The sequence below is a fragment of the Lycium ferocissimum genome, chromosome 4 (genome assembly GCF_029784015.1).
Source record: "Lycium ferocissimum isolate CSIRO_LF1 chromosome 4, AGI_CSIRO_Lferr_CH_V1, whole genome shotgun sequence".
NCBI lineage: Eukaryota > Viridiplantae > Streptophyta > Magnoliopsida > Solanales > Solanaceae > Lycium > Lycium ferocissimum.
In genome coordinates, this window is record NC_081345.1 from 15,039,839 (window position 1) to 15,111,927 (window position 72,089).

At 35.8% G+C, this 72,089-nt stretch overlaps 5 protein-coding genes and 1 non-coding gene across 6 annotated transcripts; 3 read left to right on the forward strand and 3 right to left on the reverse strand.

Moving 5' to 3' along the window:
* The first annotated feature begins 2,881 nt into the window (after window positions 1-2,881).
* Window positions 2,882-7,386, forward strand: LOC132051601 (protein VAPYRIN-like). Its single transcript, XM_059442749.1, has 3 exons — window positions 2,882-3,577; window positions 4,078-4,479; window positions 6,854-7,386. Exons 1-3 carry the CDS (start codon window positions 2,975-2,977, stop codon window positions 7,292-7,294), a joined length of 1,446 nt encoding a protein of 481 aa, XP_059298732.1. The 5' UTR covers window positions 2,882-2,974; the 3' UTR covers window positions 7,295-7,386.
* Window positions 7,387-22,290: 14,904 nt separating this feature from the next.
* On the forward strand, window positions 22,291-24,505 carry LOC132051602 (peptide-N4-(N-acetyl-beta-glucosaminyl)asparagine amidase A-like). Its single transcript, XM_059442750.1, has one exon. It carries the CDS (start codon window positions 22,380-22,382, stop codon window positions 24,150-24,152), a length of 1,773 nt encoding a protein of 590 aa, XP_059298733.1. The 5' UTR covers window positions 22,291-22,379; the 3' UTR covers window positions 24,153-24,505.
* A 1,956-nt stretch (window positions 24,506-26,461) lies between these two features.
* Window positions 26,462-32,170, reverse strand: LOC132051603 (eukaryotic translation initiation factor 2 subunit alpha homolog). The gene is made up of 7 exons (XM_059442751.1): window positions 31,764-32,170; window positions 30,655-30,711; window positions 30,481-30,567; window positions 30,254-30,400; window positions 29,952-30,056; window positions 27,630-27,728; window positions 26,462-26,850 (listed from the first exon to the last, which is right to left on the reverse strand). Exons 1-7 carry the CDS (start codon window positions 32,145-32,147, stop codon window positions 26,695-26,697), a joined length of 1,035 nt encoding a protein of 344 aa, XP_059298734.1. The 5' UTR covers window positions 32,148-32,170; the 3' UTR covers window positions 26,462-26,694.
* An 11,359-nt stretch (window positions 32,171-43,529) lies between these two features.
* Window positions 43,530-43,898, reverse strand: LOC132053768 (uncharacterized). The gene has a single exon (XM_059445872.1). It carries the CDS (start codon window positions 43,896-43,898, stop codon window positions 43,530-43,532), a length of 369 nt encoding a protein of 122 aa, XP_059301855.1.
* A 19,565-nt stretch (window positions 43,899-63,463) lies between these two features.
* TRNAK-CUU (transfer RNA lysine (anticodon CUU)) lies at window positions 63,464-63,536 on the reverse strand. The gene has a single exon. It is a non-coding gene; the product is annotated as a tRNA-Lys (tRNA).
* A 2,223-nt stretch (window positions 63,537-65,759) lies between these two features.
* On the forward strand, window positions 65,760-67,411 carry LOC132054386 (uncharacterized). The gene is made up of 3 exons (XM_059446407.1): window positions 65,760-66,024; window positions 66,295-66,353; window positions 66,576-67,411. Exons 1-3 carry the CDS (start codon window positions 65,836-65,838, stop codon window positions 67,132-67,134), a joined length of 807 nt encoding a protein of 268 aa, XP_059302390.1. The 5' UTR covers window positions 65,760-65,835; the 3' UTR covers window positions 67,135-67,411.
* Window positions 67,412-72,089: the final 4,678 nt, after the last annotated feature.

Here is a 72,089-nt window from a genome sequence, read left to right on the forward strand (position 1 = left end):
TCGCTTAAAAAGGTGGCCGAAAATACCCCGAGGTTTTGGGTTCGAATCCTTGCTCAGTCAAAAATTAAATAAAATCTCAAGGGCAATTATTATTTTTTATGACTAAGCCGGGGTTCGAACCCAAACCTCGGGGTATTTTAAGCGAAGGGCAATTATTAAAGACCACCCCAAAGAAGGGAAATAATTCAACAGGCTAACTTGGGTTAATGTGACTTTAATTTTGAATATAATTCATATTTTGTATGAACTTGTTGATCCAATCAAATTTTTCAATCACTACTGTCACTTCTTATCAATCAACAAAATCGTCAAAGAACGAACACGGGAAAGACAATAGAAGAAAAATATGGGATTTGTTTTTGAAATAACAGTATGATGGATAATATATTTTTTTGTTTCCTACTTAACCAAATGTATAGTTTTATTAGTATAATAACAAATTATGAAGTTACGTGGGACTAAACCAAACAGTGCAGTTTGCACGATTGCCCTATTTTGGGGTGATCTTTAATTTTTGGCCCTCAAATTGTTGGTTAACTTTTGTTCTTTGTCTAAAAAAGTGACCGAAAATACCCCGAAATTCTAGGTTCGAGCCCCAACTCAGTAAAACAAAATGCACAAGGCATAACTTAGAACTACAGAAGTCATGCCTTAGTTCTGCCTTATAAGACATAATTTGTCTTAAGGCATAACTAGATTCTGCCTTATAAAGCAGAACTTTCGCGAAACCTTGCCTTGCGAATTTTTTTTTTCACTGAGCTGGGATTCGAACCCAGAACCTTGGAGTATTTTTTATCCACATTTTTAGGCGAAGGACAAAAATTAAAGATTAAAAATTTGAGGGCCAAAAATTAAAGACCAGTGCCTTGAATGGAAATCCGCGCAAAAAAATGAAACGAACACGCCCCCTTCTTCATTCAACTACTGGCCCATTTTTCTTGATACATGAGGGGAAAGTTATATATGTAGCCACCTGGTAAAAATATCAAACAACTGGATGGCCACAAAATTTCAGTATACAAATTATAGTCATATAAAATAAATTATAATGGCTAACAAATATAAGCGTACTACCACCCAGCTACAATCGCACCTCTACCACCACACTGCCACCACCAGACCACCCTACTTACACCCTCTAAATATTAACTTAACAAAAATCAAATTCATCCATCCCCGGACCAGTCTCATCAACCGTAAACTTTACCTACCAAACTAAAAATATTAAGATCTAGAAGAAAGAAAGAAAGAGAATTTTTGTGAGAGAAAGATTATGCACTTTATATAAACAAGAGATATAAGTTATTCACTTTATATACATGTTATAAGTTGTATATACATTGTGTGTATGCATTATTAACTATATTACACTACATATGCATCGTGTATACAAATTGTATGAGGACTGAAAGCTTATAAATAGGTATATGCATTATATACTCTGTAGATACACTTCAATTACAATACATATACACATTAAACATATTTTTATCAGTATCCACCGTAGCCACTGTTCCTTCACGCTTATTTTTCTGTATAAATTTGTGTATAATAATATATACTTAGTGTACAATGTATACACAAAAATTATACACATACTATACAACAATTTTACAATGATTACACGATGAATAGATGAAGGAGAACTGAAGAACTGACAATCTTGAACGGAAAAAGGATCTTCTAAGACAATGATCACTGTTTTCCTCCATCTCCCATCTCCTCTTAAAGTTCTTCCAAAACAATTATTATGCAATACCATATCTGAAAATGGATAGCAAACGCAAAGAACTTTTCTAAAAACGAGCCAAAATTATTTAATAAATTTCGCTTTAATACTTACTTAAATATTCAAAAATTAACTCATAGTAATTCTCAAACCAAATAAATTCAAAAGTCAAAGACTTCTTCTAATTGTTTATCATAATTTCATAATTCTATTCTTTTGTCGTTTAATGAGTAATCGATACTCGTTGGCCCTTTATCTACTAAGTGCAAAGTGCAAACTACAAAGGGTAAGCTCTCCAATACTTGCTATCACATTTGCATCTATATTCTTCAAGTTTGCCTTTTCGCTCTCTTTAATGTATTCTTCCTTAATTCTTCTCAAGTTAGTTTTTAGTTTGATATCAATCTAGTTAAGATATTGTTCTGAAGTCAAAATATTCTATTTGTATTATAATGAGTATTTGTGATTTGTTGTCCTTTGTCTTGCTTTCTGTTACCTACTATTTGCTCTCAATTCCCTTTTCGGCTGTAGCAACCGCCACATACTCCTGTTCTTTACCTTACAATTTATGAAAGATTAATTATCCTTCCCATTAAAATTTGTATTAAAATTTGTTCTTTTTAATATTAGTAATTAGTAAATAGTAATCTTATTTCAATATTGGGTGCTTAAGAAAAGGATAAAAAGTCATATTTTCTTTATCCCAATTTACTTGACACTCTTGTTTTTAGTCGGTCCAAAAGAGAATGATATCTTTTTTACTTCATATTTAGTAACAATTTAACTTTAAAATGTTCATTTTACTTTTAATGAGATAATTTATAACCACATAAATATCTATAACTTATTTTACACTATAGGTCTTAAAAATCTTTCTTTGTTAAATGTGGTGCCCAGACAATCCTATCACATAAATTCAGACAAGCACCTTCACATAAATTGAATCTCGAGGAGTATAATATTGTAGCTCATTAGCAACAGAAGTATGGTGGTATGTAGTTTCACATGCAACTGGATAAAAGAGTGGAGGATTGCATTTCGTATTTGTCAAAACAAAGAGTGTTACATCCTTGTCCGACTTCTTGTTTTCGTTCAACTTCTAGTCTGTGGTCCCCACGAAATCACGTGTACCATTTATTCAGTATCACATGTATCGTCGACGTCCTCATAATAATATTCCCCTGTCAATCTTGAATCTTGAAACCATACCCCTCTTCATAAAATATCTATCATAAATTATCATTCATGGAGAAATTAGTTGAAGTTTCAGAACCAGAAATACGTATAGACTTTGCATTAGGCTGCAAATGTCGAGCCACAGTGAACCTCAAATCACTTATTGCAACCTCACCAATAGCATACAAAGTTCAAACTTCATCTCCTCACAAGTTCCTTGTCAATCCACCTAGTGGCCTAATATCTCCATCATCTTGCACCACTTTCCAAGTCATTCTCAAACCTCAATCCCAAATACCTTCCACTTTCCCTCGCTCCCCTTCTGATCGGTTCCTCGTTAGAACCGCTATAGCACCTGAACTCAAACTCGAACTCAACTCTTCGTCTTCTGAGACGACTCGGTCTGAAATAGTTAATTCGTGGTTCAGCTCAATTGGACATAATTGTTCAACTTATGACATAAAACTCAAGGTGGTTTTCGTGGGGCCGTTTCTTCTTCGACATGCTGTTAGTAATGGAGATTGTGATTCCGTTAGGAATATTATCAAACGACAACGATCCGTTTTCACTGAATTTTCAACTCGGGAAGCTGAGTCACTCATCCGAGTTGCAAAGCAGCTGCCTAATAATAACAACGACATGGTCAATATCTTGATTGAGGGTGGATTAAAGGTGGTGTTCAAATTTACTTCTGTTACTGTTGATTTACTTGAATAATACATAGTAGTTGTTAACTTACCGGAAGAGTCTTTGTTTCAATTTAATTACTCCCCCCATCCCAATTTATACGATACTCTTTTCTTTTTAATCAGTTTAAAAAGGAATGATACCTTTATATATTTATTATACTAACAATTTAGCTTTAAATACCCATTTACCCTTAATAGAATGGATTACAACTACGTATATATCTATGACTCACTTTAGACCACAAGTTTCAAAAGTTTATTTCTTTCTTAAACTGCTTTCCAAGCCAAACACACTCATATAAATTGGGACAGAGCAAGTATATAAGTTTGGCTGAGATATTTTAGAAGTTAGAATTTAATTCCGCAGATTTTCTTTTTTCAAGTTGGCTATTTAAAACTCTTTATGCTTAATACAAAAATTTAGAAACATTTTAATTATACTTCCAATCTTTTTTGCCGAACCATCTTTTAAAAAACCAACAGGTGGACGCATGTACTGAACCAAACGCCGTAAAATGGGTGTCAATGGGGTGGACGTCGTTACATATCGCGGTCGCGAATGACCGGAGGGATGAAGTTGAGAGGCTAGTGAGAGTGAATAATAACGGAGGAGGTTGCAGGTGGTTGGATAGCAAAGACAAGGAAGGAAGAACGCCATTACATTTAGCGGCGAGTAAAGCGTTATTGGGGATTGCTAAGGTGTTGATAGGTGCAGGTGCGCAGGTGGACGCGAGGAGCAAAGATGGTAGAACAGCTTTGTTTAGAGCAGCTGCCAATGGGGACTGTGAAATGGTGAAGATGCTTGTTGAAATGGGTGCTGACCCTACTGTTACTGAATTGCATCTTGGCCGTTCAGCGCTTGATATCGCCCGATCTAAGGGTCATGTAAGTCCCAGGTCCCCCCTTTTTATGTTACATCTTGGTATTTGATTAGACAAGAAATTTAAGGCGAAAAAAGATTGACATATAACAAAAGTATTAATGCATTATTAGAAGTGTCTCTTTAGATATGTTATGACATTTTATGACTAACACATGTTATTACGTATAAAATGAAATGTTTAAAATTTAAAATTTTCAGATATAAAAATGTCATGATTTGTAGAAGAGATCATGTAAAAATGAGACAAAGGGAGTAAGCTTGTAGTACATTATCCAGATCCCCAACTTAATTTCTTGAAAATGAAGTTGAAGAATGGATTGGTCTGAGGCTGCATTTTAGTTTTAAAAGAGTTGTTTGTTACCTTCGGCTTCTATATCCAACTTTACTAGTTCATACTATAATTTAGGAATAGATGCATTTTCTGAAGACTACTAGTATAAAATTTGCAGAAACAAAACTGGAAGCGTGTTTATAGAATTCTTGAAACTTGTACTACTAAAGAAATACTCCTGTTAGTGGTCTAATCGAGTCATGATCCTCACTTTTTTCTTTTCGGTAAGTGTTTCAAACTTAGGCCCGTTCATCGGTTGGATCGGATCGGGTTTAGCATATTTCGGTTTTCGGATTTCGCAAAATGTATTCCAAATCCGATCCAAATACGTATGGATTGGATCGGATCGGATTTCTTAAGTTCAGTTTCGGTTAAATCGATTTGGGTAACTCGGATTTTCAGTTCGGCCTATAAGTTGAACTGCTTCTTCTTCTTCTTACAAAATGAACAACTAAATAAAATATTCATAACAAATTGCCTTAATATATAGTTCCTCGTAGCTGTAACAATTATGTAAATAAAGTATTCGTACAAGCAACTGAATAAGTACTAATATTTTTTAATATATGGGTTGATGTGTAATGAGTAGAGTATATTTGACTTATTAGATTGGACATACAGGTAATGCGCTAATATATAATGGATAGTCGGATAGGTTAAACATAAGGTATAAGAAATTCGGTTTTCGGATATCCAAAAATTCGAAGTTCCGAATCTGAAATCCAATCCATTATCCAAAAGTTTTAAAAATTAAATCCGAAATCCAATCCAGAATTTGAAAATTTTCAAAATATAAGTCCAAAATATTCGAATTTCGATTCGGATTTCGGGTTTATCCAAACTATGCACACCACTATTTCAACTTGTTTGTCCTAAATTTTGAATGTTGAAAGTTAATTCCTCACTCAATGTCCAAACTTCGAATTAGCGCATCTTCCTTTCTCTTTGTTGAATAGTGGAAATCCAATCTAACTTCTAAAACGAAAGTGAGCACAGGTGAGAGGACCCCATTTGACCAAATCCGCCTACATTAGGATTACTCGTTAATGATCTTCCAGTCTTAGAATAAGAAAGTAGCTTGTCCGTCGTACTGGCTGATCTCTGGCCCCCCTACCAACTCGCTCCTGGTGACATATACGGCTAAGTGACTTCGTAACCGAAAGGTGAAGAAGTGTTTAGCCACACTCTCTGCGGAGCACAACCGATTTTGTGGCACAAGATGCGCTGGTATTGCAAAGGCAGGAATGAGTTCACAACGTTCGAATAAGCTACTCGACCGACTAAAGCTAAAAGGAGAAAGGGAGATGACTCTAGTAGTTGAGTACCCTGAGGAAGGTACTAGATCGACTTCTAGTTGTTTTCGTAAGGCAAGAAAGTCGCCTAAGGAAAGTAGAAGTCATGTCCTAGGTGTATCAAAAAACATTCTTTTCGCTAAGCGTATATAATAAAATAGAGTGAAAAGGTCTCGCAAGATTCGTTCTCGAATGATTCATCGATGGAATTAGGCCTAGGTGTATGAAAATTTAGTCAATCAATTCCTTTTTCCGCTTTTTATCGCACGCTTCAATCTCGTAGCCTAGCTACGTAGCAGGCTCAGAGCCTTTTGATGGAGGAAGAACCGCGGCAAAAATCTCAATTTCAATTGAAAGAAGAAGTTGAATGAAATTTGGAGCTTCTTACAGTAATCAAATTAATTGGTCATTCCAACCTTCAATTGTAAAACGAATACAGGTCGTTGCTGATGGAATATGAGTACTTTGACCCTTATGAGCTGAAAATGTTATAATGAGTGCTTTGTTCTCATTTGAGATAAATATCTGTTCATTTTGAGAGACAATAGCCCATTAAATAGATCATCTTTCACCGGATCAAATCAAAGTCGTTTAAGAATGTAATCAATCTATTTGGATGGCCTGCCCCAACTTTGCCCTGTCTACCATGTAAGAGTCTGGTTTCATTGCAATTATTGCCTTTCAGGGACTTACGTGCGACCATTTTATTCACATTCACAACCTTCCTTACTTCCATATGTAATTAATTTCCAGGAGACAGCCGTTAAAATCCTCGAAAGAGGAGAAGCAGTTCTACATGCGGCAAGACGGGGTGATCTCCAGCTGCTCGAGACACTTCTGGACAAGGGAGCAACAACCAACTTCCGAGATCAATATGGTCTAACAGCTGTCCACATTGCAGCGATTAAAGGAAACAAAGATGCAGTAATGATAGTGGCTGAATTCGGAGCCGACTTGGAATGTCAAGATTCAGAAGGCAACACTCCGCTCCACATGGCTGTCGAAGGCGGCTGTGCACAGATGGTAGAAGTGCTACTTAACAGAGGAGCCAATGTGAATGCCAGGAACAAGAAAGGTGACACTCCGCTTTCTATTTCCAGATTTTTGAGTTATGAAGAAATAACACAGCTGCTTGTTGATGAGGGTGCGGTGCTTTCTGTACTTCCTTCAAATTCGCCCTCTCCCTTATCTTGATTCTTGGCTAATATAGATGTACAGCTTTAATGGATATAGTATCAGGTGATTCAGGTATTGAACAAAGTAAAATTTCCTCCGTCTTCCCAACATAGTGTCTTTGAATACAGTACTCACTCCGTTCTAAAATGGTTGTTACTTTTGCTTCTCGACATCTATACAACATGAATTTTAATAACCAATATTTTAATATGTATTTTTTCATCATATTTATATGAGAAGAATTACGACTTATAGTATTTTTCCTATAGTTCTTGATATCTAAATTCTAATTTTACAATATTGAATTAATTTAATCTAATTGGTTATAAGACTATGGAGAACATATAAACTATCATTTCGAACGTTAGTATTACGAGTTTGAATCCAATAGTGAGTATGTTCTGTGCAAAGAAAAGTAATTATGCCCTTAATTCATATTTTAGCACCAACTATTGGCTCGTGTAAAGGTGCACTTAGAATACCATAAAAAGTTATTCACGAAGTAAACTTCATCCGAAATTTGAAATGAAAAGAATAAACTTGCAAGCCTCTTTCCCTATAAGAAGCCACAAAATTAACATATAGATTTTTGATAGTGGAGAGAAACTTCCTTATTCCCTCTAATTAAGCTGTAACGTATACCCAAGTCCTAACACATTGGTCAAAGATATACAAATGGGCTTATATTTTTGGGCCGAACACAGCTCAAGGACAAGTTTTTGCATTGACCGACCTTCAAAAGGAGTGGTCTTTAAAATTTAGCCTTCATTTTTAAAATATTTAACTTCTGCCCGTGCCTTCATTTAATGAAACTTTGGTGATGTAAATACCCTTCCATCCCAAATAGCGTAGCTTTCTTCTTCAACTCCTTTTCTTCTGCATCTTCATCCTCCTTTTTATTCTATCAATGGCGGAAGAGCTCTCTTTCCTTCGTAGCATCCAAGAACAAACTCCAAATAATGAAATGACTCTACCGTGTTTGCCTTTAAATTATTTTCTTCAGCCGTAAAACTATGGTTGGGTCACATTACTACAGAATAAATTAAAGAGAGAATAATGGGTTTCTTTTCGGTCTACGTCAATTGACTTACGAGAGAATGAGAACTTGGTTTCATAGAAGATAAAGATGGAATAGGTTTTAATCCAGACCTTCAATTTAAGGGAAACACGTGACTTTAATCAAAAAGGGTATAGAGAAGTATCGGAAGCAGTTTTACTGGAGGTAGTCTGAAGCTTAGATGAGAGTGCAAAAAAGTTACATTTAATTCTTGAAATAAATTTAGAAGCCTTCGATCAGCTCAAATTTATCCTTGTAACACTCCTGCACCCATGGCTCAAATTAGTGGCATATTTAAAATTAATTTAAGCAAACATCAAGATATTGGCAGTTGGCACGACTTAATTTGTACACGATCCATTCATCTTTTAATAATTGCATAAACAACAAGTTAGTCAAGTTAGGTCTTAAAACATAACTTTAGATTCCAAAAGTTAGTCAAGTTAGGCCTTAAAACATATCTTTATATTCCAAGTTAATCAAGTTAGGCCTTAAGGCCTAATTTTATATTACAAAGTTAGTCAAGTTAGGCCTTAAGGTATAACTTTATATTCTAAAGTTAGTCAAGTTAGACCTTAAGGCATAACTTTAGATTTCAAAGTTAGTTAAGGCCTAACTTGAGGCATAACTTTAGATTTCAAAGGCCTAACTTTATATGCCAAAATTAGTCAAGTTAGGCCTTAAGGCCTATCTTTATATTCCAAAGTTAGTCAAGTTAGTCTTTAAGGCATAACTTTAGATTCCAAAGTTAGTCAAGTTAGGTCTTAAGGCCTATCTTAACATTCCAAAGTTATCAAGTTAGGCCTTAAGGCATAACTTTATATTCCAACGTTAGTTAAGTTAAGCCTTAAGATATGATCTTAGATTCCAAAGTTGGTCAAGCTAGGCCTTAAAACCTATATTTATATTTCAAAGTTAGTTAAGTTATGATGCAAGCCGAGTTGCCTCAAGGATATTTCGAGGATCGTCCCGGGGAGTCCAAGTGTGGATGATAGCATGGGAAGATAGATTGGAGATGGATGAGCATTGAAGCGGCCAAATGAGTAAAGGATGGCTATGATTGCAAAAGCAGCTACTTCATTAATTCAAGACTTTCATCTCCAAAGGAAGACTAGCCAAACAAGGCCTTTGTCTCATTAAGAGTAGTTATGTAATAGTGTAGTTGTCTTCCTTAATGTTTTAGTATAAATAGCTAGCCTTTTATTTCATTTGGGAGTTTTTTGATGAATTGATGAATATTTTGAGTATTTTAGGATTATATTTAGAGAGAGAAACTTGTGAGAGGCCTTTGGTAGGCTGTTGTTGATTATTGTTTGTCGAGAGGATCGGTTGCTTGGGAATTCAACTCCCTTGAGGTTATCCTAAGAGTTTATTGCTAATTAGTATGTAATTAGGAGGTCTTAATTAATACAAAACCTTGGTTGCCTAATTGTGTCTAATTTTGTGTCAAATTATTTGTCCTTTATTTTCTCTTATTTTTCTTGTTAATTTATTGCTTTCCGCGTATCCGTTCTTGTATCAATTCGTATCAGAGCTTTGCTTAGGTTTGTTCTGTCAAATCTAGTCTTGGGTTTTGCTACAAAAAGAAAAAGATATCTGGAAATTTTCCACCAAAACCCCAAAAACTTTGTGTTTGTTTTGTTGATTTGACCTTAGATTCTTGTTCCTTAGTGTTTTAGGGTTTCAAATCCAAAGTTTTTGTCATTTGAGCCAATATTGAGAGATCTACCATTGTTGGGTTGAAGCTTTAAAGACAATTGAAGAACGCTTTGGTGGGTCTTGTGATTAAGAAGAAATTGAAGGATAACAATAATTGGGCATTGTTCTTCTAGCCAAAGGGAATCTAGATTCGAAATTTAGGGGAATTTAGAGTTGATTTGAGGGTAGTTAGAAATTTGAATATTCATGTGTTCTTAAGCCACCTTCATAAACTCTTGGTGAAGAAGAAGACACAAAGGAGGTTTTGATCCAAAATTTCAAGTACAAAAAGTGGAAAAGTCTTTGTTGGGCTACATTTAGCAAGATTTATGATCTAGTAGGATCAAAGTACCTCAAATTCAAGGAATTTCAAAAGAATCCAACCAAGGATTGAGGTATATCGTACAATACGTCATCACTAAAATTAGAAATACGGTCAAGATTAACGGACCATATAAAATATACAGCCTGTCTTTCTCAACCGTATAATCATACACGAAGAGGCGAGCTACTGGACGAGATATACAGTCATCATTGATGGACCGTACAAACATTACGGTCCGTAAAAGATCAATATAGTGAAGAGGGAAAATAGTGCCTGCTGTTGCTAATTTACGCTTGTGACATACGGACCGTATTATAAATACGATCCGTAAAACGTGAGTGAGGTCCAATCGTATAATCCCTTCATCAATTGGTAGTCACTGATCCTATTCTCTTTTGTTGCAAAAGTACGATCGTAAATACATCTTCGAACAGTACAATTGTCCATCTCCACCGTATAATTACAAGATCCCATTGTATTTTGAGGTATTTCATCGGTATTTCTTGGTTAGATTTCTTCCATTTCCATTTAATTTCTTTGATTCTCATAGCTAATTACAACTAGTAATTGATCCTTACTTGGTTGGTAATTAGTTCTTGTGTCCGTATATTTTCTTTCGTGCTAATTCTTTTGTGCTTTTTTTTCATTTTTGCCTCGTTGTTAATTTCTTAGCTCAAGTCTGATAGTTTGTATTGAGTCGTCCGTTCTTCGATTTAACAAGAATCCATTCCGACCTTGAGTAGCAATTGTGCACCTTGCAACCCACCGGATCTAAACAAGAATCAACATCGGCTGATCCAATTGAGTGGTAAAAGGCAAGAGAGTGTGAGTTCATTTTAGTGGTGCTAGCCAATCAAAAAAGAGTGTAAACATGAGTGTGATAAGGTTTCTTTACTACTAATGTATTTGCTAAGTGTTCTTTGCAGGTACATCTCCATGGATTCTGATTCACGTGACGACGATTTTGATTATTATAATGATGACGAGTGTGGTTATGAGAAGGAGGACTATAGGAACTATCAAGAGTGTGACAATCGGGGTTACAAGGGCTATATGGAAAATGAAGATCATGAGCAACTTAGAGGTGATAACTACTATTTTGAAGGTGAATATAAAGAGAGTGGTGCTCATGGATCTTATGATGACGATGGTGTGGTATAAAAACCTTATGACCATTTGTATGGTGAGGATGATGAATATGAAGGTCCTCACACTACGCACCATGATTATGAAGACGAATCGAGGTATGACTCTTCTTCACACGTATCTTATGGGTCTTACGGGGGAAATCCTTATTCGAATTGGAATTATGAAGAACATGTCTATGAAGATAGTGAATTTGCAAGTGTTGATTATAGAAAGTCTTCTAGTAGACATTCATGTGCCTTGTCTTGTAATATTCCCTATCTAAAACAAAACGGTATGTGGGGAAACGTGAGTACAAGTTGGAGTCATCCTCTGATAAAGAGCGGTGTGTAACTTCTACTTCCAAAACTATTCAAGGTGTTCCGAGTAGGGCCCAACCAAGGCCAAGGTGAAAGGTAAGCCTAATGGAAGATTTCACTCAATGTTAGTGAAGGTGTTGGAATATGAGGGAGTTTGCCTTGAAATTGATGATTACTTTCGTGATTGTTACATTACCCCTCAAGCGATCATATGGCTAGGATTGTTTGTGTTGGAAAAAGAGACCCTTACTATGATACAAGGGGATATGGGGTTGACATGATGGTGAAGGTATCTTTCTCTTGTGAAGATTATTAAGATGAAGTATGGTGTGGAGTGATTACTATGGATGCATGAGACTTGTGTTTGGGATTTGCGTGGTTTGAAGTACATGGGATTCTGCATGAGCAAGATTGGCATCGGTATGTAGTGAATTAAAGGGGGAAACTTCTCTTTCGCATACTTCCTAGAAAGAATCCAAGTGTAAAAGTTCAAGAAACCAATGTGAAATGGCCTACCTTGACTATGGAAGCTAGTGGAGAAGAATATGAGAAATGGGAATTGATGATGGATGAAATCTTTACTAGTTGCAAGTATCCACAAGAAAAGAAGATGAAATCGGCCATTAGAACTTTTGAAAAGAAGCTTGCACACTATTGGGCATACAAGATGGGAAGCGCTACTTGGAATGCATTGAAGAGGAAATTGAGTTGCCATTATCCCGAGCCACGTGGAAAAGGGAATAGGACCTAAACCACTTCCCAAAAGAAGATGCCAAAAGAAGGAAACAAAGTTCCTCTTGTGAAATACCACGAGACGGAGAGATTATTGTACCCTTAAAAGATAAAAGATAGAGAGGAGTAAGGGAGTTTAAAGTGGTAACTCAAGAATGGAAAAGGAGAGGATGAGTAGAGTGATGTGAGAGAGTTTCCACAAATTCAATCTAACCTTTATACTTCTTTCCTTTGTTGTGAAGAAGCTTTTATAGGTACTCAAGAAAACGAATTGCTAAAAGAGTCTTCACGTAAAGAACTCCCGTACTCGAAAGGAGGAAAGGAGGACAAGACCATCTCTATGATTGGTCAAGTGAGCTTGCCATGGATAGCTCAAGGTAAAAAAAAAAAATCTTCGTGTGAACTTCAAGGTACAATAGCTAAACTCAATACTTCCAACTCTTTGAATGGACAAGTTTGTGATGAGAGTATGAGTAGTAGCTTGTCTTTGTGTGAGCTTAATGATTCTTTGTCATGTATTGATAATGTCATTGTTGTAAGTGTCCCTACACTAGTTGATCCTATTGATGACCGGATTGATCTTTCATGCAAGGTTGATTTGTGTCCACCTAGTGTTGACACTTGTGATTTGAATGAATGCATTGTCAATTGAAATTGTTTATACACTAGTTGATCCTTTTGATAACCAAATTGATGCTTCTTGCAAGATCAATTTGTGTCCACCTAGTGTTGACACTTGTAAATTGAATGGCAGTACATTGTCATGTGGCCATCATGTTAGTAAATCTTGTGAACTTGACATCCTACCCACTAGTGTTGAAATTTATGTTGGTCAACTTGCTTGTAATGATAATTCACTACTTGAGGATCCTTGTGATGTCCTTAATGTACCTCTAGTGAATGATGATGTTGATATAGTTGGTCACATAAAAGAGTGTGACACCTCATCTTTGTTTGCTTCATGTCAAATTGAGTCCCCTGATCTTGCCTTAGGGTCATGTGATAAGACTCAAAATTATGATGGTGGTGTGTGTCATGTAAATAGTCATGTGAATGAAAGTATGTTGAAAGATGACATTTGTTTTTGTGAGAACGAAATCGCATGCTTTGACCCCTCATTGTTCATGGATTACTCTCTCTTAAAAGATAATGTCTTATTCGATGCGTACATGACTATTGAAAGTGAAGTATCCAGTTGAATGTTTTGTAATGATGAAAGTGTAGCCACTTTGGGGGACTACATTTTGTTTGAAAATCCACTAGGGAGTGATAACGCCCTTCCCTATGATGGAGATCTTTCCATTGGAAATGATAATACACTTGTGGGGACGGAGTGTTTTGAAAAGGAAGGTGATACTTGTTTGAAAATTGCTAATTCTTCCTTGAGTGATCCGAATGTTAGTAGCATGCTTGACCTTGTTTGTGAACTTAATAGTGAAACTACATTTGTGGACACCATAGATGAAGTTGTTTTGCGTGACACCTTTCTTTATTATCTATTTGCATATGATGACATTCATGCTATTGTTGGGAGTGCATCTTATGTTGGGTCGGGTCATATTGGGGTATATAGTTGTTGCTTTGACGATGATATGTGGGTATCTTTCCCTTTTGACCCCGGTGAAATCTTAACTTTGTGTGAATGATATCCTTTTGCAATTGAGGATCATTTGTGTGTCATGCCAACTTGGTATCTTGAAAACATTGGCTCCTATAGAATATCCTCATTTCTTGATCTTTGGGATAGCCAAGTCCTTGGTGCTTTAGCTGAGAGCTTATTTTCATGAACATAGTTGATACTTGGCTATATCACAAATTTGAGCTTACTTGGCATGGCGGTAGATTGGTCCACCCTAACACTAACCCTCATCCTTTGAGGACTTAGTTTTTGTTTGTCTCCTTTATGGTGTTGCAAAGTTTAGATTCGAGAACGAATTCTTTTCAAGAAGGGGAGAGTGACGCAAATTGAGTTTCCTCAAAGACATTTCGAGGACCATCCCGGGGATTCCAAGTGTGGATGATAGCATGGGAGGATGGATTGGAGATGGATGAGCATTGAAGTGGCCAAATGAGTGAAGGATGGCTATGATTGCAAAAGAGGCTACTTCATTAATTCAAGACTTTCATCTCCAAAGGAAGACTAGCCAAACAAAGCCCTTGTCTCATTAAGGGTAGTTATGTAATAGTGTAGTTGTCTTCCTTAATGTTTTAGTATAAATAGCTAGTTTTTTATTTCATTTGGGAGTTTTTTGATGAATTGATGAATATTTTGAGTGTTTTAGGGTTATCTCTAGAGAGAAACTTTTGATAGGCATTTGGTAGGCTCTTGTTGATTACTGTTTGTCGAGAGGATCGGTTGCTTGGGAATTTAATTCCCTTGAGGTCATCCTAAGAGTTTGGTGCTAATTAGTATGTAATTAGAAGGTCTTGGTAAATATAGAACCTTGGTTGCCTAATGTGTCTAATTTTGTGTCAAATTATCTATCCTTTATTTTCTCTTGTTTTCCTTGTTATTTTATTGCTTACGCGTATCCGTTCTTGTATTAAGTTAGGCCTTAAGGCATAACTTTAGATTCCAAAGTATGTCAAGTTAAGCATTAACGCGCATCTTTAGATTCCAAAGTTAGTCAAGTTAGGCCTTAAGGCATAACTTTATATTCCAAAGTTAGTCAAGTTAGGTCTTAAGGCCTATCTTTATATTTCAAAGTTCATCAAGTCAGGCCTTAAGGCATAATTTTAGATTTCAAAGTTAGTCAAGTTAGGCCTTAAGGCCTATCTTTATAATCCAAAGTTAGTCAAGTTAGACCTTAAGGCCTAATTTTAGATTCCAAAGTTAGTCAAGTTATGCCTGAAGACCTATCTTTATATAATTATTTAATATTAACAATAAAGTAAAGTAATTAATCTTTTCTTAATTTGTTAAAATGAACAACAAGAGAAAATTTTAGTATGCCAGGCAAGTAAAAGAAAGCGGAGGGAGTTAGTGCTAGTTTTGTATCAAATGATTAGAAGATTATCTTTCTGTGTAACTTTCCAAACAAAAAATATATGTGCCTTATTTTGTTAGTGACATTATACAAAAAATAAAAAATATGTCGTGTCAAACACGCCCTTATATATTTCTCTCCTTAATTTTTTCTCCAAGTTTCAACGACTGAAAAATCTGGGATCTCTTATCATCACTGCTATTCGATCTCTGAATTAACAGAAGTTTTCACCAGATAAGCCTGGAAAAACTCCAAGGTAATCAATTAAATTATCAACATTTTGACTTATATTTTCATCATCTTAAATTGGTTTCTGATTGTATCTTACTTCCTTAGTTTGAACTTAATTTGCATCTAAAGTTTTGTCGTAATCCAAAAATTCATGTTTCGCTAAAAACATAATTAGGTTTTGCCATCTGATTGACTTACATTTTTTAAAAAAAAAAAAAAAATTCTATTGTAGTTGGGGAAGAAGATGAGTTGGAGAAGAAACATAAGCTATGTGGGATGGGAGGGGTAATTTCATCTACTTATTATTAACTTAAAGTGTTGAAGTTTAAAAACTAAAACAATGAGATAGGAGGGACAAAAATTAAAGACCAGCCCAAAACAAGGACATTTGTGCTAATGATCCGCTCAAGGAAAGGTCATTTGCACTTTTGTCCATCAAGGCAAATAACTTTTTTGTGAGGCATAAATTTATATTTTCACATCATAATATCCCACAAGTTATGTCTCGTTTCCTTATTGAACTTGTATCTCGCTAGACATAAGTTCAATTTTGAAGGGCAAAAATTAAAGACCATCCCATTTGAAGGGAAACAATTTCTTCCTCAAGGAATCATAAGCTGAAACTGTTTACAATACAAATAAGTAAAATTTATTTGGCATAACTTACATTATTACCTATTTATGGAACATAAATAAACTTTACAATAATTATATTTAGTAGCTAAAATATAACATATGTACCTATAGCTACTACTTTTTTACTACTCATCTGATAACTTCCCACACCCCTAAATTTAAGCAGAAAAAAAAAAAAGGTCCCTCTCTCCTATCCTCCTAAATACACGCCATTATGCCCAATATCCCTTAATTTCCTCCAATTTCAAATCGCTTTTTTACAATAGTTCAACTTCCTTATTTATCTCTAATTAACTACTCATTAATTTCACTCATAATTCAAATCTAATTCCCAAAAAAGGTAAGATTCTATACTGATTTTTACGTTTCACCGTGTATTTAACTTATATTTTCGTTTTTTTTTTGTTTGAATGAGCAATGCAACTCTAAATAATTAATTATCATTGTTTGTTCTTGGTTGTTTTTTGTTAGATTCAAGTGAAATGGCTAAGAAATCTTCTACTCCGATGAGGACTAGAGGTATAGAACTCGAATTTTCAATTCCTAATGTTTTGGATTGATATTTTAATAGTTGTTTTTCATATAAATTTTGGCTATATTTTTAATTGTATTTTGATTATTATGTTCAATATTACTTATTCTGGTTTCTGTTGACTATATTTCAGATATATTTTGACTATATTTAGAAAAATTTCAGAAAAAAAAAAGTTGCAGTGAAAACGTTGCTACCTCAATTATGAACTCAATTATGACTATATTTTGGCTATATATTAATTTTATTTTGATTATTATGTTCAATATTACTTATTCTGGTTTCTGTTGACTATATTTCAGATATATTTTTCATATATTTTGACTATATTTTTCAATATTTCAGAAAAATCAAAAAAATAAAAAAGTTGCAGTGAAAACGTTGTTACCTCAATTATGAACTCAACTTGAATTCGATATTTCAACAGATGAATTCAAATATATATTCGTCATTTAAAATGAGCTCTGTTCACTAGTTTGATATTGTTATTTTTCAAAGTTTTTTGATGAACTAATTTTTTAACCTTTTTTTTTTGGTTAAAAATATGAATGTACTTTTTGAATTCAATTTTTTTTTGAATTTGTTAGCTGTTTGAATGAGATATGAGATCAGATATGGAATGGAAGGATATTTGCGTGAATCAGGGAACATTAAAAACTGATTTTAATTTAAATTGGAATAAATTTTGTTTCCATAAATATAGCACTTTCGCTTTGTCGATTGCGTGTGTATTTCAAGTTATATTTATCCTATATTTAAGTCGACACATCTACTAGCTAAATATAGGTCCTCCAGCTACGAATTGTAAATGTAGAACATGTAGTTATAAATTGTTAGAAGGAGCTGAAAGGTAGCTGTTTGTGAAAATTTTACTACAAATAATAAATGAAAAGGCCCACCAGCACACTGGCCAAAATCTTCATTTTTTTCACAGATTGTCCTTCTTTTGGGGTGGTCTTTAATTTTTGTCCCTCAAATTCTTTGGTCTTTAATTTTTTTTTTCCTTCGCTTAAAAAGGTAGCTGAAAATATCCTGAGATTCTGGATTTGAATCCCCGCTCATTCAAAAAAAAAAAAAAAAAGGACTCGAATCCCCACTCAGTCAAAAAAAAAAAAAAAAATCACAAGGCAAGGCTTTTGCAAAAAGTCTGCCTTATGCAGTAGATTTTGCCTTAAGGCATAACTAAAAGTTTGCCTTACAAGGCAAAGTTTGCGGTCTCCAGCATAGATTCTATGTAACTTCTCCCGAATAGGCATAGGTTCATTGAAACCTATGCCTTGCGAAATTATTCTTATTATTTTTTACTCTACTGTGTTTCGAACCTAGAACCTTAGGGTATTTTCGGCCACCTTTTTTAGCGAAGGGTAAAAATTAAAGACCAGGGAATTGAGGGGCAAAAATGAAAGACCAATCCGTATGAAGTAAAATCGTGCAAATTGCCCCAAAATCTTTAGCATTTTAATCCTGTAGTAACATGATACATTATACTTCTCTTTAATTTCACAATGCACAAATTAATTACATGCCTAAGCACGGGAGAAAAAGAAGACACTTAATATTGACAATAAGAATAATAGACATCAATTGATGAATAGACTTGCATGAAAATGCTTCAACTCCAAGTTACGATTAGACGAAAAAGATACAAAAAAAAAAAAAAAAATACAATTGAGGAACTAAAGAATCATTAGCTTAGAGATCATTTGCTACTGGATATATCCGCAATGGTTCATCATACCGAAAAATACGTCTCATAAATCTAGATAACCACGGATAGTCACACTCACAAACCATGACTAAGAGCCAATTAAGTAAACTACAAGTAAAAAATAACACAGTTACCATAAAAAGGCGATCATCCTTTGGACCACGGATACTCAGTATGATAGATGGTACAGACATGATCACCCCTACGATCGCGCACACGATGCTTGTAAGGCGGGCAAACTCCAAACCGTCGTGATAAATATTGTCACTTGGATTGTAAACACAACACTTAAGTGGAGCCTCCTCGTCTGCCATGAGAACAGCTTTAAAAGTACTATTGAATTGTTGCACAATTAACGTAAACAATATATACAATCCAACAGGAGATTAAAAAGGAGAAACGACTTATAGTTCTCTGATCGTGCAAGTGTATTAGGTTAATTAGTTTTAATTAATTGCCTTTTAGTTTGTGCTTATCTAGAAGACTAGAGAGTTTTACTGAATTGCATCTTGGCCGTTCGGCTGTTGATAGATCTAAGGGTCAAGTAAGCCCCCCCCCCCCCCCCCCCCCCCCAAAACCCCCCACCATTTTATGTTACATTTTGATATTTGACTAGATAATAAGAAATTTAAGAATGGAAATAACTCGGCACATACCAAAAGCTTTATTAGAATATGTCATCCATATTTCTATGACTATAATGCATGTCATTAAAGATAAAATGAAAAGTATAAATTTTAAAATGTTAAATATAAAGATATCATTATTTGTAAAACAGATTGTATAAAATGAAACCGAGGAAGTAAACATCTACACTACATTACCCAGGTCTCCAGCTTAATTTCTTGAAAATTAAATTATTGAAGAATGGATTGGGTCTCAGACTGCATTTTAGTTTTAAAATGAGTTGTTTCTGTTACCCTCTAAATCCAACTTCACAAGTTCATGTAACTGTGGATTACATGCATATTTCTCTTATAAAATGCTCCTCTAATTTTGAACGTCGTCAGTGACGTAATTCCTCACTTTATATTCAAAACATCAAAAAATTAACCGGTCATCATAACCTTCAACTATGAAATGAATATAAGTCATAGCTGATGGATCGAATTTTCAGTAACAAGAAAGTAGTCAACAAATGTCAAAAATGAGTATCTTGATAACCATTAATATCAGGTGATTCAAGTATTGAACAAAGTTTAAATTTCCTGTCTTTCTAACAAATCATTGAATGCAAGCAAATAATGATTTTGTATATTACATTTGAAACCTTCATGGGTGAAGTCCGTAAAAAATTTAAGTCTTAAGTTCAAGATTTCTCTTTTAATCCAAATTAAGGTTGTGGATCAACATAATCAGTTTGATGTCAGTTACATAGATTTAATAAAATCCAACTGCAAACCAAATATAGATCTTAACATATAAGTGAACTTCATTGGTTCCACATTCAATGTCTATTTGGACATTATGTTATTCTAAAGAGTAAAGCCCCAGTTCAAAACAAATAAAAGTGTCGTATGTGAAATATGAGGGTTGTCAAATCAAGGTAAAAATCAATCAAAGTCCTTCAAGTAACATCTTCCGATCAACTAAAATATAGTTTTGTCAAATACTTAGTTTTGATTGATCCAATAAAATCAACCAGAAGACTCTGTGTCTAAGTCAAGATGGACAGAATTTCATTGATATTCAAGTGAAGGTTTATCACATGAATGTGGGTTTTATTGGATCACTGACTAGTACACCTACGATGCGTAAGGTCGGGATTGTGGTCGTCCATCTCCGATTTACCAGGCAATAAGATCTACGAGTTTGACCAATCAACTGATGGTTTGGTTATTCTTTTTTATTGAAAAAGGAGTAAGTTATCGAGTCAGATTTTTGTCACTTAATAATCATTCAGGCGAAGATCCTTTGCACAAAGTCACTATTCTAATTTAAGAATCATCCTACTAGACTCTGATTAACTTAAAATAAAACAGACAGGAATTTATATATTTTGCACTATTAGTTGAACTTAGCTACTGTCTTTGCGTATAAGTATGTTTATTAGTATTTCCTCCGTCTCAAATTATTTGTCGCCATTACTAAAAAAGTTATCTCAAATTATTTGTTGTTTTAGAAGTTCAAGACACAATTAATTATTTTTCACCATTTTACCCTTAGTAGTATTTTGTCATTAATGGAAATGATATATAAATAGAGTAAATATTTCATGAAGTAAAATTATAATTCAGACATAAATATGGATAAAGTAGTCAAATATTCCTCCTAATTAATACTCCCGCTTCCTAATTTAAATATCTTGCTTTCCTTTTTGGTATGTCCCAAAATAGTGTCGTTTTCTATATTTAGTAAAATTTTCAATCTCAATGCACGTTTAACACCACAAGATTTAGAAGACTACACATATTTTTTATTTAAGACCACAAGATTCAAAAGTCTCCCTTTATTTTTTAAACTCTGTGCACAATTAAATTAAAACACTTAAATTGAGACGAAAAGAGCATTTATTAAAGAGCATGTAAAATAAACAAGCGATAATTAATTTGGGACGGAAAGAGTATTTCCTAAGGCCATCTCCAATCTTGCATCATTTTTTACACCAAATCCTATTTTGGTGTGAAAATGGTGTTTTGGAGCTCCAACCCTGCACCATTTTGGTGTGTGAACAGTGTTGCACCAAATCTGGTGTAACACTATTCATCAACACCATTACTATTCATCAATATTTTTTTTTATTATATAACACTTTTAATTTAACATATTAGAAATTTAAATTTTTTCATTTAGGTCCCTAATGTACCTAAATATTTTTTATGTAATATCTTTATAATATTAATTTACATCTTAATTTTTTCATTTAGGTCCATAATGTAATATTTATTTAATTATATTTTATCAATGATTTCATTTTTATTTGAATTATCCATTAATATGCATAACGTATAATATTTGCTTACAATTTATATTATTTAAAAATTTATGGTATAAAATAATTTTATATTAAATGGTTATATAACAAAGGAATAGGAATTACATAGGATGAATATGTAAAAAGAAAAAAAGAAAGGAATAGTTTTATGAAATAAAAAATAAAATTTAAATAAAAGAAAATAATATAATATAGAAGAAAGAGAAGAATATAAAAGAAATATTCCTTTTTGGTATAAAAAATAGTGTAATGGATTGGAGTTAATTTTTACCATTTTAGTGTAAAAATGGTGTACAGGATTGGAGTTAATTTCTACCATTTTAGTATAAAAATGATGTACAAGATTGGAGATGCCTTAAATAACATGTAAAACAAAAGGGGGTACTATACCAAAAATGAGTAGCAGTATACTTAGTAGCCGTTTGGCCATAAAAATTATTCACTTTTTTTCGAAATTTTTTTTCACTTTTTTTTTATTTTTAGGCGTTTGGCCATAAATATTCAGAATACAACTTGCCGGAATACCAAAAACAAGAAAAACTTATTTTTCAAAAAAATTTCACTTTTTTACAACTATATTTCACCAAAAATTATAATTTCAAAAACTATGACCAAACACAACTCTAATTTCAAAAATTCTAAAAGAAATGAATTTATTTTTTATATTTATGACCAAACGGCACCTTAATAGGTACCCCACGTATTAGAAGCTGACTACTCTCAGCGGTCAAACCATTTTTCTTAAATCAATCAAAACCCCAGTTCAGCTCCTCTGCTACTTTCCCAAATTCAAACAAATTTTCATTTCCTTACCAAAATGCACACTTCCATCAATACTCCTTTTCTCCTCCCCCTCCTCTTCTTCACCTTCATTTCCCCGCTTTCTTCTTCCCTACCACAACAACACCAGCATTCCCATTTCATCAAACACACCCTTTCCCCTACTCCACCTCCACATCCATACATAGAAATAACCCGCCCATTAACCTTCACTACTCCATCTTGCACACTTCCCCTATTCACCCACAACTTCGCTAACACATATAACCTTCCACCAGTCTCCGTCCCTTACTCCCCTCCTCCCCTCAATTGCTCGTGGACACATGTGGTTCTCCATTTCAACGCCTCCTGTAAAGGCGAGCAGTACGACCGTATCGCTGCTGTTTGGCTTGACGGCGCTGAGATACTCCGTACTAGCACTGCTGAGCCTACCGATGACGGGATTTTCTGGACAGTTGAAAAAGACATTACGAAGTACACTTCTATTCTTGTTAAGGAGAATATTACTCTGTCTGTTATGCTGGAAAATATTGTTAACGATGTTTTTACTGGGGTTTATCATGTGAATGTTATTTTTTTATACTATGATGTTAAGAATGTTACTGGGATTGAATTGGGTAGTAACGTTGATAATCCGATTTCAATGGATGTGAGTGAACTGGGAAGTTTGGATGAGAGACCTGCGGATTTGATATTGCCAGTATCAGCAAATGGAGATAATGGATTTTGGTTTCGAATTAAGAGTGAATCGGGGTTGTATGGGCAGAGAGTTGTGATTCCTAGGAATGCTTACAAAGCTGTGATGGAGATTTATGTGTCGTTTCATGGGAATGATGAGTTTTGGTACTCAAATCCGTCGGATTCATATATAGAGATGAATAATTTGACCACGAAGAGAGGACATGGAGCGTATAGGGAAGTTTTGTTAAAGATAGATGGTATTTTGGTGGGATCTTTCGTACCATTTCCGGTTGTTTTCACAGGAGGAATCAATCCTTTGTTCTGGGAACCAGTGGTTTCAATTGGTGCCTTTGATCTTCCTTCTTATGATATTGATTTAACGCCGTTTTTGGGGGTTCTGCTTGATGATAAAGCTCACTTTTTGAGTCTTGGAGTGGCGGATAGTATACCATTTTGGTTAGTGGATGGGAATTTGCATCTATGGGTAGATGACAATTGCGCATTGCCATGTGAAGTTCAGGCTAAAGTTCTTGATTATGGTACGCCTAAGTTTAATATTGAACGATCCTCGAGCTTTCGAGGACTTGATGGGTCATTTGAGATTGAGATGAAGAGGAAGAGCGAGGTTTCGGGGTGGGTGAATTCAACTTCAGGAAACTTAACTACAATGGTTTCCAGAGAAGTGAAATATAAGAATAAGATTAAGTTCTATCTTAATGGCACTGAAAAAAGGGTAAGACAGAATGTGAGAGAAGAGACTATAGTAAGTGTACTGTCTGATACAGGTAGCACGATTTCTCGGACAACTATGAAGAAGATGTATCCACTTAGTATGACCACTAAGAATTTGCCTTCATCGGAGAATGGTAGTTACTTGATGCTTACTGATTTAGACCATGAATGGAGGGAAAAGAAGTCCATTGGGGGTTCATCAATCTCCTTGACAAATCATCAGAAATGCAGCGGGTGGATGGTCGTTCAAGATCACGATGTTCTATCTGGTGGAGCCACCACTGAACAAACTTATTCTTATAGGGATGAAGTTGGTTGCTACTCTCGGATTGTTTCAGCTGCCAATGGAACGCTTATGAATGACATGGCAAGTAGTCTTTGTGCAGCTTCCTTATAGTTTCCATCGTATGGTTCAGTTTCAGCTTTGTGAATTATGACTCCGTTTGAGGAGTCCTTTTTATTAGTTATAAACTATGTTGCTCAGACTCATAAAAAATGTTGACGGTTGCGTGTCGGATACTCCAAAAATAGTGCATTTTTGAAGAATCCAACACGGGTGCGGCAACATTTTGAAGAGTTTGAGCAACATAGGTTATAAATGCTCCATTCCCACGATTATTTCTTTCCCTGTGACCAGATTGCAGTGTATAGGATCAGTTGATTTGATCCCCTAATTCTTGTATGAAAGTTTTTAGTGTTCAATAAGAATGTGAACTTCCAGAAATGAAACTTACATTGATTTTTTGCTGATATTTCTTGTTTGGCGTTTGATTGAAGTCTGGATAAAGTCCTTCCTGTCTTCTGGATCTCAATAAACCTTCAAGATTTGTTTCCTCAAATCCTCACTGATGGGTGGCTGCAGCCTCCAGTTCCATCACCTCTCATTTGGGAAGTAGCTGATGATTTTATTATTATTCTGAGATATTGCACAAAGACCTGATGGCATTAAAATGCTGAAACCATTCTTGCTATCGCTACCATAAGTGATTGCCTCCGATTTAACTTAGATTGACAGTCATTAGCCCACAAGGGGAAAGAAGAGTAAGAGGAGTATCATAGAAGTCACCAAGCTGATAGAACGACTGGGAATTCGAGCATAGGTTACTATCTTGCTGTTTTTTTCTGCTTCTGAAGCAGCATTTGTATCAGTTGGTGAGCTAGCTCTTACTATAATGGTTATACTTTAGCCGGCAACTGACCCCTGAAGCAAGCAATATCACAAACATCTAAACTGCCTTGTATGTTATCTTCGTTGCATTGTTGACATTGTCTGAATGAGAAGCAAGAAACACCAGCTTAAACAGATCATGAGAACAGCAGTTCTATAGGCGTCACCATCAAATTTAGCAGCAGAATGAACTGTTCAACCAATAAATCGCATCAAATCACCACGCCAGCTCTGTCCTTGAATACTGGCCAAAATCATCACCCAGTGGCAGAGGGTTCAAACAATAAAAAGAAAATATGCCCCTTCAGGAAAGAAAAATGAGCCAGTTGAAGCTCTGATAGTAACCAATCACAAACAATTCCAACCGAGCTTACTACAATATCAAGTTGAGTGAGAGCTCAAGCCAAGCCAAACTCAACGAGCTTTGCTACATTACCAAAGCGAGTCGAGCTAGAGACCAGCTTTGTTATGGTATATCACATCTCAAGCCAAGCCCAAAACAACTCTTTAACAGTTGGTTTCGAGCATAGTGTTACGCCTTTAGAAATTAAAGTTTAGATTCAAATGCTATTGACATATAAAAATATTTACTAGTATAAATTATTACTACTCAAGTAGGTAACTCGAATAGAGTTTATTAAATATTGAACAATAACACCAACAAAAACAATCAAGCCTCAATTCCAAGCAAGTTATTAAATATTGAACAATAACACCAACAAAAATAATCAAGCCTCAATTTTCCAAGCAAGTTAGGCTTGGTCGCTCCATTTCATGTCATCTCAAACCAAGCTCAGTTAGTAGTTAACTAATAGAGTTTATTAAATATTGAACAACACCACCAACAAAAACAATCAAGCCTCAATTCCAAGCAAGTTTTGCTTGGTCGTTCCATTTAATGTCATCTCAAACCAAGCTCAGTCAAGGCTTGACCAAGTCAAGCTTTGACCTAGTTTTATTCAAGCCAACCTAGCTACGGCTAAGCTCTATGAATCCTCACTAATCATGACATCCATTTAATCCCATTTCAAAAAAGCTCAATCGAACTTTTGTCCTAATTTTATTCAAGCCAAACCGAGTCGAACCAAACTTTAATAGAAACCTTCCCAAACCAAGCTTCAACCAAAACCGATCTGAGTCAAGCTGAACTGAGCTTAAATATTAACGTGCCTTGTCTAGCCAACCCAGCTCAGTGCCCAAGTCTACAAGTCAGTATACAGCACCAAAGTGCCCCTGCTTGAGCTTAATTTTCTACCCTACCAGTTGAGCATATTCAAGGAAAAGCAGAGGCAGAACTTTCTACTACAAAAGTCTCAAGATGCGATAAGACTGAAGCTTCGCATTCATGATTCATCAGCTAGATTATAACGCATTGCATGACTTTCTAAGCTTCTCAAAGAAAAGTCAAACTTAAGCTTGACATTCACCAGCTCTAAACCACTGCTCAACACTAATCCCGCCTATCTGGAAGACAATGAATGCCAAAAACTAACTGTTCTGAAAATATTCATAAGAAAAAGAATTTTGATAACAAGGTGTTTGAGTTGTTCATTCTCACCGCAAAATGTATCAATAAGTTTGGAATTACCAAATAGCCGCACAAAGTTAAATATCAAGATTGATTTTCTGTAAAAACTAAAATGCTTGTCACGGAAAATTGCCAAAGCAAGCAAAGGGCTACAAAAAGGACAAGAAAAAAGGTGAGGTAGGTTCTGTCGGAGCTGCATATGTGAAGAATGTGTTATCCACCACGTCCGTACGAACTGCATTTTTAATCTCTAATTCCAATTCCTGAGTTCTCCACATCAATTTCTCCCATCCCTGTATCTTCCTCCTCTTCACTATCTTCATCACCACTGATCTCCTCATTTTCGCGACCGAGCTTAGCCATCTGTTCGGCAAGCAATTTGTCTTCCCGTTCACTTACCTGAATAGATTAGTCATATCAGAATCACCACAGAAGAAATACAATAACAGAGCCACAAACAGAAAGCAAGAAAAAAAAAATAGATAGCCAGAGACGCATAAATTTCTTTTAATCTTGTTGATGTTCCAAAACTCTATTAGGAACATGTACGGGGTCTAACTCACACAAGTTCCCGTTCTAATTGATACGCTGAATAATGTAGTTCTCCCCACTTATTTAATAGTGTTCTATTCGAAAACCTAAAACAAGTCTGTTGTAATTTAAAAGTATCAGGATTGGAAGTCCGTTTTATTAACTGCAAAACTTCTGCCCATATACATCCATACTATTGCAATCAAAACCAAATTAGAGATTTTAGAAACAACTTATATGACACGGTCTCAATCAGTAAGCATCCAGAGTACTAGCAGTGCCTTGCAAAGAGAGACAAATCGAAGAAGCGCTTTATTCAGTTGAGCATGCATATTTCCATCCACATATATGTATCAAGGATACATGCTATACTAGTTCGGAAGTAATTTCAAAGTAAAACTACTAATCAAGTATGGCATCTGTTCGAACCCCCTGACTCTTGCCCCAAGCATCACATGATTATTAAGATATTTACCTCACAGTATGTGGTATGGTTAATCTGGTCTCAAATTTCACAATTCTCAAACTCATGTCCCCATTGAACTATGGTGTTTATCAAATTAGGGTCTCTCAAAGGTACGAAGAAAGCACATTCCACAATTATGATGAATATAAAAAAGAACTCATAATTAATAAAAGGTGCTCACCGCTCTCGGAGCCTCCTTGACAGCAAGTTTTCCTTTGTGACGCTCTATTTCCTCGGTGCAAGCTGCAATTGCTTTAGTAAGGACTGCTATGCCTTGCTCCTGCCAAAAGAAATAAAATAGAATCTGTAATCTAACAAGTTGAATTTTCTTTGAAATTATAAGTTTTAGAGACTAGAAATAGTAATAAGAATGGCATAATGTGTTAGGTTATAACAGCTGGAAGTGGTCTAGAATATAAGATGTAGCTGCTTATACTTGTGACCAATTACGAAACTAGTGGAAATTGTTTGTGTTACTCTTTACTCTTAAAATTTTTAAGAAGGTTCATTCTCCTCAGACTGGATTTTTTTGAAGGAACTCTGCTCAACGATTGCCACTAAAGTATTTTTCCATTCTTTTTTCACTTTCCAATAGCAAAGCTACATAAAAGATTAATCCTAGAAGTAGCTTTAAGAGTGACTATAGTTAATGTTAAGCTACTTTGTTCTGCCAAAGAAAGTGCTATCCCTCATTGAATCACTATGTAGAAGATTTCTTTGGACTGGTGGGGCTGAGATGTCAAAGAAAGCATTGATTGCTTGGGAAGTCTAGTGCTGGCCCAAAACTGCAGATGGGTTTAACATTCTGTGTTTACTACTACTGGAATAGAGCTGTTGTTGCCAAGATGTCATGGAATTTATGCAAGAAAAAGGAGAAACTCTGGGTACAATGGATATACAATTACTATTTAAAAGGCAGATCTATTTGGGACTTGCAGGTGACTCTGGCTTCAGGGCTAATCCAGAAAATCCTCAAGGCCAAAACTACTTTTATTTCTGCAGGTTATACAGAAGATGATGTAGCCCAGGTGAATAATTTCTCAATCAAGAACCTGTATGGGAAGCTGAGGGGAGACTACCAAAAGGTCCAATGGAGGAAATGGTGTTTCATACTCTACTAGTTGGCCATTAATTATAGACAGCTTACAAGGGATAGACTGGCAAGATGGAGAAGCATTGATGATTTGAAGTGTCCACTGTGTGAAGTTGAAAATGAGGGTATTGATAACCTATTCTTTGCATGCTTTTACTCTACTGTGATCTGGCAGAAGTTGTTAGTGTGGCAAGGGGATTAACAGAAGGCCTATGGAATGGGCAGAGGAGCTTCTCAGCATGCTAGGGGCGGTAATCGTGGTGTTGAGATGTATAGAACGTCCCTGGCATGTTGTATTTATCCCATATATATGGCAAGAGAGAAGAATATTCCAAAAGCAAGAAGTGGAGGTATATGTGCTAGTGAATCAAGTAGTTCAAGAGATTCACGGTCGAAGCTGAATGCATAGCAGGTTGCAAGGTCGACTGGCAAGTTTAAACTACTATCCTTAGGCTATGTTTCTTTCCCTTTAGTCACTGGATAGGTAGTCTTATAGTAGTAATGGATGTATAGGAAGTTGAGTTGCATGGAGTTTTGGGGTTGTCCAAATACTGCCAGTCTTGTTTTGTGCTCTGTAATGTTCACTTGGTAAATCTTTACTTACCAAAAAAAATATTATAGCTACTTCTAGGATTTATCTTTTAGGTTGAAGAAAAACACATTGAAAAGGCGACAACACACTTGAGAGGAAATTACGAAGGCAATCAAAAAGAAAACTCCTATCAAGTTGATATTCATTCACCACCTAACTTGAAAATAAGCACAGGAAGTCCAAAGAGAGAACCAAAAGATTTTTGGGAAGCATCCTGTCGTGGACAGGAGAAAAAAAGGACATAGAAGAGGTAGTCTCTGAAGGATCTTAGTAAGCAAAAGGGATCCAGCTAGAACATCCTAGAAACCAACAGCAGACATCCTTCTTGTTTTGTAATAGGTAAGTGGAAGCATTAATCATAAAATAAGTACTCGATCTGCAACGGCTGAGATGAAGTAGAGAGCTAAAAGAAAAAACAGTCTCCTAAGCAAAATCAAGGTGAAGGAGGTAATAGCACATAACAAACAGTCTATATGAATAAATAATGTATACTGCATGTGCTTGACCAAAATGTCCTCAGAACAACAGAAAAGCTCAAGCACAAATCAAACTGATATTTTTAAAAAGTGAGGACTAAAAACATTTTACTCAAGTAAAACATGCTGCCATAATTTGTTTTTTTATAACAAGGAAACCAACAGCCGCTACCCTTTGGGTGCGCACAGGGTAAACCCCGCTCCTGTGCAATAACCTGCAAACCACATGGGAGAGATATCCGCACGAGGCAAGCCCCGTACGACGAGCTCGACCCAGAAGGCAAATCCCCTGCTGTCGTAGGAACAGGCTACCATAATTATATGCAATAAACAGTTAGTTACCTTGTCAAGAGTCTGAGTATTGAGCACATATGCTGGAGGAGCAACAAGTTTAATTTTAACAGGACAATCATCATTACCAGCAGCTTCAGCTTTACGCATAGCTTCCTGCACCAGACGTGAAATAAATCATAAAAATAAAAAATAAAAAAATAAAAAAATTACGAACAATATGCAACCTCTAGAAATTTTCCCCCTTTTTGATAGGTAATGGCAGCATTAAGAAAATGCAACCTCTACAAGTGATAACAACTGGTTTAAGAAATAGATAATATCAAGAAAATGATGATGCCAAATGTACAAACCTTAATGTGAAGAACGCCATCAAACTGAAAACATTTCATCTCAATATCTGCTCGAATCTTCAGAGGCTGTGGAGTCATTCTCCTCCTAATATTCTTGACTAATGCATCTTTAACTTCCTCAGTTAAAGCAGGAGCAACCTTAGTTACCTAGAGAAAACAAGATATTAAATATTATTAGACATCATTGGATGAAATTAACCTAGAAAATCACATGACAAAAGACCTACCTCCTTCCCATCAGGGCCAATTTCTTTAACTTCACGTGTGAGGGAATTAAGAATTGAATCTGGATCACTGACAACCAATTTGAATGCCTGGAAATCAAAACCAAGAAATCCATAATGAATCTTGTCTATCAGACGAGGGAAAAGAAATATCTGGAAATTGATACAAATTCTCACCTCAAAAGCATGACCATATTTTCTGTATAATGGCCAACCTACATGAACGTACAAGTCCTGCAATAAACAAGCCAAATGATTAAGAGAAATTGAAAAATAGAAATTCAAAGATCTCTTTATTCTAAACTGTGAAACATACTTTTTGCAAATCTATGTACTCTACATTTCTATATCAAACTGGAGTTCTTCAGAAGAGAAATCGATCGGATGGTATCCACAAACAAACTGATAATGGAAAACATAAACTTAAACTCTTTTTCTCTTTTGTAATATACAACTGTTATCTCAGAAGAGCCTTCATATACCTTATCCTTAATCTTTAAGACATGGCACTAAGGACCGAGCTCATAGCTAAATATTTTGTGAAACCACAGTTTACTTTCTCTGAGTTCTTCTGAGAGAAATCTCTTTCATCATACTGCTTACAACTAAGCAGAGCAATTCGACCTTGTCCAAGAAAACTCTTCTTTTGCTATATTTTTTCATCTTTAGGACATTACACTACTCAAAACTCGGAATGGGAGTGCAAAAAAATGCCAAATCAGTTTTACTAACTCAGCCTATTTTCTTCACACTTCAATAATTTCTAATATCCATAGATCTCATATTCAATTGAAATTCCAAATTCAACCAAATCTCATGCTCCCTTTGTTTTTCAATATACATGACATTTCCCCCATTTAGAGATGTTCCTATAATTCAAATTCATTAAACTATTCCAAATTTCAAAACTTGCATCTCATGTCTTCTAAATCAAGCTGACTTCCCCATCCATCATCAGTAATATAACACAATAAAAGTCAAAATAACATCGTAAACTCAATATAGATAAATACACATAAAGTAAAAAAAGTAGTAGTAACTTTCTTGGATAAATTTCATAGATGGTCACATAACTATCACTTTTTTTCACCAAAGTCACTTAACTATGTTTTCTAACACAACTTTGAGTCTACTAACACAAAAATCACACCTATCGGAGAATTCAACTTCCAATAGGTAATATCTTGATTAATTAAAAAAGAACCGACTCAACACAAAACCCATATGCTGAAATTAAATTACTAAAAAAAAGAACGAAACTTGATTAAAAAAAAAATATAACATACCTCAAGATCAATTCCCATAGTTTCAGCAACATGACGCATAATAGAATGAACAAGTTTACTCTTATTATACCTCTCTTCACAACCCGATATATCTTCTTCAGAAACCCTTCTTTTACTCAGATCAATATAACCCTTTTCCTTATCAACCCTAAGCACCATAACTGGCTCAATACGGCCAACTTTAATGAGGCTAGAAATACTCCTAATACGACGACGTGACAGTTCAGAGAAAAGGATCATTCCTTCAATGTTATTGTATTCGAGTAAGGAAACGTAAGCACCACTGTCAGCCATGCTTTTGACTTGTATCATGACTGCTTGGTCTACTTCTGGGTATTTTGCTTCGTACATCCGGCATTCCAGATTTGGGGTGTTGGTTGCCATGATTGGGTTGTTTTTTGGGTGGCAGTTGTGTTTTTTGGGTGGCAGTTGATTACTAGGGTTTCGTTTTGAGATTTTGAGGGGTTTTTGGAGAAAGGAATGATAGAAAGAGACCACAAACAATTGTTCTTTTTTTTCTTTTTGGTATTTTAATTGGGTGTTGCTTTGGTATATATTCGAGTTTTTGGCCAAAATTGTCCCTTATGTTTGAGGGTTGGTCTAACTCTGTCCTTTGAATTTAATTCTGAACACTATATGTCCGCTGGGTTTGCAACATTGGAGCATAGTTAGTAATTCTTCCGTTTTAATTTATGCAATACTTTTCGAGAGGTAATTTAATTAAATTTTGAAATTAAATTATATTAGATTAAATTAATATTTTAAATTTGAAATTTATATATTTAAAAATTATGTAAAAAATATAAACTTTGAAGAAAGTGATGGTTTTTGTCTGCGGAGGGGCTGAAAGAAGAGATACCACGCAGGATTGTGTTGGTATTTTAATTGGCTTGCTTTGGTATTTATTCCATTTGTTACATTATTGTTGACAAAAGCCCTTGAAGTGTAGATAAATTAAACTTAGACCTAATACTAGTACTTTTTATTTGTTCAATATTAGACCCCTATGCTCTATTTATAATCTCAACAATCTCTCTCTAGGAGTAAGGAGTTTTAGAGAAGGGGATGGGTGCTGAAAGAAGAAATATCAAGCAAAATTGTGTTTGGTAATTAAAGTTAGCTGCTTTGGTATATATTCAGAGTTTTTGGCCAAGATTATATCTTATTTTTAGGGTTAACCTAACTCTGTCCTTTAAATTTAACTTTGAACACTATATTTTTAGGGTTATATCTTATTTTTAGGGTTATCTAGCTGCTTTGACAGAACTTTCTCATAATATTCAAAAGATAGCATCAATAGTTAAACTCCATATTGGTTTCAAATTTTCAACTCTCACTAGGTCTCTTACCTATATTGACTCATAGTTCAAAAATTAAATAAACTATGTACCATGTAAGTCAACAGCTGTAATTTTTTAAAAAATCATATATTAATTAGATATTGGTCATTGTGTGAACTTCTTGGATTTTGATGTTCTCTTATATGAAGAAGGATTCTTGAAGGTACAAAGGCCTTGATTTGTTTGGTGTGAAACATTGTGATTTTCTTCTTTTTAAGTCTCATGTGCAGGTCATGTGTTTAATCTCTGTTAGCTTTCAAACAAATGTGTGTATGTTCTGTCACATAGACTAAATGTGCTCAAATTTTACAAATTTAAAGGACATATGATACTTATTAGAAGTATATAGAGGACAAAGTTAGATCTATCCACAAAGATAAGGGATATTTTGGCCAAAACATAATTCAAATAAGAGAATGATTTATACAGGGAAAATATTATTTGATTTTATAGTCCTATATATTAAAGCTTTCTATATAATTCAACTAAGAAAGAATTTAATAACAAATTTTAGTTGATTTGATCAAAGTCTTAAATACCAATAAAATAATTAAATTATAATTTTATCCAACATAGAATTTGTTAATAAAGAGTAAAAAAATTATCAGACCTTTGTGTCAGAAGCATATTTTAGAACGTGCACAAATAAAATGAGGGGTCTAAGGTTGAATATGAAAAGTTAGAAACAAGCAAAATACATCGATAATTCCTTAAACTTGTCAGTGAATTTTATTTAGACACCCAAGCAACCCACTGTTTCAATTGACCACCAGAACACAGAATAAAGTGTTCATATTAGACACTTCTAACACAAAATTTTGGAAGAACTTCTGCACATATTTTTAAGTGTCAATTACGTAGATAAGTTAAGCACTGACTAAAATATGTCGCCTCATTCAAGTACTGCCACGACCCAAGTAGCCGTGAGTGGCACCCACACAATCCCCTAATGGGCGAATCATCCCCTTACCCAATTATCAAACCATTTTAAACAGTTATAAATCGATAACCAGAATTAAATCATAAAACTGTCTAGTCATGCCATCAATAAATAAAAGTGCAGCAATCTAACTATTACATCCCCAAAGATCCGAAAGTCATCGTACAAGGACTCTAAAACATAACTTTCTAAGGAAATAATAACTGTCTGAAATAACATAAGTAATGTCTGGAATGGAAGTAGACATCAAATAGAGAAGATTATCAGGTGGCCTGGCATAAATAAGAGCTCACCCTCAAATTTATCTAACCGGCCTCAAAGCAAATACGAGGTCTCAGTAGATGTCTTCGGATCACAAACCGCACTAAAAAGTTAACGCAAAGAAGATTCAGTTCAAACACTATGTACCAGTAGATATCATAGGCCGACTAAGATTAGTATCATGCATAAATCATAAAAACCAATAGAATAGACAGATAGGCACAGCAGTACATAACCATATGAAATTATCAACAAGAATCGCCTAACACCGAAATAAGATAAGCCCACACAAACAACAATCAATAAAAGTAACTCAACCCATGTCATCACCGCAACAACCGTAACTCATGAATTATCTCAACTCTGTCACATATCCGTACACATATGCTAGATGTTATTGTTTGCCCAAATAGCCATGACCTGCAGGGGATCCATATTGTCTATGTACCACTCGCTCCGGAACTGACCTCGGATCACGGGCCCATAACTAGGCCACATCCTTACCCCCTGTCAAATGTGCCTTCCTCATCTCAATGTATTTCCATTCCAACAATCAATAAGGAATGTGAACAATCAATAAATCAATATCAAGGAACATAAGTCACCATGCCACAAGTCATTTCGAGACTCAAGAATCAATTCATCAATAGCATGAATAAAGGATTACTCCAAGTCAACAAGAAGAGTATTCATTAACTTCTTCTTTATCATATCATAATAGTTTATCACAAAATCAATCAATCAATATCAAACTTAGAAATTTCCAACCACACTTTATGTCCGAAGCCCTAATCATGTTTTCTCCTATCAATTTCAGAACATATACAATCAAAGTCGAACTTAAGTAGATCATAACCTACCTCAATGCAGAACTGGGATAATGCAAGCTATTCCACGCGAGCTTTTCTTTTCCACAACGCTTCAGAACGTTCAAAGTCTCAAAATACAGCGCTACATGAGTATTTGAATCATCTACTTAAACAATACAACAATTTAGGAAGGGAAACCCACTTATTTCTACTTTTTCCAATTGGTTAAACTATCACTTATGATGAACTAATCATTATCTCTCTCACAATGATCATACTATTCTAATTCATGGGTTTCTAATCAATTCAACCCTTTTACAAGCAATTTTTATGCTAAAGTTACCATTTTTATGAAACTCTAAGTCTCAATACATCATTCTCATCCATTAGAACTTGAATTCCCACCCTATGAAATGATAATATATAACCTTAGATGAATAAACAACAATAAAACCACTAACTCATTCATTATTCAAGGGTTTCTTAAGTTCCAGGGTTTTAGTCCTTTCATTCACCATTAGAGAACTTTACCTTTCAAGAGTATTTTAGCCCTAGCCTTAGAAAATCGCCATAAGTGTTCTTGGGAACTGTTTCGGAGTAATGTGGGGAATGAGTTCGGAATAAAAAATATAAAACGTTGATTCTGCCTCCCATCGACCGCTGCGACGGTCTACTTCTCGCTGCGGCAGTCCCGCTATAGTGGGAAATGTCCCGCTATGGCGGACCTCATTAACTTTTCCTGCTCCCGCGGTGGCGACCACCTACCCGCTACGGCGGACTCATTACAGCGGTACCAAACTACTGCAGCGGTCCATATTGACCCGCAGCTCTGGTTTTTCACTCAAAAATCCCAACACCAATCCAAGGCCCTACAGACGCAACCTAAACATGCACATATACATAAAAACACGCTACGGACTCTCTCGCAGCCTCGAATTTCCCAACGGAGGTCTAGTTTACCAAGTCACCCCCATAATGACCTAGTGGGTCGTTACATCAGATACCAATTAAACAACCGTTCATTCCCGAACGGACAAGGAAGAGAAACAAGGGAAAAGGTACCTAACTCAGTGAAAAGTTGGGGATAGTTATTGCGTATATCGGATTCGGTCTCCCAAGTAGCTTCCTTAACGGGACGGTTCTTCCACTAAACCTTCACTGACGTTATCTCTTTCGACCTCAACTTACGAACCTCTCTATCTAGAATTACAATAGGCTCTTCCTCTTAAGACAAATTCTCATCCAACAAGACGGAATCTCAATGAATAATAAAGAACCATCACCATGATATCTCTTCAACATAGAGACATGGAACATTAGATGAATCCCTAACAAACCTGGGGGCAAAGTCAACTCATAAGCTACATCCCTCACACGACTAAGAATATCAAAAGGACCAATGAACCTAGGACTAAGCTTACCTTTCTTCCCCAACCTCATCACACCCTTCATGGGTGAGACCTTCACAAGACTTATTCTCCAACTATGAACCCAAGATCTCAGACCTTTCGATCCGCATATTCCTTCTGTCTACTTTGAGCTGCCAAGAGCTTTTCCTGAATCACCTTAACCTTATCTAATGATTCTCTCAAAAGATCAGTACCCCATGGCCTTACCTCAAATGCATCAAACCAGCCGATAGGAGACCTATATCTCCTCCCATAAAAAGCCTCAAATGGGGCCATATCAATGCTCGAGTGGTAATTATTGTTATACGCAAACTCTATCAAAGATAAGAACTGATCCCAACGGCCACCGAAGTCAACTACACATGCTCAGAGCATATCTTCTAGGACCTGAATAGTCCGCTCAGACTGTCCATCTGTCTAAGGGTGGAAGGCTGTAATAAGGTCCAATCTAGTGCCCAATTCGGAATGCAAAGTCTTCCAAAATCGAAATGTAAATGTCGTGCCTCTATCCGATATGATGGAAATAGGAACCCCATGTAGACGAACAATCTCACAGATATAAATCTGGGCCAACTTTTGAGCAGTATGGGTGATCTGATGAAATGGGCAGATTTGGTCAATCTATCAACAATGACCCAAATCGAATCAAACTTAACCAAGCTCTTCGGAAGACCAACCACAAAATCCATCGCTATCCTCTCCCACTTCCACTTTGGAATAGGCATCCTTTGAAGCGTAACCCCGGGTCTCTGGTGCTCATATTTCACCTGCTGGCAATTCAAACACTGAGCACAAACTCAACAATATCACGCTTCATCCTAGCCCACCAGTAGTGCTGCCTTAAGTCATAGTACATCTTGGTAGCACCAGGATGAATGGAATATCTAGAACTGTGAGCCTCCGCTAAAATTGTCTTAATCAAATCATCCACACGGGGAACACAAACACGCCCCTTGATTCTCAAAACACCCTCAGCATCAATCACGGCCTCCTTGGCCTCACCACGCAAGATTCTATCACGAATCTTACTCAAACTCGCATCCTCAAACTGTCTGGCCTTAATCTGCTCCAAAAATGATGATCTCGCCTCAACACAAGCCAACACTCTGCCCGAATCAGACACATCAAGCCTCATGAAACTGTTAGCTAGAGTCTGAACCTCTCTAGCCAACGGACGCTCTGATGCAATCAAACGAGCCAAAATACCCATGCTAGCTAATTTTCTGCTCATGAGTATCTTCCACCACATTTGCCTTGCCAGGATGAGACAAGATAGTAATATCATAATCCTTAAGCAACTCCATCCATCTTCGCTACCTAGAATTAAGATTCCTCTGAGTAAACACATGCTAAAGACTTCAATGATCAATAAATACCTCGCAACGGGCACTATAGAGATAGTGCCTCTAATTTTCCAAAGCAAAAACCACATCTGCTAACTCCAAGTCCTGAGTAGGAGAGTTTTTCTCATGAATCTTCAGCTCTCTGGAAGCATAAACAATCACCTTCTTTTCCTGTATCAAAACAACACCCAAACCAGAACGAGAAACGTCACAATAAACCACAAAGTCCTTGCCCTCTACGGGCAAAGGTAGAATAGAAGTTGTAGTCAACAGAGTCTTGAGCTTTTGGAAGCTCTCCTCACACTCATCGGACCACTGAAAAAGTACCTCTTTCTGAGTCAAGTAGGTCAAATGCGAAGTAATAGAAGCAAACCCCTTCACGAACCAACTGTAGTAACTGGCCAACCCCACAAAGCTGCGAATCTCTGTCACTGATATAGGCCTAACCCAATCTTTCACTGCTTCGATCTTTTTAGGATCAACCATAATCCCTTTCTTCAAGACCACATGTCCCAAGAAGGACAGATACAAGCCAAAACTTACACTTAGAGAACTTGGCATACTACTCCTTGTTGTCCCTCAGCAACCCAAGAACAACCCTCAAGTGTTTTTCATGGTCTTCTTTACTCTTCGAATAAACCAGGATGTCATCAATAAACACTATCACAAAGGAGTCTAAGTATGGCTTAAAAATGCCATTCATCAAATCCATAAAAGCAGCTGGGGCATTAGTAAGCCCGAAAGCCATAACATGAAATTCATAATGCCCATATCTATTCCAGAAAGTTGTCTTAGGAATATCCTCTGCCCGAATTTTTAACTGATGATAACCCGATCTCAAATTTTTTAAAAACACAGAAGCCCTTTGAAGCTGGTCAAACAAATCATCAATACGAGGGATGGGGTATTTATTACGGATGGTGACTTTATTTAGCTGGCGGTAATCAATGCTCATCCGCATAGTCCCATCTTTATTTTTCATGAACAAGATGGGAGAGCCTCACGGGGAGACACTCGAACAATGAAACCCTTACTAAGAAGATCCTGAAGTTGTTGTTTTAATTCCCTCAACTCTGCTGGTGCCATCCGATATGGGGGAATAGAAATAGGGCGGGTCCCTGGCTCTAAGTCAATGCAAAAATCAATATCACGGTCCGGTGGCATGCCTGGCAAGTCTGCTGGAAACACCTTCGCAAACTCACGTACCACAGGAACTGACTCAAGAGATAGACCGTCAACACTGGTATCACGAATATGTGCCAAATAAGCCAAGCACCCCCTATCCACTAGCTTCTTTGCACGAATAAAGGAAATAATTTTCTTTGGAGAGGGACTAAGGTTACCCTTCCACTCAAGTCTAGGCACCCCGGCATACTAAGTGCGACTGTCTTGGCACGACGATCCTAATTGCATGATAAGGAGCCAACCAACTCATACCCAGGATGACATCAAAATTTATCATGTCTAGAATCACTAAATCAACCCAGGTACCATACCCCATGTTGTGTCAGTACAAGATCAAAAAACTCTATCGATAACCACAGAGTCTCCAACTGGAGTAGATACATATACAGAGGCATCAAGCAAATCACAGACCATATCAACCCAGGTGCCATACCCATCCGTAAAAATATAGAACCCGGTACTCAAGATGTTATCCGTGATGACGACTCGCATCGAAGCCCTCTCGCTCCGACCCGCTGTAGAAAAGCATAACGATTGCACTCATCCGCCAAAAGAGCTCCGCGAACCATTGCGATCAACCTGCCGGGCTGATGTCCACTTTTACCAGACTGAAACTCGCCTCTGTTAGGTTGGGTTCCACCTCTACTAGCCGTGTGACCGCCACGCCCTGACTGAGCACGATAACTACCATAAGATTCTCCCCTACCTGATGCTGAAGCTCCGGGAGCCTGAAACTAACCTGGTCACCTTGCTTAAGTCTGGGATAATTTCTCTTGAAATGCCCCATCTGACCATACTCAAAGCGTCCGCGGTCTAGCGTCGGACGCTGAACAGAAGCTGAGGAAGTCGAATAACCGCCATAATCTGGAGTTCTAGCCTGCGAACCCCCTGGCTGACCAGAATAGTACTAACTGGCCCCTGATGGGCCTCCAACTGTAGCTTGCATGGCTGACTGAACAGGGTGTCCCGAATTGACCTGGGAACTTTGGCCCTTAGAGAAAGAGCCACTAAAACTGCCAACTGCCACCCTTTCGGGCCTTCTTTTCGCATACTTGTTATAACCATCCAGCCTAACACCCTCGACGGTCCTAACATGATCCACCACTTCCTGAAAGGAAGCACCTGTTTCTATAAGCTGAAGAGCTGAAAACTGAAGAGCAGTATTTAACCCTTTCACGAATATCCTAACCTTCTCCTCCTCAGTAGGCACAAGCTGGAGGGCATAGCGAGACAACGAATGGAACCGATCCTTATAAGTAGCCACAGACAGATTACCCTGCTCAATATTACTGAACTTATCATATCTCCGGTCCCTCAAGGTACGAGGAACATACTTGTCTAATAACACCTGGTAAAAATGAGTCCATGTCAACGGGGGCGACCCTCCTATCTTGCACTTCACAAAAGACCTCAACCATAACTTGGCATCTCCCAAGAGCTGGAAGGTCAAAAACTTAACACCATTCTTCTCCACTGCCCCCATCTTATGGAGCCTATCATGACAGTCCATGATGAACTCATAAGCATCCTCAACCTCGGTGCTAAAGAACTCTAGAGGCTTCATCTTAGTGAACCTCCAGAACAAATCACACTCAACCCCTTTCAACACCTGACCTCCCACTAGCCTAGGAAATACCTCCAGTCCTGGAGCCTCATCCAAACGAGGAGCCACAGCTGCAGCATACTATAACCCCGAAGCATGAACTCCGCCCGGAGCTGGATTACCCACTCTGGCACCCTGAGCACCTGGAACAGCTGGTAACACACCTGCCTCTGTCAACCCGTTCAGCAGGTTCAACATTCGAACCATAACGTCTGACAACACCGGAGGAGCTATAATGTCACGACCCAAACTAAAGGGCTACGACGGGCACCCGACAGTACGAGTCAAGTACCATCTGACATGTATCTGTGATAACAACATAAACATAGGTGGGCCGATAGGGCCGTCATATGACTCTCAATAAGCTCACAAGGAACATGCATGTATAAACTGTTCTAAAAGACTCCTCTGTGCAAATACTAAACATACTGTATGAGCCGGCAAGGCTACCATAACCAACTGTGACGACTTATGAAATCTCAAGTCTGAACATCATCTGACTGTACATAACCGCCTACAGCCTCTATTGGAAAACATAACACGACGTGACCGGGACAGAGCCTCGCCATACCCATAAATATGTGTATACATATCTATATATACATTATTCCATGTTGACTCCTAGCGTCTCCGGAACAAACGGAGTGCCCCAACTTCATCCGCTGAGCTGACATCCTAATAGATGGATCACTATCACGCCCCAAAACCCACCCTAGACGCGACCGGCATCCAACGTCATGAACAACATTGAAAGAACCTAAAAAATGCAGTAATAACACTTGAACCCGCCAGGTTCAATATTCACCTCCAACAATTATAGATATCAATGCAATCGAGATATATGAATTAAAATCAGCGGAAGTCTTTAATGAATCAAATACTAAGTCAATGAAACAACGTGCCCGAGAGTTAATCAATAACTCGACAACTACCCACAAGAATGAATACTATGGAGCTTCTAAGATAAAGGAATAATAGTTTGACTCATCGGGACGAAGCCCGGGAAACTAATATAATGAATAAATAAATAAATGGGGTGTCCCACGAATGAACGTGTGGGCTCACCAAATTAACAGCAACAGCAAGTCCTTCCTAATCGCCTGGAGTATCAAGAACCTGCTCTTGTCCGTTACCTAACATACCATCAAAAACAACAATGGTATGCCTGAGTACTTCGTACTCGGTGAAAGTGCCTTGTGGACAATAAGTAATAAGAATATTGGGTACATAATACATAAAGAAATCAATCTTAAAAATCATGTGAAAGAAATGTAAGAACAGTTATTCACTTTGTGTATCTCAATAAGATGTATCAAAACCGATTATAAAGATTCTTTTCAAGTTACAACTTCAAATACGCCTTTCAATTAATCATGATTATCAACAACAATTCCATGAGAGAATAAGAATATCACACATGCCAATACAGGCCCAAATCAATAACATCGAAGGGATGACCTTAAAGGGTCCCTAAACATAGCGCATCACACCAGACTATGTAGTTCGCGATGGCTATCCTTCCTCCCGAATAGCTAGGTATAAATCACACCCCAGGTAGCGAACCCAGAAGTGGCCACTCTTCCTCCCAAATGGCTAGGCATTATCACACTAGGATTCATAGTGACTACCCTTCCTCCCGAGTAGCTAGGCCAAACACAACAATCAAATTCATAGCATGGAAGCTGAATTATAGCGTAGAAGCTAAATCACAATTATCTCAATGTAGTCACACCATCCATTAGCATTAAGTGTGAAAACGTTTCCACTTCTTTAAACAAAGTTCAATTGTCATAGTTTCTCATGAATACCTCATTACCAACCATTAACCATTATTATTGATCATCTCTTGTAGAGGAAAAATAATTAGGGTTACGTATACATGTATAGGGTATAGTACAATTAAGGTTTAATGTGAGCTTGCCCCCTCACACATACCAACCATGATAAAAACATGAATTAGGGTTTCAAAATATGAGAAGTTCACTTTTTTATTCAATAAAGAACCTTTGAGAAGAAGACATACATTCATAATAAGGTTTTTGAAAGAGAGACATACTTTAATTAACCTTACGTAATTCAACAATTTACTTTTACAACAAAGAACATCCAAAACCCTAGCTTGAGTCACTTTGAGAAGGATTACTTTGCAAACCCTAGGTTTTTCATTCAAGAATCATGTTAAGAATCATGGGTTTAATGCTAGGATTGATTAATAATGTTAAAGATGTTCTTACTTTAAGGTTAGGAGACTTGGAGAAAAGGTTTTCGTCCTTAGGGTTTATGAGAATGAGAATAATTCATAAAATTAACTAAATCCCGCAATTTATACACACAGCTGGCGGCTGGTGAAATACGACCTGAAATACGGGCCGTATTATGTGGTTGTATTTAACAATAATGAAAACAGTGAGCAGTCTAGGGAAAGAGTGGAATACATCCAGAAATACGGACCGTACTTTAAAATACGGGCCGTAAACTCTAGCCGTATTTTATGATAGCCAAAAACAGTGAGTAACCTAGGAAAGTGGGTGAAATACGTCCAAGGTATACGAACCGTATTTCAAAATACGGCCGTAAACTCTAGTCATATTTTTTGATAACGTAAAACAATGAAGTCCAATCCTCCAAGACACTTCCACCCTTAACTTTGATCTACGGAGTGTTGCATTATCCCTCCCTTAAGACCATTCGTCCTTGAATGAGGATCATAGCCTAGAAAGAATTCACTAAACCACAAGTTGCTTCGAACAAACACAATGATTCATCTACGAATAATTACAATGCTAGCTCATAGCTGCCATAGGGAACAAGCGAGGATATCTTTTCTTCATGTCCTCCTCTGCTTCCCAAGTAGCTTCCTTAGTATTATGGTTTCGCTACAACACATTAACCGACTCTACATCCTTTGTTCTCAACCTCCTAACTTGACGATCTAAAGTCTGAACCAGTTCTTCTTTATAAGACAGAGCTTCATCAATTTCAATATCTTCCTGGTGCAACACATGGGAAGGATCATGTTTGTACAATCTCAACATCGAAATGTGAAACACCGGATGAACCATGGGCATCTCAACCGGTAATCTCAACTCATAAGCTACCTTCCCATCCCTTTTTGTAATCTCGTAAGGACCAATATAGCGAGGACTAAGCTTCCCCTTTCTGCCAAAACGCATTACCCCCTTCATAGGTAATACTTTCAAGAAAACCTTGTCACCAATAGCAAATTCCAATTCCCGACGCCTCATGTCTGTATAAGACTTCTGTCTACTCTGAGCGGTCTTCAACCGTTGTACAATAAGATTTATTTTTCAATCGCCTCATGAACTGAGTCGGTACCCAACAACTCTACTTTCGTGAGTTCAAACCAACCAATTGGAGACCGACAACACCTCCCATAAAGAGCCTCATAAGGAGCCATCTGGTTACTCGCTTGATAGCTATTGTTGTAAGCGAATTCCACCAGAGGTAGGCGTTCATCCTAACTTCCTCCAAAATCGATTTCATAAGCCCGCAACATATCCTCCAAAGTCTGAATAGTTCTTTCTGCCTGCCCGTCAGTTTGAGGATGAAAAGCAGTGCTCAATTTCACTCTAGTCCCCAAACCTTCTTGAAACGTCTGCCAGAAATAAGCAGTAAATTGCGTACCTCTATCAGATATGATGGACGCCGGAACACTGTGCAACCTAACAATCTCCTTCAAATATAACTTGGCGTACTCCGCCGTGGCATATGACGTCTTCACCGAAAGAAAATGGGCAGACTTGTGAGTCTATCCACGATCACCCAAATCGAATCAAACTTGGCCTTGGTGTGAGGTAAACCTGCAACAAAATCCATATTTATCATCTCCCACTTTCATTGAGGAATCTCAATGTTTTGGGCCAAGCCACCAGGTCTTTGATGTTCAGCCTTCACCTGTTGACAATTCAAACATTTAGCCACAAAGTTAGAAATATCAACCTTCATGCTCTTCCACTAATAGTATTGTTTCAAATCCTTATACATCTTGGTGGATCCCGGATGAACGGAATACTTGGAACTATGAGCTTCCATCATCAATTCTTGTCGAAGACCATCAACATCAGAACACACAATCTTTCTTGCAACCGCAGGACACTATTACCGGTCCCAACAGTAAATGAAGTGAACTCACCTCTTTCCACTCCATCTCTTAGCTTTGCCATAAGCTCATCATCATATTGCTTGGATTTAATCCTTTCCACAATGTCAGACCGTGATGGCGTGATCCCCACTAACTCTCCATCTTCAGTTTCATCAAGTCTGACCCCAAGGCTAGTAAATTCTTCGAATTTCTCTTCCCATATGTATGTCATGTGCACGCAAATACGCCATCGTGCCCATAGACTTCCTACTCAAGGCATCAACAACCACATTAGCCTTACCAGGATGATACAAAATGTTCAAGTCGTAGTCTTTTAACAACTCCAACCACCTCCTCTGTCTGAGATTCAACTCTCGCTGCTTAAAGATATATTGCAAGCTTTTATGGTCAGTAAAAACATCGCAATGCCCACCATACAAATAATGACGCCAAATTTTTAAGGCAAAAATCACGGCAGCCAACTCCAAATCATGAGTCGGGTAATTCTTCTCATGTTATTTCAACTGTCGCGAAGCATAAGCAATCACCTTAGTGTTTTGCATTAATGCACAACCTAAATCAATTCTGGAAGCATCACAATGGCTAAGCATTATCACACTAGGATCCATAGTGACTACCTTTCCTCCCGAGTAGCTAGGCGAAACACAATAATCAAATTCATAGCATGGAAGAAGAATTATAGTATAGAAACTAAATCACAATTATCTCAATGTAGTCACACCATCCATTAGCATTAAGTGTGAAAATGTTTCCACTTCTTTAAACAAAGTTCAATTGTCATAGTTTCTCATGAAAACCTTACGAACCATTAACCATTATTATTGATCATCTCTTGTAGAGGAAAAATAATTAGGGTTACGTATACATGTATAGGGTATAGTACAATTAAGGTTTAATGTGGGCTTGCCCCCTCACACACACCAACCATGATAAAAACATGATTTAGGGTTTCAATATATGAGAAGTTCACATTTTTATTCAATAAAGAACCTTTGAGAAGAAGACATACATCCATAATAAGGTTTTTGAAAGAGAGACATACCTTAATTAAGCCTTACGTAATTCAACAATTTACTTTTACAACGAAGTACACCCAAAACCCTAGCTTGAGTCACCTTGAGAAGGATTACTTTGCAAACCCTAGGTTTTTCATTCAAGAATCATGTTAAGAATCATGGGTTTAATGCTAGAATTGATTAATAATGTTAAAGATGTTCTGACCTTAAGGTTAGGAGACTTGGAGAAAAGGTTTTCGTCCTTAGGGTTTATGAGAATGAGAATAATTCATAACATTAACTGAATCCCGCTATTTATACACACAGTTGGCGGCTGGTGAAATACGGCCTGAAATACGGATCGTATTTTAAAATACGGGGCCGTATTCTGTGGCCATATTTAACAATAATGAAAACAGTAGGCAGTCTAGGGAACAAGTGGAATACGTCCTGAAATACGGTCCGTAAACTCTGGCCATATTTTATGATAGCCAAAAATCGTGAGTAACCTAGACCGTATTTCAAAATACGTCCAAGGTATACGGACCGTATTTCAAAATACGGGCCGTAAACTCTGGTCATATTTTATGATAACGCAAAACAGTGAAGTCCAATCCTCCAAGACACTTCCACCCTTAACTCGGATCTACGGAGTGTTACAATCACCAACCTGTATCTGTAAACCTGCGGGCATGAAATGCAGCCCCCAAGCAATAGGGGAGTCAGTACGAATAATGTACCGAGTATGTAAGGCAAGAAAATAGCATACACACAAGAATCATAAAATGAATCTATGACATGAGAGTCAATCTGTAAATCTGAATGTATCTGTATGACTGTATATCTAAAAGTGGTTGTATAACTTTGTATAACTGAAAGTGCCTCTGAGGGCGTATCATATGCATGCTTTCTTTAAAAAATCACATACATATATCATAACTGTTAGTGTTGAGGAACGTACAGCCCAATCCATAAATGTCAGTGCCGTGGAACGTACAACCCGATCCATATATCATATCATCCCGCGTTCGGGGTATCATCATAATCAGCCCACTGCAGTGGTGTGCACATCTACGTGCCTGCCCGCCCGACTATAGCGCGGCGCGGTGTGAGAAAATAGTTGTACATATATATATGCATGAAGGACTCATAAAGATAACATCTGAATCTTTTGGAGTGACGCAGAGTCAGTAACCTCCGAATATTACTATGGATCTAATATCATCAACATCTCTTATCTCTACTGGATCAATGGTCATGAGATCAATTCAAAGAATCATAAGCATGAAATAATATCATTATTAGGAGTCCAAAGAAACATAAGCTTTCTAGTTTTCTAAGAATCGAATCATTATGGATAATTCTCATTTGTTCGTTCGTTCTTTGTCATATGATTCATGCCAAAAAGAATAAAATGGATAGCCTTAACATATCTCGAAGTCTGTCTAAATGTCCAACGCTTATTTCCCGAGCTCGCAAGTCTACAACCAAGATAATATAGGTTATAATTAGACCATATACACCTCTTACTATCTATTTCAAGTACGTAGGAAACTTAACGAAATTTGGGCAGCATTTCCCCTATAATTCTTACTCCAACCCGACTCCAAAACAGCCCACAACATACATAACGTCATCAACAACAACAAGAGCAATACATAGCAATATAAACAAGTGGAAATCCCTCCAAAACTTCAATCAAAAATAGCCCTCGAGGCAGCCACATCCACAAACTAGTTTATGCCTTTCATAACATGTTTTTCTCTACTTCAAACTAAGGAATTCCTTCACAAACAACTTAATCAATAAAAGTAGAATATAACACATACCTTAATGTCCAGAAAATCCAACCAAATCCCCAGCTTCAAGCTCAAACAAACAGCCACGTACCAAGCAATATCATTACTATGTTTTCCTTACTAGTTCCTTGATTCCAAGATAATTTCTTGCTAAACTTTGGTAGGATTTAGTTGGGAATTGTTTGGAGTGGATTTAGGGATATTCTCCAGATAGGAGATATAATAAAATGAAGGCCAAATCGATATATATGCATTTAAGCCGTTCTGGAAATTGCACCGCCTCACTTCGACGGTGCATATCGACGGTCGTCGATCATGTTGGCGGTTCGTACAATTGCACCGTTGAATTTCACAGGTCATAACTTTCTTTGTAATTCTTCAAATTGTGATCTGCCAATTGCATTGGAAAGAAGACTATCTGAACTTACCCTTACATAGATTATGGATTCCATAACTCCTCGTATGCTAGGAGATATACCCTTTACAAGTGGACCCAAAAATCTTGTCCGAAAATCTGCTAAGTTCTCCCAAAGTCTTGACAGCTAAATTCCTTTGATTTGTTTGACCTCCAAACTTCCAATACCTGGTACATATGAACTTAAAACTTCACATATGAGGGATAACATATGCAATATCTTGTAACCTCGAAGGCTAACACTCGAGACCAAGACGACTAGTGTACCATATACATCAAGCCCGATTCTCACATTCTCTAAGACAGAAGTTGATTATATCTTCCTTTTAGACACGCTCGTAAGCTACTTGTACAATTTCCCCAATAAATCCTCAGCACAAGTCTAAATCACTAAGATCATTATGGAGCCTCAAGGTACGAAAAATGAGTGGCATGAAATCTTATCTTGTCTTCTTAACTCTGGAAATTTTTGAAACTTATCCCGCTCATACCAACTTGCTTACATCGCAAGATAGCGAAATTTTCCAAGGTGTAATGTATAATATCTGGTTGAGCTGGTGCTGCTGCAAACTCTGTTGCCTCATCTGGAACAACTTGAGGCTCAGGGGACTCAGTGCGGGCCTGACCATCCGCAGGAGCCCTGCCCCTGGCTGGTGTTGCTCCCCTACCTATGCCACGGCCAAGGCCCCGGCCCCTAGCCTGGCCTCCACCACGAACTGCGGCCCTAGCGGCCTGTCCTCCATCGCGAGTTGCGGCCCTAGCGGCCGGCGCGGGTACCTCATTAGTTGCTGCTGCCACACGAGTCCTCACCATCTTTGAGAGAATAGAAAGAAAAGTCAGATACCAATTTGAATCATCCAGATACCAATCAAGTAGCACGAAAGAGAGAAATAATTTGAATTTTCCTAGTGTCCAATAGCCTCTCTAAGTACAAACGTCTCTGTACCGATCCGCAAGACTCTACTAGACATGTCCCTGTACAATGAGATCGACAAACCTAGGGCTATGATACCAATTTTTTCATGACCCAAGTAGCCGTGAGTGGCACCCACACAATCCCCTAGTGGGCGAACCATCCCCTTACCCAATTATCAAACCATTTTAAACAGTCATAAATCGATAACCAGAATTAAATCATAAAACTGTCTAGTCATGCCATCAACAAATAAAAGTGCAGAAATCTAACTATTACATCCCAAAGATCCGAAAGTCATCGTACAAGAACTCTAAAACATAAACTATCTAAGGAAATAATAGCTATATCGAATAACATAAGTAATGTCTGGAATGGAAGTAGATATCAAATAGAGAAGATTTTCAGGCGGCCTGGCATGGATAGGATCTCACCCTCAAATCGCTTCGGAACTGGCCTCACGCTAAATATGAGGTCTGGTAGATGTCTCTGGATCACAAACTGCACTAAAAAGAATGCAGCAAGATAGTATCAGTACAAACACTATGTACCGGTAGATATCATAGGCCGACTAAGATTAGTATATGCATAAATAATAAAAACCAATAGAATAGATAGATAGGCACAGCAGCACATAACTATATGAAATTATCAATAAGAATCACCCAACACCGAAATAAGATAAGCCCACACAAACAACAATCAATAAAAGTAACTCAACCCATGTCATCACCGCAACAACTGTAACTCATGAATTATCTCAACTCTGTCACATATCCGTACACACATGCTAGATGGTATTGTTTGCCCAAATAGCCATGACCTGCAGAGGGCCCATGGTGTCCATGTACCACTCGCTCCGGAACTGACCTCGGATCACAAGTCCATAACTAGGCCACATCTTCACCCCCTGTCAAGTGTGTCTTTTCGTATTTATATGTTCTTTCTCATCTCAATGTATTTCCATTCCAACAATCGATAAGGAATGTGAACAATCAATAAATCAATATCAAGGAACATAAGTCACCATGAGACTCAAGAATCAATAACATGAATAAGGGATTATTCCAAGTCAACAAGAAGAGTATTCATTAACTTCTTCTTTATCATATCATAATAGTTTATCACAAAATTAATCAATCAATATCAAACTTAGGAATTTCTAACCACACTTTATGTCCGAATCCCTAATCATGCTTTTTCCTATCAATTTCATAACATATACAATCAACTAATCAAAGTCTAACTCAAGTAGACCGTAACCTACCTCAATGCAAAACTGGGACAATGCAAGCTATTCCACGCGAGCCTTTCTTTGTCACAACGCCTCGGAACGTTCAAAGTCTCGAAATACAGCGCTACATGAGTATTTGAATCATCTACTCAAACAATACAACAATTTGGGAAAAGAAGCCCACTTATTTCTACTTTTTCCAATTGGTTGAACTATCACTTATGATGAACTCAGCATTACCTCTCTCCCAATGGTCATACTATTCTAATTCATGGGTTTCTAATCAATTCAACTCTTTTACAAGCAGTTTTTATGCTAAAGTTACCATCTTTATGAAACCCTAAGTCACAATACATCATTCTCATCCATTAGAACTTGAATTCCCACCATAGGAAATGATAATCTATAGCCTTAGATGAATAAACAACAATAAAATCACTAACCCATTCATTATTCAAGGGTTTCTTAAGTTCTAGGGTTTTAGTCCTTTTATTCACCATTAGAGAACCTTACACTAATCATGGAACTTAAGATGATGATGGAATGAACAAAGTAAAGGGTTGACACTTATCTTTCAAGAGTATTTTATCCCTAACCTTTGAAAATTGCCACAAGTGTTCTTAGGAACTGTTTTGGAGTTATGTGGGGAATGTGTTCGGAATAAAGAATATAAATCCCTGATTTTGCCTCTGTTATGGTTCGCTGTTACGCGGGTTAAGGCATAAAAGTTATTACGAGGTTGTTGGTTCTCTAAATTGGGTAGTAAGTGTTTTAGAGTCGCCACTTAATTTATTCAAAAGGAAATTTAGGAAACCGGGTTAAAAGAGTTTTTCAGACCGAGAAAAAAGTCTTTTGGACCAGAGTTCGAGGTAAGGATTCTGGTGATCTCCCAGGGAAGGTTTTAAGCACCCTGGTATTAAGAATCTATAGAATATGGTTGACCTACGAGCTTCACTGTAAGGTTTGTTTATTTGCTTATGTGTTAAAGTTTTCCACAAAAAAAAGTATAGCATTTTTATATTCACATCGTCATCTCCCTTTTTTAGAAAAAATTCGGCAAAAAATCCCCTTATAAATAAAGGGTTTTGGTTTAGAAAAATCCACGCAAGTGTTCAACCCACTTCGTTTCCGGACTAGGACACACCCGGGCTCGTCCCGAGTAGAGTCTCTACTATTCTAGTCCTAACGAAATGTGTTTAGTACCTACGGGTTTTATACTTATATGAAAATATGGGATATATTCCTGTTTTGATAGATATTCATTTTTTTACTTTATCAAATCAAGAATAATTTTTAGTGAAGCCCAATAGGTCAAGACCATAGCCTATACATCCGGTCCGCCAAACTCAACATGGCCCAAAATGAACTCACGGTCCAACAGGCCCAATTTAGTCCACCAAATGTCAAATGTTCAATCCAGTGACACAAAAACGGGCTGATCTCCCAAATTCGTTTAATCCGTGCATAATGGGCCGAGCCAAATTTCAGCCAAAATCCTTTAAATGCCAAATTCAATCTGTTCTTTTTATCCAAATGCGGCCCAATTGGAATATACCTCTTTCAGTCCCAAAACATGCTACTTTGGTCAAATTTTAGCAGACTTCCAGGTCTAAATCAGTGTTGACACAATTTAACTTCTTGTTTTCAAAAAGGGTTTTATGAACATGCTGCTTTTTTTTTTCTTTACATCTTTAGATCAAGTTTGTTCATAATATTTTTTTACCAGATTCTATGATGACCAAATTATATGAAAATCCGCATTTTTTTTTAATTCTAACAACTTAGTGTTTTAAAAATACTACGGCTATCCCTTATAAAATCAGTCCATTACTTGATCCAAAATCCACCTTTTTCTTAAACACACGTCTAATTTTCGTAAAATTGGTTTTAAATTCAAAGTTTTGAAAAGATTTGCACCTCTTTTATCTTAACTACCAAATTAACTAGGTGATAATCCTAGTATCTACATCCCATAGGATTCCACAAATAATGAGGTTTAATTTTACAAGAAATTAACCATACAAGTAAGTAAACATAGGAGGAAAGGGAGAAGAATTTAGAATACTAATGGGCTACCCCCCCCCCCCCCCCCCTTAGTGTTATTTTTACCCATAGCCGCCTTCAGTAAATATTAGCTTCCATTTCCAATACGCGAAAATCAAGCCCAAAACAGAGTTAGGACTGGGCCTTAGCCCTGTCCTTATGCTTGATGCAGAGGAGTCCAAATGCAAAGGGTGTATAAAAGAAAAATAAGGATTAATATCTCATATAGGCCCATTTTCAAAAATACAAAAAAACTTGACAATTCAATTCATGACAAGAATGGGTTAAGGCCCAGTAACTGAGCAGTTTCCAAACTTAAAACAAACAAGTGGATTATGTATACTTCATGTATATTTTGAGTATATCTCGTGCATATACATCCACAAGGATATTTGGAGGATTAATTTTGGAAAGCTTTTGCCCCCATCTTCCCGATGGTGCACAAGTTCCAAGGGATTTCTAAGAATCCCAAGCATGGCTAACATCGGAGAGGGTTCAAGCTTGATCCATAATAACCCAACTAACCTCCCCACAAGTGTACTAATCAATGCATACTCTAGATATACACGCGTATACATAATCAAGACACAGTATACTCGCAACCCAACCAAACAAGCAAAGAAGCCAAATATCATAACTAAACATGGTGATCTAGGCAAACAAATAGGGCCAGCTAACATTTCTAATTAGCATGACGGACTTAAACTGGGCCATTTAACACTATAATTAAACGGGATGATCCACACTAGACCCAGAAATAAGAATCTAAACCACTATAGACTAAACATGACAGGATTTATCTTTCATGGGACAAAAGAAGCTCAGAACTCAACAGGACTGTTGAACAGAGGCAGTACATCAAACCCCTGTTCACTAGGTAAGGCAAAACTAATCAAACAAGGAACTAGAGATTAAGTGCCATGAATAACAGGACAGACTCCAAAAGGGAAACAAAACATGATAGCAGCCAAGCCTAAACAGGGAATAAGCACTTAAAGATCATAACTGGCATGATGACACTAACTACATTCAATATCAAATACCACAATCAATAGGGTAAGATTGGCTAAACAAGAAAGGGAAATCAAATACCAATGTTGAACATAATGTTAACTAGAATAGGAATTTGAGTACTATCACTAACAAGATGGCACTAAACTACGCAACATCAAAATACCACGGCCAACAAGGTAGGATCAACTAGACAAGAAAACAAAATCAAATACCAATGCTGATCATAGTATCAGCCAAACAGGAAACAAAAATTTTAGGCCTATAATTAACAGGATGACACTAAACTAAACAGACCACGACCAACAAGGGTGAGGCTAGCTAAACAAGCAAGAGGGAAAATCAAGCATTAATAATGAACAAAAATTTGGGTTCTATGATTAACTAAGCTACAACTAACTTAAACAAGAATCAATACCATAAAGAGAAGAAGAGAGCCAAACAATATGAAAACAAAGAGGCTATAAAATAAAATAAAAAATGGAGGATAGAGGATTACTTTTTGTAAGCGTAGCCTGGTGGAGAATTGAACTTGGAGTTTCAATTTGCTTCCTCAAAACTCAACAGCACACAAGAGAAGCCAACAAAACCAGCAATCAAACTTTTAAACTTAACTACTCGAACCCTTAAAGTTTAAAAGCAAAAGATGCCACAAAACTTAGATATTTCGAGTATATAGAGTAAAAAAAAAAAAAAAAAAACTTTTTTCTCCTCCTCTTGTTTTTGGAAGTGGGGGTTCTATTTATAGAACCCCAAATTGGGAAAACCTTAATCTGGACTCGATGTGGGAATCCCACACCATCGAGCTTCATTCTTCATAGAATCCCCATCCCATGGTCCAGAAATAAACACAAGATTAAATAAAGGGCCGGATTTGAGCCTAAACTATCACAATCCGCGAATTTCTTCAATAACCAATCAAAAACGAGTATTCAAATCGAGTAGAAAACAAAACCCATTAAAGCTTTCAGAGTTCTTACCGTTGTAAAGCAAAAAAAAAAAAAAAAAATGGAAGAGGAAAGTTGAACTTAGCACCATAGGGTTGCGTTTGGTAAGAGTTGGAGTGCAGGCAATTAATTTTTGCCATAAACGACCAGGCCACGCCTGTAAAAGGCGAAGGCAACCTCTGATTTTGCCAGCAAAGGGTGATGACAAGGAGAGAGAGCCCATTAACGAGGGTGTTTAGGTTTTTAGGAGAGAGGGGGAAGGAGAAAGGCCTTAGGGATTCGTTTGGCGTACTGAAATGGTAAGGGGCTTTACCTTTTTTTCTTGTTTTGCGATTTGGGCCGGGTTTGGCCCTTTTTGGGTTGGACTCGGTCCCCCCTTTTTAAAAATAAAAAAAAAGAATGGGCAGCCCAAATTGTTTTATATATATATATATTACATATATATACACACATATATTAATGCGGCAAAAATAAAAAGGAAGAATTAATGGTTACGTAAAAAAAAAAGAGACAATTAAAGAAAATGATTTGCTATTAAATTGAAACTAAACAAACAATTAATTTAAATACATGACTGATTTTCACAAAAATATTAAATTTACAGGGATGGCTTTAATTGAATTAAAGCATGAATTTGCTATTTTCAATTGTGGCCCCATTTGGCTAATCTAATTGATTATTTCAATTGTAGCCGTAGTTAAACACGTAATAGCAATTTATAAATATAATCATATTTAATTTATCTAAATCAATTATAATTAATTTGAGAATTGTCCACATTAATTGATTATGCAGAGAATTAAAATTTTGGGGTAAAAATGATTATTTATTTAAATTACTCAATTTCCTTGAATTAAATTGGGGGGTAAATATTTGTTGATCAAAATTTTGATATTTGCATAATTAAATAAATAGCTAGTCCACACTATTTTTTAGTAAAATGCCTTATTAGTTATTGTGAAATAATTTCCAAAAGATTTATTATAGAAATTATTTTACCAAACACTAAAGGCAAAACATTATATGCATAGTCTATAAAATCATCTTGATTTTTAGTAAGGAAAAAAATATATTTATCACCCCATTTAATATTCAGGCACTTTGAGCAATTAAAATAAATTATGGGAGGTAAAAAACTAGGTGTCAACAGCCTCCCGTCGAACGCTGAAGCTGTCGACTACTCGCTGCGGCGGTTCCGCTATGGCGGACCTCATTAACTTTTCCTGCTCCCGTGGCGGCGACCACCTACCCGCTACGGCGGACTCGCTATAGCAGTCCATATTGACCAATAGCTCTGGTTTTTCCACTAGTTTTTCACCCAAAAATCTCTACACCAATCCAAGGCCCTATAGACGCAAACTAAACATGTACATATACATAAAAACACGCTAAGAATTCCCCCGCGGCCTCGGATTTTCCAACAGAGGTCTAGTTTACTAAGTCATCCCCATAACGACCTAGCGGGTCATTACAAGTATGCTCATTAGCCTCAACAAGTGATATAATCTCAGGCTAGTTCCAGTTGATGCCGATGTATATAACTAAAGGAGGGACATATTTTATTTAATTAGCTAATCTACATAATGGCCGCTTGAGACTACGCACAAAAACATCCCAAAATATAAGTTTGAAGTGTTCATATTATAATCAGTGTTTTAAAAGGCAGTTCTGGGACTCGCCCCGGGGCGGGGCACTGGCAAAACGCCTCGGGGCTTATGTGTGGGGCTTAGTTCTGTGAGGCTTGTGTCCTAAGCGCCGATCACTGTATGCCCTGAATACTCCTAACGCCCAACGCTCGGGCTTGCCTAAAAGTTCTTACACAAATTATGTGCCAAATCCCTCAGTTAACATTATTGACCCTCATAATTCTTTATTAAATGAATGATGCTTAGTTGTTTTCTTCACCTATGGCAATAAGACGATAAAAAGTAACTCAATTAACAAACCGTACTATTGCATGTTTACTATATGAGAACACTGTGAGGGTGAACATCACTTAACATTTCTTTTAAGAATACATAGCCGAATTTAACATCTTCACTTGCCATTAATCTTCACGTTTTTGTCCTATGTCTCAAAATTATCATTGTTTATTATTTTTCTATTTGAAAGGAAATTTATTTTTATTCATGAAGGAGTGATGTTTTAATTATAATTTGATAAAGTTTATTGATTATTTTCTTTTAGGCAGGTAAATTGCACAGTATATATGATCGTAGTATACTTTGAGAAATTGTGGTTCTTTTATTGTTTGAAAGTTAAGAGGTTAAAGTTGGTTTGCATCTCATAATAACTTTTAAATCATTGCATTATTTGTACTTGTAAAATCATGTTAGAAGTTTTGTTTTCTATAAGTGTTTTTAATCATGTTTTAAATTTGTAAAACTATTAATATATTTTTTATAATTTGTGTGTTATCATATTATTTTACTATATTATAATTTAATATTTAAAGATCCATGGGGCTTACGCCCCGTGCATCGGGGCTTACCCCTCGCCCCGTACTCAAAAAGTTGTTCACATATTCAACCTTAGAAATATGTCTTAAGTTTAACTCATAGAAACTTCAAGGGTTCTGGTCAATAATTTTGTAAAACACATATATATGAATTTTTGGGCAAAATTATAACTTATCTTTTTAGGATAGATCTAACCGTATACTCTAGATATACCCCTGAGCATCATATATCCTTTAAGTTTGTAAAATTTGAGCACATTTAGTCCATACAACGTAATATCATATACATATCTATTTGAAAACTAACAGAGATTTAACACATTGTCATCACATGTGACTAATTAAAAAAAGAAAACTGATAAGATCAATGATACGATCCGGCTTGTTGAAGACACGGATTGAACAATGGAAAAACCGGAAATTAATGGATAGGAAGAAATCAAGATGAGAAGTGAAGAAATTGGGATGAGAAGAGAAGCAAGACCCACTTAGTAAAGGAATTAATCCTACTAAGGAACCTATACTATTTGAAATCCAATCAAGAGTTAATCAAATGAATCCACAAATGAGCAATTCTTATATGAAATTCAATGGAAAGGGTTCAATAGCCAACAAAGGAATCCACCATAATCAACTATATCTAGCACTACAATTTATAGCAACCTAGCTAAACAAACTATCACTCCAAAGGAGTATTCTCAATTCTCAATTCAACATAATCCAAGTATTACTTATACTACTATCCTAAAGAGACAAGGCTAGTTATTACAAAAATACTCTTAATGAAGTACGGGCCTTGTTTGGTGATCTTCTTTAGGAATGATGGCTTGACTTTAAAGAATAGCCTCTTTGCATGACTAGCCACCATTGTCTCCTTCCATCTCATCTTCACTCCACGCGCGACCAAGCAATTCCACACGTCGTCTATGCTCTCCTATGAAGCTCCTCAAAGGTCTCCAAAGACTCTCTTTGCATCACCGTGGCTTGTAAGGCTCGGAGTTCCTTGGCTCAGCCTCGGATGAAGTATCTTGAATCATGTGTGCTCCTCGGGATCATATAAAAAACCAAACTATGTTTCCAAATCAATCTATGCCTTGTATCTTCAGGAATCCTTTTCCAATGAGAGAACTCAAAAGCCAAGAAGCTCACGTACAAACACCTACATGTAGCAGTAAGCAATACATAATTAGTATATGGCTTTTTTAAATCACATCAGTTGGCTTGCATTGTCCATAATTTATTTAATTTTTGAACTACGAGTACATCTAGGTGAGAGACCTAGTGAGGGTTGAAAATTTGAAACCAATGTGGGATTTAACTAATAATGCTATCTTTTGAACATTATGAGAAAAAGGAAAAAAAAAGCTTATGTCTGGTTAATTGTATAATACCGATGACACCAAAATTGTAAACATCTAAAGTAACTCATACATCTCTTTAAATATCTTTCCCCCTTTTATTGATGCAATTGAGAGTAACAAAGAGGCATTCAATGGTGGAAAAATAGACTAAGGAAGAAAAACTTCATTAATCGAGGAGAGAACGATATGAGGAAACGTGTTTTACCTCTCACGTGAAAGATGTTGAAAAAAACAATATAATATCTCAAAAGAATAATAATCTTTCTTTGGAAACTTTCTAACATTATTAGCTTCTGCTAATGGTCACAGACCATTGATGAGCCATAATAATTTCTATTCATGAGCCTCAATAATATCTATTCATGAGCCATTATTTGTATAGCTCTAACGTTCTTATATGGTCTTTGTAACAGACCTTTGTCATTCAATTGACATTTACAATTTTTTACTGCCAACGGTTGGAACATTCATCATAAGCCATTCTCATGTTGTCTTCTTTGATCTATATATATTTGTCCAATTTCTTGGTGAATTGTGTGAAGAAATAAAGAGAAATTCCACCTTCCTATATTCTATCATGTTGGGTTCTCTACCTTTGTGAAATCTTTGTTAGATTCTGACTCATAATTTTGTACTAGAAGAGTTTGTTGAATCCTGAGGGATACACCCCCACCGGGTGAAATATCTTTAAGGACAGTATCTTAATTGACATGCCTCAAGCTATGGAGAATTCTCTACAACGTTCGTCATCAAGTATCTTTCGACAAGGTTCGTGATCAAGTATTTTTTTAAGATTTCCAACAATCTTAAGGATATTTCTCATTCTAATCTTACGGAGAATCAATTTGACGATGTCCAAGTCATTGTTCTAATCTCATCCAAAGGTATAGAGAGTTTTTCACTCAAAGAAGGTAAAGCTACGTAAAAACCGAAATACACTTCTTTATATATATCAATCTACTCTCTAAAGATTGTAAAATATATGAGTATTTAGAGTTGCTAATTGTTTGCTTTCGATGGGGAATAGAGGCAGAGACTCAATATGTGATCTATGTGACTCTTGAAACTGAAAATTTGCTTTGGTTAAGAGTTGCAATAGGCTCTTTTTGATGGAGTATTTTATCAGTCTCCTTTTTGGCCTTTTAATTAAAAATAAAAATAAATTATTAACCGAATTGTAGTGCTTTCACGGCTTGTCATAGCTTATCCATATCGAGACTCTTAAGTTGTGTTGGAATAGTAAAAAATTGTAAATGAAAATACTGCTGTCCACTTAGTAATTTTTGTTGACTTAAATTATTTTTGAAGTGTCAATTTATGTTAGTATCAATTGGCTGCTTTAGTCGCTGTATAAGAATTTTTCAAAGAATTGTAATGAAGTCTTTTTTGTTTGTGGATGAGTAATGGGTGACAAAATTCTTGAAGATCCTCTTGAGGATTTATTTGATTATTGAAAAAAAAAAAAAAGGTTTTATTGGACGGTATCCTTTTGATACGAATAAGAATTTGTGTTGTTGCAATATTATATTAGGTCGCTTTTGATAATTATTAGGTTGATTGAGTATTTGTGAATAATTTATATTTGAGGTGTTAATTAAGATGAATATTGTAGTCTGCAGATGCATATGTTTTAATATATAGCTACTGTGATGAAATTCTTGGAAAGTGTTTTGTATTGGGCAGATTAAGCCATCATAATTCTAAACGTAGAGAAGGTTCGGAGAAATGAAAATCCCGCTAATTAAAAATAAATTTAGCTAAGCGGATGATATAATTATTATGGTCATTTCTCAAGTGAATCTTGTAGCTAATATGGGAGATTGAGTGTTAGGCCATCAGCCATGGTGCTACTAAGCATGTTTGTGCGAACAAATTGATTTTGTTCTACACCAAAGTTAAAGAAGAAGAATGATTTATTTGTCTTGGTGATTCAAGAACATGAGTAGTCATTGAAAAGGAAAAGTTCTTCTTAAACTTATGGTTGAAAACAAAACAAGGAAAAAATGGAGTGAAGGTTTTATTTTGAGTACGATAAAGGTTATGTCAACCAAAATGATATTTTTGTGAGCAATTGGTATTGTAATCATGGTTTATTTATACTTAGTATTTTTTAAATAAATGATGAAAATGTTAGTATTTATATATATTTTTCTTTCACTTATGTGTGTCATATCAAGTGTAAATTTTCTATTTTTTTGAGAGATCACTTAGTAATATTGATTCATTTCATTTTTCATAAAAATGGTACTTTCTTGATGACATAATGTGGTTATTAGTTGAATATAATATTTTGGGTGAAGCTATATTATTAGCTTGTTATTTATAAGATGAGTCTTAAGAGAAATTGATAGTACTTATTATGAGTTATGAAAAATGTTATTCCTCTATCTTAAAAAATTTTAAAATGTAGGGGTCATGGTGTCTTACTAGAGTTATGTCGAGAGAATTTTTCAAATAGTGATAATATTTTATTTGATCTTGTTATTCAAAATCTTTTTTAAAATGAAGTTTTGGAAAGAAGCTGTTGATGATGAGATCAATTCTAATTTTGAAAAATAATTATTTGAGAGGTACCTCGAATCAGGGTATTAAATGAATTGTTAGTTATATTAGAGAGATACATCGTTGATACCTGAATTTTTATTCAGATGAGACAAAGTCCACTAGAAATAATGTGTTCACCTTTGTGGGGGTGTAATAATATGAAAATCAGCCAAGTGGACCGCATTGAAATATGAGCTTGTGGTTTGGAGTTGGCTGGTAACGAGACTAAGATACTTTTTAATGAGTATTAAGGATGAGATGAAATCAACTTGGCTATATATTGTGGTTGCCAAGCAATGTTAACTGTGTGAGAAAATAATTTTTTTAATAGAATAAAACATATCGTTTGAGACATAAAGTGATAAAACAACGATTGTGAGATGAAATTATTTCATGAGTTATGTGATGTCTGAGGTGAATTTGGCCGATTCACAAGACTAAAAGAAACATCGAGGGGAATGAGACTTTTGTCATTTGAGAAGCTTAACAATGATGGTAACCCAACCTATGTGATTAGAGATTCCATGAATTAGGTTCATATCGGTAATAACAAGTCATTAGTTGATCAAAAGTGCACTATTAAATTATGTCTCTTTCTATGGTGTGTGAATATAGTGCAATACTGCAAGGCAAAGTGAGGTTGAGTTAAGCTCTTAATCCAACTCATATCCTTTATAGATGGTGTATTGCTCTACAAAATACACTTGATGATTTGAACTATATGAGTGTGGAGTGGTGCTGCTCCTATGAAATTGTGACAAATTTCTAGAGCACTCATGGATATCAGGACATGCGCATGGCCTTTTAGCGCAAAATCGCGATAACGACAAAGATTGTGCAAGCATAATGTGAAAAAATAAAACGCTGGGCTTACAAAAGAATTCTTGGTTCATAGAAGTTTTAATCTTCACCAATTGTTCTGTAATAATCTTGTTTTATCTAGGTTTGATTCATAGTCTACGCGACACCAAATTCGACGCATTATACTGATATGTGAAAATCCAACAAAAACTTTTTATTTCATTTTATACCTTATTATTCTTTTTGAGATAGTGGGGGATTGTTGAAAAAAAACAATATAATATCTCAAAAGAATAATAATCTTTCTTTGGAAACTTTCTAACATTATTAGCTTCTGCTGATTGTAACAGACCATTAATGAGCCAGTAATTTCTATTCATGACCCTTAATAATATCTATTCATGAGCCATTATTTGTATAGCTCTAACGTTCTTATATGGTCTTTGTAACAGACCTTTGTCATTCAATTGACATTTACTATTTTTTACTGCCAACGGTTGGAACATTCATCATAAGCCATTCTCATGTTGTCTTCTTTGATCTATATATATATTTGTCCAATTTCTTGGTGAATGGTGTGAAGAAATAAAGAGAAATTCCACCTTCCTATATTCAATTATGTTGGGTTCTCTACCTTTGTGAAATCTTTATTAGATTCTGACTCCTAGTTTTGTATTAGAAGAGCTTGTTGAATCTTGGGGGATACACCCACACCGGGTGAAATATCCTTAAGGACAACGTCTTAATTGACATGCCTCAAGCTATGGAGAATTCTCTACAACGTTCGTCATCAAGTATCTTTCGACAAGGTTCATGATCAAGTATTTTCCGTAAGATTTCCAACAAAAGATACATGAGTTTTACCATTAGTTTGCACAGTAAAATGGTCTAATTGTGTTAGTTGGACTAAATATGCTCAAATGTTGCAAACTTAGAGGACATATAGTGTTCAGGCTTATATTTAAATGACAAAGTTAGATCAGCCTTCTAAGATAAGGGATATTTCTGTCTCACTACGATCACTCAGCTCTACGTATTCTATTAGCAAAGTCACAAAATTAGTTTTCTTATCTCATCAAAGTCACTAAACTGTGAATTAGCTATCCAGAAAGTACAACTCACCGAAAATTTAAATTCTCACCTTTGAAAAATGACATGTCAGCAATTAATTTAGTTTTGCTTAAAAAATTCAACAGTTACGAAAATGCATTTCCTGAGTATCCCTTGAAGGACTATAATCCCTTCAAAAACGATGATTGACGCTAATCTCGAATGGAAAATTATTTAATGGGATGACTCACATAATAAAAACAATTTAGCATCAACAATTTAACTCACCCATGCCTAGAACAACTATACAAACTATTGTTTAGTTTTTCCTTCCAGTCCTCCAGATATGCACGCTCACTTTCTTATTTCATCTATCGTATTCAGTATTGAACTTTAATTTCGCGCATTTTGTGATATCTAGCTACTGGAAACAACATGGAACAATACGAATTTTAGAAGAAAAATGAAAATTAGCAACCTAAGGGATTATTGTGCTTCTCTAGTTACAAGAATTTGTAGTGTTGTTATTCTCATAACTTCAAGAAAGAGATGTGACGATCAAGCATCTTACATTATGGATTATTCAACCCAACATAGATTGAGTTGAGCCACGAGTTGAGTTGGCTACGGTAAAAGTCGTTTGTGGTTGGAAAACATGGTTTGATTTAAACAACAACAACATACCTAGCGTAAAAATTAAACATAATTGTTGGGGTTGGAGAATATGGATGTGGCAAGCTAGAATTTCTTTTCAGAAAACAAAATATAGCCCAAGTGTCATTTTTCGATTCTGAAAGTTTGACTTTTTGCCGAATTATATTTTCTGAGCAATTAATACATAATAGTTCAAAAACTTTATTGAGACAAAAAATAATTTTGTGACTTTACTGAAATAACATCTAATGTTCAGTGACTTTAGTGAGACAAAAATCAATTTTAGAATTTTACACATAAGTAAAGTTTAGTGACCACTGACAAAATTAATCCGACAATTTCTCAAAGATTGCAAACGTCTAAATCATTAGAAGTTTGGAGCTGAATTTACTCCAACAACTATTTTTCTTAAAATTTTAAATTATATGTTTTCCCATCTGCATTACAGCCAGGCAAAATACTCGCCCACCGTGGGGCTCGAACACACGACCACAAGGTTAAGAGCCTTGCGCTCTACCAACTGAGCTAGACGGGCTTTTGGTTTTCAGTTGCAGAAGTTTATATATATTAAGCAATATATTCCGTGCAAATAGTTTCCACAGCTGATTGTATCATAAAGCTTATCTTTGTGAAAACCTTGCTATCTACTAAGAAATTAAACATTTACCCTATCATATACGCAAACTTTTGTTTGAGTTTGGAGAAAGTTGAAAACTATATATGGCCTACAATTTTACTTTTCATGTTTCAATTTACCCGCTGCAATAATATTTAGGTAGTCAAAAGGTTTTCTTTTATCATAATTTCTTAAATCTTGCTATATAAAACAATGTTTGTACGATTCTTGTGGGTTTTAGGCTGGAAAAAAAAAAAAAAAAAAAAAAAAACTCAATATCCTCTATTTATTCCATTCTCAATGGTTGGATGTTGGCCAAGTCACTTTGGTTTATTAGATAAATAGCATTGGTCAAGTGCGCTAAACGACACGATACTCTCATTAAATAGTACCATCGACTGAAGATTAATATATTTTAAATAGCTTTAACAAAAAAATGGTAATTGTATATCTAGAAATCTAGAAAACCTACCACCGTAGGTCCATATGTTCATAAAATTTCATTTTAGAAATTCATAAACCGACCGGAGTCGGTTGGTATGGTAGAAAAAATCAAAATTAAAGGAAGACCAACAGACTTTGTTCGGTTTTCTCCAATTTAAAAAGTATTTTTTTAAAATAAAAAAGTCTATTGAGTCAATCGATTTTTAATTTTTTTCGGGTCTTGTGTAAGACAAATAGATAATTGGTACATTTACCATACCTCATCTTTTTGGACCCACATGCTTCGTTCTGACAACCCATTTTTGATCAATAGTCCCAAAAATCGACTATTGTAGTCTTTTTTGGTCGATTTTGAACTTTTTTTTTTTAAATAATATGAATTATATTGTTGAATCCCTTTATAGTTAAGTATAGTCATAACTCATTCACAGTGTAAGTGTGCATTTTATTTTTGAATCTCTTGGTATAAAAAAGTTTGGCTCCGGCGCTCTGGCACTGATGTTAAGCACTCGTTGTAATTCATTGTTTACATAAAAAATTATTTGTATTCAAGTTAAAATTTGTTGAGTGTAATAGTATGCATTTAAACCACAAAAATTCAAAAATAACACTACATCTTAAAAGTTTTGCTTCAAGACAAAGTTGCCTGATGTATGTTATAGTGGCAGCTTTTATGGTAACACAGTAAACTGTACAGAATACATTTTTAATAGTAAAAATATGTTGGTGTAGTCTTGTAATTTGTGAAGAAGATGGAATACTAAAAAAAAAAAAAAAAAATTGATGAAGGGCCAGGAAAGCAACAGAAAAGTTAATTCAGACCTAACCAACCACCCTATCCTACCATCTCACATTTTTATTATCGAGTTTTGTGTTATAAGATTTGCAGATCCAAGAGTCTCACAAAGTCATTAAACACTTCATGCCCAAATCCCCTTACCCCACCTTTAAAAAGAAGAGAAAGTAGCATTTCTGGTTGCTGAGTTATCGCTATATTCCAATTTTGTTCCTTGTGTTATTTGACTAAGCACATCAAACCTTCAATTAACCTAAGTGTGTGATTTTGCATCTTTAAACTAACAGATGATAAATAGTTGACAATTTATATCCTTTGGACAATGTTCAACACAAATTGGGAAAGCTCTGTAGATGATTAGATTAAGGAATGGAATATATGCCGACCGTTTTATAAAAAGGAAATGGTTAATTAACATTTAACACATTAACCTTAAGAAATAAAGCAACTCCTTTCCCCGTTCCATCAACTTCAAAAATATTTGCCTTGATGTTTCTTAAATGTTCTTCAAGTTATAGAAATAATAGAAAAGTAGGCAGAGCATAAGATTTTAGATCACCTCTTTAATTCTATTTCTGAACAGAGCTTTTTCTGGGATTGTGCTTCTCAAATCAGCTACGGTTGTGATGTAGAAGTTGAAGAAAAATGATTCATTTCAGCTCTCTGTCTCTGTTACTTTTACAAAAAACATATTTTGTTAACTATTTAACATCTGTTAGTATAAAGGATTAAAATCACACACTTAGATTAATTGAAGGTCTGATGTGCTTAGTCAAATAACACAAGTATCAAAATTGAAAAATAGTGATAACTCAGGGACCAAAAATGTTATTTGCCCTAAAAAGAAAAATATATACTCACTATATGCACCTATCTCTCTCTATATATAGAGGAAAAATATAGAAAATCCTTTGGATCTACTTACTCTCTCACCCCCCGACAAAAAATACTGGTGCTTTTAGAGAGCCATTTTTAGCCATGAGAATAAGAAAGCATGCCAAGATTTCTCCTCTCATATATGCTGCTGAATCAGGAAAAGTTTTACTGAGCCGTGTTTGCCAACTTAATCAGTCACCATGGGATGTTATCACTTTCCCCATTGAAGAAAACGATGACCCACAAATACCATTTCTTTCACAGCCGCCATGTTCTTCTAATTATTATCAGGTTAGTCCATTAATTAATCTCTTGCTATTTTTCTTAATTCTCAGATCTATGAATACCCATTTCTTTGAAATGTCGACCCTTCATTTTTCTTTGTTTGTTTCTTTATTTTCTGTTTTAGGGTTTTATTTGTAACATTCACTAGGGTTCACTAAAGAATCTCAATCCCACCACTTTTATTGTGTGTTTAGCCTTCTTTATTCGATTTCCTACATGGTGTCCACTACACAACTCCTATTTTTTCTAAGAAACAATTTTAAAAAAATTGTGCAGGTCGATGGATTTGCTGATAATAATGGGACCTTTGATGATTCTAATGGAATTGTCGAGAGGTAACTTTTTGTTTGTTAAATCAATTTGATTCCTTTTTTGCTTCAGCATTTTATTTTCTTTATATATGTCGAAAACAATAGTTACAATTTTTCTAGTCCTAGAACATTTTTCTCTGCATTTTTAAGATAACAGTTGGGTGTATCAATACTCTTGATCATGTGAAATTTTGCTTCAACTCTCGATAGTTTTATTCCTGAGTTACGATATTTGATTTTTCTTAGTGCCACGGCAATGAAAGTGGATGAAATGAAAGAGATGATCAATTGTTCGAAATGGGATAACTACTTCGAGAGTAGTGTTGCTGTGGATATTTCTGTTAATGTAAAGAAAATTAAGCAAGACAAGGACGAGGATGCAAAGATGGAGGAGCTAGGGTTATCAATGGACGAGAATAATAATGCCGATAATAATACGGCTATATTGTGCAATTCCACCAATAAGAAACAAGAGAAGCAACATGAGGCTGTAGTGGCGGTTGTGGAAACGGAAAGTCCACGTCGCCGCCCTCGTGCTAAGAAATCATCATCATCTTCTTCTTCTTCCAATCCTTACGAATACTACTATTATTCGGGTTTTGGTCCGTCATGGGGCAAGAAAAGAGGTGCAAGGAGGAATAATTATGCAATGCCGGATCGCCAAGATGCTGGGCAATATTCATCTTCCCAAATGGATAATGAAGAACTTGACTATGTTGAAGACGAGGATGATGAAGAAGAAGAAAATGGGAAAAAGAGACCTCAGAAGCCAATTAAAGCTAGGACACTCAAATCTCTAATGTGAAATATTCTACAACATGATGGTATGTTAGTGTAACATTAGTGTTAAGTATCCTAAGAAAATGTTGTTAGCTTTTTTGGGCATGGTTATTTTTAGGGTATGGTAGATTATTTCGGTTTCATGGTTAGAGTGTTTTACTTTAGGTGATAATAGCTTTTCGTGACATGAGTGAGAATTTTTGGTGTAATTCGTGTAGAGCTTTCTATTGTGCGGGTCAAATCTAATTAAGGATAGAATTGTAATTTGAAGCTATAAGGATAAAACTGTCATTTTGAACGATTAGGGCTTTGTTTCAACATATATTTTTGTTGTTTGAATTTGCATCCTTATCATCACCAAGCTTTGTTAGGCTGCAACAAAATTGGTAAATAGGACTCTTATTTTCCTTTTCTCTTGAATCGAGTTAAATACTCGGAGTAATTATACCACTACTTTATAACGATTAGAAATATTACAGTGATAAGTAACTATTGAATATTATTTTGATCAAAGTCCACTAAACATGATGGTTAGTGGTAATTTATTAAAATAAAGAATGTCTAATAGAAATTAAAGTAAACTAGATGAACCACTGGTTTATAGAATCAGAAAAATTGAAAATAGAACTATTATAGGCAATTATCTACTGCAGATTCTTGAACCTTGACCTAATACCATCTCACACACCTACAAACTAGGTGCTATGGATCAATAGTCTAGAGAAGTAAACTTCATGTTATCAAGGATGGAATAAAGTTTATTCTGTCATAATCCAGCTTCAGTAGCAATCTTCATCAGCATTAACTTGTGCCATATAAGTAATATTAGCCAGAAATTACTGTTAAGCAAGTTTGATAATGTAACAATTGAATGAGCATGAAATCATGCTAATACCACACATTGTCACAAAACCAAAAATGCTCTCAATAATTTCCAACTGCTGCTAGAGATACATGGCCATCAAAAAGAGCAATCAACTCTTAAGTTGAGTTTGTATTGCTCATATACAGTATTAGCCTCTTGTTGTGTTTATTCCCCGATCCTTAGAATTTCTGAATCTCAAATAAGGAATCTAAGCTTTCTCGGTCTTCAAGATTTGACTTGCCTTAAGAGGATGATCATTGAATGTGTTAAATTGATGTTCACCTACAAAATCAAACACAAAGTTAGCTAAAAAATCTCCTAGTCCATTTCTTTCTCTAGACACATGTTCCACCTGAACCATATGACCCCTTTCTCAGTAGATTAATGTCTTGCACAACTATTGCAATACTCCAAGGCACCTCCCATTCTCCTGTTAAAATTAACTTTATTGCCATAGAATCTGTTTCCATTACCAATGCAGTACAATGATGAGTAATGCAATATTCCAATCTCATCTTGAAGGATAATGCTTCAGCAACCAAATTTGTATCATCACCTGTTACCAAATTTGTATCATTACCTGTTCTCTTTGCTGCAGTATATAGCAGATCCCTTACCTCATTTCTGACACAAAATTCCACTAAACTTGGCCCTGGATTTTCTAGAAGCACCATCAGAATTACATTTATATCATCCCTCCAAAGGGAGAATCAATTTCACCATTCTGCAACTACTTATGGGCCTATAGCCTTCAAACAATTGAATGATTTGAGGTAGAGTCTTTGGCATATTATGCTGCCAAGGAAATCTAACTCTACACATAAGATGAATGTTCATATTGATCTCATTGAGAACTTTGTTGATGGCCATTGAACCACCATGTAACACAATATTTCTCTATTTCCAAATCTTCCACACTATTATAGAGATACTGCAATAAAGATGGGCTTAAGTTTTGAAGGCCTTGCATTATTCCACCATAAATGAATCACATGTTTCAACAACACATTAGTACCATGAATACTTGTAGCTGCATTAAAGTATCTCCAAACTTCAGTTGCTAATGATCCCGTAAGAAACAAATGATCAATTGTTTCATACTGATCATACCTACAATAACAACATCTAGCCTCTACCTCTATTTCAATACTAGAAAGAGCTTCACCAACTGGAATTTTGAACTTCCATAATCTACATAAGAAGAAAGAAATCTTTAAAAGTCAAGCCTTTTACCAACATGTTATGATAAATATCAGAAGGTAGAGATTTCTGTCTAAGCAATTCCCATGCACTTCCTACTGAAAATTTACGTAACTTGTTATCATCCACCAAGGTTTGTCCCATTGATCTTATTTCTCTTGTATTACCATTTCCTAAGTAATATATTTCACAATGTCCTCTGGTAATAACTGCTGATGTTTGTCCTTCAACCATGAGTTCTTCCAAATCCTGCACACTTTCATCTACTGGGAAATCATGAAGAATGATATAGTATAGTGCCCCTAGTCTTGTCCAGTTGTCAAACCAGACATTTGAAGTCCCACTCTTAGGTTCCTAGAAGATTATCTATTATACATTAAATGAATTTAAATTATTTTAAAATCTATTCAGTGTAGGATGCCTATATTACACCCTTTAGGATGCGGCTTTTTTGCGGATCTTTTGTGACACAAAATGCTCTGTGCGAAGGGCTACCCTTATTTAGAAAATATTTCATTAATAGCAATTATAACTCAAAAAATATCTACATGATATATATAGGCGTATCAGATGGTATACTAGTTTTAGGGGTGACCTTTAGGTTCTTAGCATGAACTCAACATTACCCCTTTGAAATATATTGTCAACTTTTTTTTTTTAATGAAAATTTTCACATAAATGTCAATACTATGTATCTATAATATTAGGATTGATCCGTTGAACCATTGAGTTATTAATATCCTTCACTGCTGCTCATTTTAATATAAACATGTGGTATAATTGTACAAACTTAACAACAATGATAGAAGAACAATATGGATCTTAATGTGTCACTTTTGGGAATTTCGAAAGAATAAAGCAAACAAAGAAAGAAAAAAGAAGAAGTGCTTAGGTAAAATACAAGAGGATACACAAAACATGCTCATCCTAACGGATATGAGCGCAATTGAAATTCCTGGGGAGTTATACATTTGTGTATTGATAAGACCGTTTACTATTTCTTGAAGCTCAATCTCTCCCCGGGATGAACCATATAGCCAAGAGAAACCATGAACCGAATAGAAGAGCTTGCCCCACCCATGAGTAAATATTTCATAGTAGCCTCATTAGACCGTACATCTTTCTTGGTATATCCAGATAATAGGTAGGAGCATAAATTGAAACATTCGGGGCTACAAAGATAGTTATTAAATCGTTAGCACCGCATAAAAACATTCCCCCTAGAGTAGCTGTTAATACGAATAAGAGAAACTCTGTTATAGCCATTTCTGTACATTCAATGTACTCTACGGATAGAGGTGGACCCAATTCTAGAAAAAGAAAGAAAAATATAACAAGACAAATGTGAAATTTGAATCTCGGGGCTCAATTCTAGAAAAATAAAAGCAAAACAACAAGATAGATGTGGGATTTGGAACCCCGATTTCATTTATAAAGGCGTACCCAATAAGTATTGCACCATAAGGACTCTTTGAGCTTGGGTGCACATATGAATATTTAAGTAATTTTAGAAAAATATACTCCCTCTATTCCAAAATAAGTGAATTTTTGATATGTGGCACACCATTAAGAATATCTAATTAAACGCATTAATCAAAGGATTATTTGCTATATTACCGCATGTCTTTTCCCAAACTTTAATTAAAGGTTAGAAATGGTGAGTGTTGGGATTTGGAAAAACTATTAAAAAGAAAGATAACTTTGAAATTTTCTACTTAATAACCTCTTGGACTTAAAAGAAAATTTATTTTGAATCAAAGAAAAAGTCTCAAAAGCTCATTTGATGTTGGGTTGGAGGAAGTAGCATTACATGATCTAGAGTGAGGAGCATGATTTCACGTGAACCCATGCCCATAGCTACCGATATGCCCCTCTGTGGGTGTACACAACACCGAGAGAGATTCATATCTACTTACATATTTACTTAATGCACATGATATATTAAAATAGTAAGAAATAGTAGCAGATTTTGTAACAAATAAATAAAAGAATTACATTATTTATATATGCTAATGAACTTCAATTAAAATTAATAATAATATTTATTTAAAAACCATTATAAGTAATAGCAGAAGATTTTGTAACAAATAAATAAAAACATTACATTATTTATAAATGTTAATGAACTTAAAAAAAAATCAATAATAAGATATAACATTATTTAAATTAGAGGTAAAACACCTAGGCCGAAAAAATAAAACATCATATATAATACAAATATATATCATATGGATAGATAATTGAAAATGTCAAAAGCAAGATAGACATTGCATAATCTAGGACAAGAGATTGTCAATTACTCAAAGTTGAAGAGGGAGCTTGGGCTAAGGTTGGATAACTCATTTTTAAGTTTGGGCTTCATTTTATACTTTGTTTGGTAGAAGGTATAACCAAACATGATACAAAATTAATCCAAAAATTAGTGCTGAGATATCCCACCTTATACCGTGTACCAAACGACCACTATTTGTCCTCCAAGTTTGCAACATTTGAGCATAGTTAGTACTTATTCCGTTTCAATTGATGTAATATTTTTCTTTTTTTGAGAGGCAATTTAATTAAATTTTGAAACTAAACTGTATTAGATTAAATTAATATTTTAGAATTAAATTTTATATATTTAAAAAATACGTAAAAAAATATAAATTTTGAAGAAAGTGATGGTTTTTGTCTGCGGAGGGGCTGAAAGAAGATATACCTCGCAGGATTGTGTTGGTATTTTAAGGGAAAAAGGGCAAAAAAATTGTTACAAACTTGGGTCAAAAATACCCCTCCCATCAATAAAGTTTTTCAAATATACCCTTGTCTTAATGGTAATCCCCAAATCCCCCAAAATAAATCGATTTCATTTTTAAACCCGCTTCATTTAAACTCGACTCACCTAAATCAACTTTATAATGGAAAAAAAAGGCAAG

Excerpts from the sequence above, each read along its gene's own strand:
- LOC132051601 (XM_059442749.1), top strand. The coding sequence starts at position 2,975 with ATGGAGAAATTAGTTGAAGTTTCAGAACCAGAAATACGTATAGACTTT. Across the intron at positions 3,578-4,077 it reads TGATTGAGGGTGGATTAAAG|GTGGACGCATGTACTGAACC; the intron begins GTGGTGTTCAAA and ends AAAAACCAACAG. Across the intron at positions 4,480-6,853 it reads TCGCCCGATCTAAGGGTCAT|GAGACAGCCGTTAAAATCCT; the intron begins GTAAGTCCCAGG and ends ATTAATTTCCAG.
- LOC132051602 (XM_059442750.1), top strand. The coding sequence starts at position 22,380 with ATGCACACTTCCATCAATACTCCTTTTCTCCTCCCCCTCCTCTTCTTC.
- LOC132051603 (XM_059442751.1), bottom strand. The coding sequence starts at position 32,147 with ATGGCAACCAACACCCCAAATCTGGAATGCCGGATGTACGAAGCAAAA. Across the intron at positions 30,401-30,480 it reads TTGGCCCTGATGGGAAGGAG|GTAACTAAGGTTGCTCCTGC; the intron begins GTAGGTCTTTTG and ends TGTTTTCTCTAG. Across the intron at positions 26,851-27,629 it reads TCAAGGAGGCTCCGAGAGCG|GTAAGTGAACGGGAAGACAA; the intron begins GTGAGCACCTTT and ends TAATCTATTCAG.
- LOC132053768 (XM_059445872.1), bottom strand. The coding sequence starts at position 43,898 with ATGAGGCGTCGGGAATTGGAATTTGCTATTGGTGACAAGGTTTTCTTG.
- LOC132054386 (XM_059446407.1), top strand. The coding sequence starts at position 65,836 with ATGAGAATAAGAAAGCATGCCAAGATTTCTCCTCTCATATATGCTGCT. Across the intron at positions 66,025-66,294 it reads GTTCTTCTAATTATTATCAG|GTCGATGGATTTGCTGATAA; the intron begins GTTAGTCCATTA and ends AAAATTGTGCAG. Across the intron at positions 66,354-66,575 it reads TCTAATGGAATTGTCGAGAG|TGCCACGGCAATGAAAGTGG; the intron begins GTAACTTTTTGT and ends GATTTTTCTTAG.